The sequence below is a fragment of the Calypte anna genome, chromosome 8, assembly GCF_003957555.1.
Source record: "Calypte anna isolate BGI_N300 chromosome 8, bCalAnn1_v1.p, whole genome shotgun sequence".
Classification (NCBI taxonomy): domain Eukaryota; kingdom Metazoa; phylum Chordata; class Aves; order Apodiformes; family Trochilidae; genus Calypte; species Calypte anna.
In genome coordinates this window covers 1,106,201-1,163,298 of record NC_044254.1, presented here as the reverse complement: position 1 = coordinate 1,163,298, position 57,098 = coordinate 1,106,201, and the positions used below count along the sequence as shown (strand labels likewise).

At 53.7% G+C, this 57,098-nt stretch overlaps 1 protein-coding gene across 1 annotated transcript; it reads left to right on the top strand.

Annotated features, from left to right (window-relative positions):
• Positions 1–3,904: 3,904 nt before the first annotated feature.
• Positions 3,905–47,630, top strand: LMX1A (LIM homeobox transcription factor 1 alpha). The gene is made up of 10 exons (XM_030455509.1): positions 3,905–3,951; positions 4,913–5,086; positions 5,385–5,500; positions 6,117–6,303; positions 41,415–41,647; positions 45,976–46,145; positions 46,252–46,329; positions 46,454–46,523; positions 46,644–46,814; positions 47,470–47,630. Exons 3-10 carry the CDS (start codon positions 5,425–5,427, stop codon positions 47,628–47,630), a joined length of 1,146 nt encoding a protein of 381 aa, XP_030311369.1. The 5' UTR covers positions 3,905–3,951; positions 4,913–5,086; positions 5,385–5,424.
• The last annotated feature ends 9,468 nt before the right edge of the window (positions 47,631–57,098 follow it).

Sequence of the window (57,098 nt, the reverse complement as noted above, 5' to 3'; positions counted from 1 at the left end):
AAAAACGAAAGGAAGAAACTGAAAGAAAGAAGAAAATGAAGAAAACGAAAGAACAAAAATCCAAAATTATTAAACCTGTAGTAGTCTATTTTCATTTGGTTTTTTTTAAGGGGCTATTTTTAATTGGAAGGTGGCTTTCCATTAAAAGGGAAGTGTTTAACAGAAAATACTCAACCTGCTCATTGTAAAACCTCTATCAGAGTTTGAGGCACCATGATGGGGTAGTAGCCACACCATGCTGCTGCTTAGACAAAGCAAGGGGTTATCTGCAGCCTGCCCCCTCCAAGAGCTGGGAGCTAGCTGGATGAGTTTCTTTCCTAATTATGAAGCCCAGAATTTCTCCCTGACCTCTCTGCTCTCAAGTTTGATGGTTTAAATCAAGAGGGTTGGTTGGCATAAGCAGGTTTGCAAGAGAAGGGTTGTAGGAGATGATGCTACCATCTGAAGATAGACCGTGTGTTATTAATGCTTTTAGTTGACTTCTGTAGGTGAAAACCTACATGCCTGCTGCAGACCTCTGGCTAAGTTGGGGTCTGAGTGGTGTTTTGGAGCCCTGCAGCACTCAGTGGAAGCTCAGAGTGTGCTTTGGCTCTGGGCTCAGCTGCAGAGTTGGGTTGAGCCAGCTGGAGGGAGCAGGATGCTTCCCCACCAGTAGTGCTGCTGCTTTCAGGAGTTCATGGGCTGTTCTCAGCACACGAGGTCATAAGCTGGGATCATAAGTGTTTTACAAGGTTGGAGTTTAATTCCTAAAAATGCTTTGGGCCATGCTCAACCCTCTGTACCATGGGTTTCATGTAGTGTGATGCCTCTTGGTGGCTTCATTTCCGTCCATGATGATTCAGAGTCCCTGATGTTGCATGTTGACTTGAAGTCCCTTCCATTGTGGGCATTGTTCTGGTGCCTTCAAAATCCAGGTATCAGCCACTTTTCAGGCACAAGGGGAGCATAACAGGATCCAGCTCCTTACCTTCTGAAACCTGGCTCTTCCCACCTCCTCTGAACTTTGTTCATCGGTTCCCAGTTGCTGGATTTTGCCACCACTTTGTCTGAAGATGGACTCATTGGTTTCCCCACAGGAATCCTGATGGCCTCAGATTAAGCTCGGAATATTTTTTCCTTTGTTCTGGGAATAACATATAAACCATGCTCTGGGCATGACTGGTACGGAGTAAAATGTCATTCTCTTTCCCACCACACATCACATCTCATGCGCTTTCTGAGTTAGCAGCAGGTTTCCCCCCAACCCCACCATGGTCAGGCTTTGTTTTAGTGCCCGTGCCAAATGTTTCAAAGGATTTATTAATTCAGAGCTGCTCACTCCTTGGTGCCCCATGGAGAGGACTTTAAAGATAGTGGGTTTAGCCCCTTAACGTTGAGGACTTGGAAGAGGAAAAAATCTTTAAACTCCCTTGCTTTTGCTAAACTGGGTTTGTTCCTTGCCTAGGAACCAAGCTGGTGTATTTTTGTTGCCCTGGTTTTGTTCTGATTCACTGCTTCAGTTTATACCAAAAATCAGCAGCTCTGGATTGGGAATAGAACAATCCATAATGGTTTGAGCTGGTTTGCACCCAGTTCAGCTCTGGGTTCCCTGTTTTGTTGAGTGGGTCAAGGGCACATCCTGTAGGGCCCAGGTGACACTCAGACACTGACATACAGCTTGACTCAGCTGAGTGCCACCACCACTGCCCTTTACTGAAGGACCTCTTGGCTGGGCCTGCCCTCACCATCACACCTCAGCTCCCTGGAGATGCTCTCTTTGCTGCCTGGTTTCTCTGCTCATCCTCTCTCCTCCTCCCCAGCTCTCTCCTGCCCCATCCAAGGCCCAGGGGAGAAGCTGGGGAGGCTGTGCTGTGCTGGTACCTCCTGGGGCACCAGGGGGAATGGGGAGGAGGAGGAATGACACTGGTTAGGGGCCACATGGATCCCCCCAGAGCAGCTGCTGGTGGTGGGAAGCAGTGTGTGCATCCTCTTACAGGGACTGATGGCTTTTATTTCAGGGTGAGGAACTTTGCAGTGGAAAGCAGGGTACAAAGACACTGAAGCCCTGATAAATCCCCAGCTGACTGTCAGCATTAGTGGACGAGGGACCAACCAGTACCTACATAAGGCCTGTGGCTGCCACCCCATACCTCTCCCATCTCTCTCCCCATGTCCTCTGTGCAATTAGCTCAGTCTGAAGCAGGCTTGGTTTGGGGGTTTTTATTTTTGTTTATAGAAGCACAGAATGGTTTGGGTTGGAAGGGACCTTAAAGCTCATCCATTCCCAACCCCTGCCATGGGTAGGGACACCTCCCACAGCCCAGGAGGGAGAAGGTGGCCTGAAGGGCTGTCCCTGTGTGGGACAAGCATCGTGATGCCCAGGGCCTCCTGTGCCAAGGGAAGTGGCTGGAGTGTGTGTAGGGAGCACAAACCATCCTCCTCCTCATCTCCTTTGGTCTCCTGTGCCTGCTCCTGGGTCTGGCCCTATCCTTCTCTCATGGGGCTCAGCATCTGCTTCACTGGGGAGAGTTGAGGTGATGTCGGATGGAGGAAGGATCTGTCTTGCTACTGTGGACACTGACCCTTGGAACTGGGTGCTCCTGCTCCTCACCTCCTTCCAGCAGGGAGAGGCAGGGACCTGCTGGTCCACCAGGGCTCCTCAGCACAAAATATGAGAGCTTGGCAACCTCAGTGGGGAGACTGTTGGGGAAGATGCTCTTCAAACACCACAGGCTTGTCAGTTTGGTAGGCAGCTTCTGTTTAATGGTGTTTTCCCCAGATCACTCACTTCTTGTAAGATCTCGTTGCTGACAGGTGCTACAACTAAAAGAAGAAAGTCTCATCCTGCTTCTCTTCTAATTTAATTCTCTTCAGCTGCATCTAATTTGACCCTGATGAGCTAATCATGGAAACCTGGGCCCTGTGAGGATCCAATGAGGGGGCTGAATTACTACCCCAGGTGTTTTGTAGTGCTGGTGAAGGTGCATTTTGGGAGAGAAAAGGTGAAATTGCCAGGGGACTCTGCAAATGCCATTGGTGAGGAGGGGTTTGGAGAGTGTTTGCTACACGGGGTGACAATATCTAAGGGGCAATGGCTTCCTTCCCAGCTGTTCCTGCATCTCTAATCAGACAAAATCAAGCGGGCAGTCAGTGTGTGTGTGTGAGCAAAGTGCCCTGAACAAGGATCCAGTTTGTAGGAATGCTGAAGGATGGCATTCCCACCCCATGGAGCTGACCCCTGCCTGTGTGAGGAGAATCTGCACAGCCCTGCAGCTGGGATGGGATGGCTGTGCTGGTTTGCAGAGGGAGGAAAAGCAGTGTAGGGTGCCCAGAGCCTCTGGTCACACTGCAGTCCTTGCTGGGCTTGGCACTGTGGCTCTGATGGATCTGGCTACTCAGAAACTTGGCCAGAGCCAAGGCTTGGAGACCTTCAGGAGAGACAAAGACAGAAGCACCTGAGTTCAGGGCCTGCTGCAGCTATGGCTCAGCCTTCCTGGACCTGAGGGATGAGAGCTGCATCACACTGACCTGCCTGATGCTACCAAATCTTTTGTGCCTGGGCTCCCAGTTTAGGTCCACTGGGATACAGCAGGGCTGTTCCAGGACCCTGTTTCCTTCTCCTGGGGAATTTTGGCAGGGTGATGATCTAACCTGTGGTGATGATCTAACCTCTTTCCGATGAGCCCCCAAAGGACACGACCTTGGTCCCTGTATCTCCCACGTCATCTGGGCGTGGGGAACACTTGGTGACGAGGATGCCCCATGGAGAGGCTGGGAGCACTCCTGCCCCTGATGCCAAGGTCACCGGTAAACACGAGAGGTGAGGCCCCAGAAAACCTCCCCATCCTCCAGCAGCCCCTCGCATCTCCACAGCCCTTTCTGCCCCGCAAACCGGAGAGGGGGGGACCCAGCCCTCCATCCCTGCCGGGGGAAACCACGGTCCCGCTGCCCAGGCTGCTCAGGCAGCCTCAGGTACGCGGCCGCGGCCCCGCTGCGGATGGTTCCGGACCTGCGGGCTCCGTGAAACTGCCCGGAAAATACCGAACTCGCACCTCGCCTTCGTGCGGGAGGGAAGGAGAGACCCGGGCGGGACGGGAAATCGCCGGGGCTGCGGGAGGGCTCTAAGTTTCGGCTTTCCCGGCCGGGCGGGATCTTTCTTCGCGGGTTTCCCGTACCCGAAACCGATGCGGTTTGGCGGAGCCGGAGCTGCGGTTCCCCGGGGCCGGGGCCGTCTCCCCCTGCGGCTCCGCGGGACCGGTGCCCGTAGCGGACCGGGTCCTGCCCGGCGCCAGCGATCACCGGCGACGAGTCCTCCGGGAGAGGTCCCCGGCTTTGTGGTTTTGGTGCTTTTTTTTGGGTTTTGGTTTTGTTTTCCCCCTCTTCCCTGCACTCATTTTTCTTAAGCAGTGCGGAGCGGCGGGTGCGGGGCGCGATGGGCAGCGCAGGGAACCGCATCGCACCCCGAGGGCCGCACCCATGGGCTGGGGACTCGTTTTCCCAAAAACGTCCCGGCCTGGGCTTCTCCTGGGAGGGGAAGTTGATTTCCAGCCGGTTTCACTGTCGGGAGAGCCGCGGTGGCGGGGCACCACCCTCCCCCTTATTTTTTTTTTTTTTTTCCTAATTTTTTTCCTTTTCCTTCTTTTTGGTTTGCTTTCTACGAAAAGAAAAAAGCCCAGGCAGGGAGCGGAGCAGAGCAGAGCGGAGGCAGGGCTGCCCCGGCGCCCCGCGGGGTGGCCTGGCCGTGCCCCCCGGAGCCGGGCAGAGCCGCCGGCCCCTCGAGGCGTGGCAGGGCCGGTGCCTGCAGCAGGAGAGCGGGGAGGAAACTTATTTCGAGTGGGGTGGAGAGGGGAGGGCAGGGGGTGGGGGTCGGGCAGGGAGGTATCAGCTCCAGGAAATGTGCCTTGGCAGCAGTCGGACGGGTGCTTCCCCGCAGGTTGGTGCGCTCCTCTCCTCTCCGGAGCCGTCCAGGGCGCCGCGGCTCTCTCTCCAACCCGGGCAGCCCCGGCGGCGAGGAGGCAGGAGCCCCCCCAGAATCCCCCCGGAACCGTGGCTGCGGACTCCTCTCCCGCCGACTCCCCGCAGGAAAGCACCGCCGGGGCCACCCCAGGTAAGCGGCTGAGCCCCGCCGACGGCAGCCCCGCATCCTCCCTTCCCGTTGGCTTGCGGGGGGGCAAGGGGAGGCCCCCCCCACCCCCCCTACGTCGGAGCCGGTGGGACGCTGCGAGCCCTCCTGGAGCAGCGGCTGCGAAGCCGGAATGGGGTGTCCGGGGGTTTTTCTTTCCCCTCGGTGGCAGGGAGACGGGGAGCGGGGCACCGGGGAGCGGGTGGGCAGCCGGGGCGGGGAAGTCCCAACCGGGGGCGGTGAGGCCGGGGCTGAGCGCGGCGTGTCCGGGCTGTGTTGGCAGGCGGGTGGCGCGGCCCCCTCGCCCGGCCCGGCTCCCCAACATGCTGGACGGGCTGAAGATGGAGGAGAGTTTGCAGAGCGCCCTGGACCCCGCGGCCCCTTTCTCCTCCCTGCTTGGTAAGTCGGCGGAACCCTGCTCGCCCTCCCGAGCACCCTCCAGGGTGGGGCACAGCCGGGTGGGCCCCTGGAGATGGGCACAGGGGAGGTCGTGGGTGGCACGGGGGAGGTGATGCGGGGCTCGGGGGCAGCTTTCCCCCTCGGCTCGTTCCTGCCCGGCGCCGCGCCTCTCCCTTCGCCCGGGGAAAGCTCCCGGCGCCCGCCTTCCCCGCTCCGGTTTCGTTCCGCGGTTGCATTAAATCGCGTGTGCCCCCCGCTCTAGTGCAACGAAGGCCCTTCCTTTGTATCGAACGATAAATATTTAATTTAATTTTATTTTTTTTCGTTTTCGTATCGGTTTTAAACGATCTCTCTTCGAGCTGCGGCTTTGCCGCCGCCTTTCCGAGAGGAACGAAATTGGGGGCGGTGTCCCCCCCACGGAGCTCCCCTAAGACACAGGTCCCTCCCGGACCCCGGGGCAGCACCCCGCACACTCCCCGACCTCCCCCCCAGCCCCAGTCCCCCATCCTGCCCGGGGGAAGGAGAGCAGCGGGATCCTCTGTCCGTCCCTCGCCCCGTCATCTGCCCGTCCCTCTCTCCCGCCACCCAGCCTTGTCCCCGGGTCCTTCCCCCGCAGGCAGAGCCGCGACCCCCAAGTCCGTGTGCGAAGGGTGCCAGCGGGTCATTTCGGACCGGTTCCTGCTGCGCCTCAACGACAGCCTGTGGCATGAGCAGTGCGTCCAGTGCGCGTCCTGCAAGGAGCCCCTGCAGACCACCTGCTTCTATCGCGACAAGAAGCTCTACTGCAAGCTGGACTATGAGAAGTGAGTGTCCCCCCGGAGAGCACCCCCCTCCTCGCCCTGCTCTGCTCCCACCGCCCGCAGGGTGCCGGCACCCCGCTGAAAGCACGGGGGGCTCAGTGTGTCCCCGCAGCTCCCTGCTTCCCCAGCCCGGCTGTCCCAAGCTTCCCCCGGCTGCCTGCCCGGGTCGGCTTCTCCCCTGCAGCCTCCTGGCACCGCCGGGTCTCCCCTTTATGGGGTTTTTGGTCGCTCTCCGATGCCACCTCGGGAATTTAGGAGCCTTTTGTCAGGAGCCTGTGAGACCTCGGAAGCCCCGGGGCTGCAGAGGGATGGGTACAAGTGTGTCCCTGTCTTTGCTGGATTTATTTTCCCCCTGAGCGTACGCAGGAGGAATGTTATGTCCTCCCTGGCCTAGTCCTGGATGGGGCTGTTTTCCTGATATCCCCCCGTGCAGGGCAATGCTGTGGCTCCCTCTGGTCAGGTGGGGAAACTGAGGCACTCAGCAGGTAGCAGGAAAGGCCCCACTGAATTTGGAATATTTGCTATCACATGCCAGCAGCTTTGCCCTTGTCTGGGGCTGTGCTGGAGCAGGGAATTGGATGTAGGTGGTTTAAGCTTCCAGCCCCAATGCTTCTCCTTTTTACAAATGTGGGGCTGGGTCGGGAGGGGGGGAAAGATGAGGAAATTATCTTTCCTTCTTTTTTTTTAGCTAAAAAACATTCCCATTGAGGAATGGGGAGAAGGTTGTTGAGTCTTTCCTCTCCTGCAGCTGCTTTCATTTTCCCCTCCTCATCCTACTCTCATCATCCCCGCCGGACCCTGCTCCCTGGTCAGTTCAGAGCTGTTAAAATTGTGTTGCCTCCGGGCTGGTTGTTTCTGGAGCAGGGTGTAGATAAGGGGGGGATGGATCCCTTGCTATGGCCATAGCAGGGCTGCTGGAGCCCCGCGATTTAATTCCCAGATCCTTGTTTTGTGAGAAAACAGTCGTCGGCGAAGCTCTTGTCCCTGGCCTGCCGTGGGTCGGTGAGTGTGCCGGGGGCTATAGCCCCGCTCCAGGCCTTTAAAAGTTTTTTTTTTTCTTTCTTTAAGTCCTGTATTGTGGGTCTGAGTTTAATCACTATGGATACAAGGCAAATTGAAAGCAGAATTTGTGCGTGTGACCTTGTTTTCAAATGTTTACGAAAGAACGGAAGAATTAGCTGCCGCGAGAGGGGAACGGGGAGAGCTGCCTGAAGAGGGTTTTATTATTATATTATTATTATTATTATTATTATTATTATTATTATTATTATTATTATTATTTATTTTTTATTTTTTATTTTGGCCAGAAATTTGTTGAGATTTTATGTGCTTCTTCTGCGTCCCTAGAAATCTGGCTACCGGTGGGTAGAAATCTGGCTACCGGTTTGTAGAAATTCGGCTACTGGTTCACCTAGGCTTCCGACACAATTTAATTCTCACTTTCTGCTTTATCAGTGCCTCTGCCTGGAGTGTAAAGGGGGAGCTGGGGTGGTTGTTGCTGCAGAAATGCCTTTCCCAGCTCGGAGTGGGTTTTAATCTCCGTGTGTCCGACTGCGGCTCCGCAGCGCTGGAAGTCGGCTCCGGCCCGAAACCCTCCTCCTGTAGCTCTTGGCCCTGCAAGAAATCGGTGCTGCAGTTGGCTTCTTGCTGTGCACATCTCGATGTCGGGATAGACAAGGATGATTGTGGGAAAAAAAAAGGAGAGTCACAAACGTTTCCTAGGCTCCAGGGGTGGCATGGTTTGTCCTGGTTATTTCCCGGCTGTGTTTGGGTCGGTGATTGTGCTTGAGCTGAGGAGCTCTGTGGCAGGCGGTTTCCCCAAAGTGTGATGGTTTTAGCCCAGAGCTGCTGCTGGCCTCTTCCCATCCCGTGCTCTCACATTATCCCTTTGAGTTTTATTTTAATTTTTTAAATTATTTTGGTGTGGGGCTGCAGGTTGTGTCGCTGATCCCTTCGTCCCCATCGGGGTAAGCACTGTGCCGGGGCTGCGACTCCTTACCTGGAGACAGCAAGGAGCCCAAAAGAGCTCTTTCCATTGGGCTCTGCAGAGCTTTACTTAAGAGTCTATATTTTACAAAAACACCTCTTTCTTTCCCCAAATTGTTTGTCCTGTCTTCGAGCTGAGTGTTTTCCCCAGTCCCAGGTGCAGGAGCACCGTGCTGCCCTCCACCCCTGTGCCAGCGCCGGTCGTGGGGTTTTCAGTGCGAAACGCAGAGGAGAAGGAAAGGCTGCTGCTCTCACCCTGAGCTAATTATCTCGAGTTGAGAGCTGGTTAATTACCTGGGGTGACTGACACTCCTTGCACAGCTCTGTGGTGTAAAGCAGCCCATCCTTCCCATGGCACCCACGGAGCTGGGCTCTGGGGTCCTCCCCACCAGCGTGGTGGTGGTGGTTGGTTTTTGGTTTTTTTTATTTTTTTAACTGAAAGATGGGATTTCTCTTCCAGAGGGGACTGTCGGGACGTTTTACCAAAGATGAGTGGGTGCAGTGTTTTCTGACACGTATCCTCCTGCTTTCTTTGAGCTGTGTTTGCAGCAAGGCTGCAGAGGGTTAATGACAGCAGAGTTGTGCCTTCAGTTATAAATACACCCGTGTAAAGTGTTAGGGGCAGTTTTAAGCAAGCTTCTGACTTTGCTGGACTAAAGAAATCGAGGGATCATTTATTAAAACAGATGTTTTACATTTCTTTGTCTTTCATAAAGAGGAAGGCCTTGGGAGAGGACCTGGAGAGGGGCAGATTAAAGCCCAGGGATGCCGGGATGGGTCTCGGCATCAGTTTGGAGTGCCCAGGGCCACGGCTCAGGACCTGCAGATGGTTTGGGCAGTGCTGTCAGCCTGGGGCTCGGGAGGCCTGGGGTCATTTTTGGACCACTTTCCCTGGCCTTGTTGGAGAGGGCTCCTGGGGAGAGACCACTGAAGCCCACACCCCTGGGACGGGATCTATTTGGGGCAGAGGACGTTTGTTACAGAACATCCCGGATCCCGCGGCAGCCCCCGGCGCTTGTCCAAACCTGACAAGTCTCAAGTATGACAAGGTTCAGGCTTCGCCCTGGCCGGCTCCCCGGCTGCAGAATGGCCCCGGGGACGTGGCCCAGCTGTGGGGCCAGGGGGATGAGCTTTTGGCGGGGGGGACGATGTCAAAATGGGGAGGGGTGCTGGAAGGAACGGGAAGCGCTGTGGAAGGAGCTGCCCTGGGGGGCTCAGGATCCACGTCAGGGTGGGAATGGCTGAGCCCTGCTCGCCCACAGGAGTTTTGAGGTGGGTTTGCATGGGCCGAGCAGAGCCACGGGGAGCCGTGGGTGATGTTCCCATCACAGTGTTGGGTGATGCAGGCGCCCCGTGGGGGCCGGGAGAGCCGGCAGCGGTGCGGGGGTGCCGGGGGGTGCAGCTGGGGAGCGTGGTGACGGCGGGGACAGCTTGGCACATCCCCAGCCTCAGCACAGAGCCCCGGCCCCGGCCCCAGCCCCGGCTGGCAGGAGCAGATGGCCAGCACATCTCGGAGCAGGGCTGGCATGTGGGCGCCGGCAGCGGAGGGGCGGCCGCAGCCCCTGAGCCGCCGCCGTGCGGGGCTCCCCGGCCGAGGGAGGGAGGGAGGGAGGCAGTTGTGTGATGCTGACACTGTCTCTGCACGGCTTGATGGCTCTGTGCCCTTGCCAGCTCCTGTGCTGTCACTGCAAGGCTCCCCCCTGCTCGGCTGCCCCGAATCCCCTGCTTCTGGAGTCGCTGGGTTTGGGTGGGTGCCTCCACCTCCTCCTCCATGAATCAGGAGGAGGAGGTGCACCTGGCTGCCAAGGCAAAATGAAACCCTTGCAACTTCTGAACGCTCACAAAAGAAAATGTGTGTGAAGAAAGCCAGCGGTGTAGGGCAGGTTTTAAAGCAGGAGAGGTTTGAAAATCCCACTCGGCATCGTTGGGAAGGGGATGAGCCTGAATCCCCTGCAGCCTGGTCCTGGCTGGCTCTGCCCAGGGGGAAGGTGGGATCCCCACTGACCTGGGGCACTGCAGCCTCTGCTCACCTGCCAGAGGCTCAGCTGCCACCGTAGAGAGGAGAAAGGTTTGAAGTGTGGTGGCTGTTTGTCTTGCTTAATGTGGGTGATGAATGTAACTGCACAATGAGCTGCAAGCCGTGGCACTGCTTCCCCAGCCTGGAAAGGTTGTGGAAGGAATAATTCCAAATGGATTGAATGAATAGGGTGATCCCCATGCTGAACGTGTTAGGGCAGCCCAGGGCCCACTGGCTGGAGGCTTCCTCTGGTCTGGGGTGTTGGTGCTGGTGATATGCAGTCCTTTGCCTCCTTCATCTGAGAGAAATGGGACTTTGCTCCTCATGTGGCTGATGAGAGAGAACAGTGTCTCCAGAGACCCCTGGGTCAGCCCAGCTGTGGTGTCATGTGCACTCCAGAGGTTCCTGTACCTTTTTCTAGGAGATCCTATGGAGGTGATGGTGCTAACTTGGGTTTCTCTAGCTGGCCCGGGACTGAGGGATGCTCAGGCTGGCTTTGGGGTAGCAGAGCACGTGGCAGCCCTGCAGCATGATGTTCTGCTTCCTGCTCTCTACTTCCCATCCCTCAATCTTTTTTTCTAACCCTTCCTATCCTTCTTGCCTGCTCTCTATCCCCACCTTGTCTCCTGTAGTAAACCCCCCTCTGTCCTCACCTCCTTTCCCACAGCTTCTAGAGGAAATGTGCTGACTCTGTGCAGCCTGGGGTGTGTGTGGCTCTGGAGCAGCTGAACCTGACCTCATCCCCACCAGGGATGTGGTGGAGGGACCAGGCACCCATCCTTTGGTTTTGGTTTTTAAGGAGCCTTCTTGTGCCAGGGCTGGGGGGAGCAGTGGGATGCAGCAATGAGAGGGATGTTACAGAGGCTGCTCTGGGGTCTGTGCTGGGAACACCAGGAGAGCAAAATACCCCTTGTCTGCCACCCCTGTCCTCCAGCTTGGAGGGCTCCAAGAAGTAGAGTAGAGAAGAGGTTTGGCTTGCCCCTTCCCCCTGCCCTTTATTACATTTGTGTCTTACAATTGATGTTTCCTAGACAGGCCTGGAAAGGGAGCAGGGTGGCCAAATACACTCGTCATGGAGCCACCCTCTGTGAGGCCAGGGGTGGCTTTAGGGTCACCCTTTCTCCTCCTCTCCCTGCATGCTGGGGCCTGAGCACCCTCGGAACCCTCTGTGGTTTCTGCCATCTTGTTTTGGATCTGCAATGGGATTTTCCCTCCCCTTTTTTCTTTCTTCCTCCCCCCCATAGCATGGTGCTCCCTGATCAGCCCCAGATGGGTCACTTGGAGCTGGGGGAACTGCTTCAGATCTTTGCAGTCCCAATGAAGGCACCAACAGGAAGTTGGCTTGGGGGAAGAAAGGAGGGTTTGTTTCAGTTTGATGAGAATTTTGTCTTCACCAGCTGGAGAGACAGCTGGGGTCCTCTCCTGCCCTGCCTTGCCAGCCCTCGCCTCACCAGTTCCTCACCTGCTTGCAGCCACCAGGCACAGGAAGGGATTTGCTGAGTTGTGGATTTCATAGAGCCCAGAATTTGATTTCTTGCTCAGTCTTTCCTCAGGGAGCTTTCAGGCAGGATCTGGACCTGGTTTTGGAGAAGGTCATGGCCTCAGGTGTTAGCTCTGGGGAAGGCTGGCCAGAGGATTTGGGCAGGATTTGCCTGCATCCAGAAAGGCTGAGTTCCACTGGCTGCCCTCATCCCTCCTGGCCTCAACATACCCCAAACTGCAGTGGTTTCTGACTCTGATCCTGCACTCTCACCCCAGGATGCAGCTGAGGGGACCCCAAAGCACCCTCTGCCTTGGAGAGAGAGAAGGGGATTGGGAGGTGTGGGTTGGTCTCCCCTTCTGCTCACAAGAGTGCAAGTCCTGCTTCTGGCTGAGGAGTGGGACAGCCCAGGGGTTTGGATCAGGTTTGGATTCCAGATTCATGGTTCCCAGTTCTGGTGAACTCCCCAGTGTGCAGCCAAGGGGGGTGCTCATCACACCCCAGCTCTGGAGGATGGCTGAGGAAGAAGAGGCTGTGGGCACAGGGAAGAGAGGGGAAAGCAAGAGAGGTGCCCTAGGATTTTTTCTTCTCAAGATGCTGTGTTTTGTGCTCTTTTCCTTCCCATTGTGCTCTGTTTCATCTCCATCTTGTGTCCTGTGTGGATGCAAATGAGGAGTGGGGACCCTGGTACTGGCACAGGGCAGTTTAATAACACATCTCCTCTGTGATACAAGTGAAGAATGGCTTTGAAGCAGGGGAAAAAAATATTTGGATTTTATTAGGGTAAAACATTGGGGCTGACCCAAATTTATTTTTTTTCCCCATAAATGTGTTTCCATGAGGAATTCTGAATCTCTGTGTATTTGTCAGAGGTTTCAGAAGGGAGGGGTTGGGGGCACCGACGTTCCCTGACACAGCAAGTGCCGCAGGGATGGGTGTGAAAGCTTCTGTCTGCAGTGACCCTGAGGCTGTGACTTCAGGGCTGTTCCTCTGAAGTTCTGACCTGGCAGGAAGGCAGCCTGGGCAGGGGGAAGCCAGAGGGGCCCTGAGCATCTTCTCCTGGGGCTGTTGGTCCCCAGGGGCAATGGGTGCACCTGGGCTGTGCTGTGCCTCTCTGAGAAACCAGCAGGCATCTCACTGAAGCTCTGTTTGAGGTTTGGTTTGAGGGTTGCTTTTTTAAGACCATCAAACCTTGGTTGCCCAGGAGAGGAGTTCTGTAATCCCTGGCTTCCCACCCCAAATATTGACAGACAGAGAGATCCCAAAGCTTTTGCAAAAGGCGTGGGGGAAAGCTGAGTGCAGCAGCAGCAGCAGAGCCCAGTGCTGGGCTGGTGGCATCCCCTCTCTGTTTATTTGAGGCTTTTTTTCCATCAGAGCTCTCTGAGCTCTGCCTTCCCTTTTTTGTTGGGATGTTATTAATGAGAAAACAATTTCTTCCAGCTTGTCAGGGACCCTTCAGGTGCTCCACATGTTCTAAGCTCTCTGTCTGAAAACTGTTTTTCTCCCTGGAAGGTTGGATTTTTCAGGAGAGTAGGGTGTGTGTTTCTCAAGGCAGGGCTGAAATTGTGTTGTTTTCTATGCAAACAATTTCTACTCTCGTTTTGCACCGTGTGCTTGCATGCACCTGCCTGTTTTCAGTAGTGGCTTGGCAATTCCCACACCCATGGATAAGGTGCTGGGGCTGGGTCCCAGGTCTCCTGCACCTGGTCCTGATTTTGGCTCCGGTGGGTCACAGTTGTGTGCAGGAAAAAGAGTTGAGATTCAGCTCCTTTACCTAGGAAATGCAGTTGAAAATACAAATAAAGCTAAAAATGTCTTAATTCATCACTGGAAATGCTTTGAGCATCTTGCTGGGGGAGTTTAAAAGGCTGGGACTGAATTTTCACTCTTTCTCCAGATTTCCCTGCTTGTGATGCCACACCTGCCCTTGTGCTTCCCACCTCGGGCCATCTTTGACCAGAGGTGATCACGAGTTTGTGCTGCAGAGATCCCAGCTTCTCCCAGGGGTTGTTGAGCCCTGGCAGGCAGTGATGCTTCCCCTCAGCTAAGGGTCCCTGATCCCACAAGGTTTTCCCTGTGCCAAGGTGAATCCCTGGAAGGGCAGAGCCTGCCAGGGGAGACTTCTTCAGCTGGTGTTCCTATTTGGTGACCCCATCAGGGCTGGGCATTGATCCTTCCCAGCTGTCCCCTTGTCTCCATCATCTGCACCTTGTCTCTGGCCACTCCTTACCCCTCTCCTGAGCTTGGTTTCCTCACACAGCTCTTAGGGAGAGCTTTCTGTCCCTGCCAGCGGAACAAATCCCTTTTCACGGCACCGTCACTCCCCAGCCCATTGTCCTCCACCCCTGCTGCCACCGTGCAAAATCCTGGAATCACAGAATCATGGAGTAATCTGGGTTGGGAGAGAGCTCTAAAGGTCACGTTGTCCAACCCCCTTGCAGTAAGCAGGGGCATCCTCAAGGGGATCAGGATGCTCAGAACCTCCTGGAGGCTGTGCAAGGGTTGTAGGGCAGAAAGAGGCTCCCCTGGAGCACAGGGTTCAGCCAAGCCAAGGTGGGAATTTCCTGATGGGAGAATCTTGGCTGCAGGGAGAGGTGAGCACACCTTGCTCATCTGAGCCATGTTGCTGAACCCAACCATCCCCTTGGCTCAGGCACCTGCAGTCCCTAGTGCCGTGGGGTGGCTCAGGCTCCTGTGTCCTGAGCCTCCCCTGTGCCCAACGAGAGGCCAAGGGGGTTGGCAATGGAAAAACTGAAATACTGAATTATGTAGGTCTCAGCATCTCTGCTGCCAGGCAGAGCACTGGAGTGGTATCAGCCAGGTCTTTTTAAGCAGTGATGTGGGTGTGGGAGCTTGTTGAGCAGAGCCATTAAGTGTCTGAATCTGCTCAATGCTCAGGTGAATGTTGCTCCTTCCTTCTGCATCCATAACTCTGACAGGCTGGCAGAGCATCCTCACCAGACTGCCTTAAAAGTTTAATGAAGCTTAAAGACTTGTAGGGTGAGCTCTTGAATCTGAGTGTGCTTCAGCTCTGGCCCTAGGAGGGAGGGTTAATCAGAAAGGAGGAGAGGCTTCCTGCATGCATTACCTTGAGGGCATTTAAACCCCACGTTGATGGGAGGTTCTGCTATGGAGATGGATCAGGAGAAAGTAATGAGAGAAGACATCAGAGAGGGGTGAAGGGCCAGGCATGGGGAAAGTATGTCCAAGTGGGGTGTTTATCCTTGACAGGGGGAAAGCTGGCTCTGGCAGGGATGAGCTTTTCTGGCTCCTGCTGTGCAAGATGTGATGGGTGCTGGGTGTTCTCTGCTCTAACCATGAGCAGTGGGTGGCTCTGGCTGGTGGGGCACACTTCTCAGTGCCCACTGGAGATGCTCTGGGCTGGGGAAGTTGCTGGTGAGCCTGCCCTGGCAGTCTCCAGCTTGGTCCTAGCCAGAGCCAGGGCTCTGGGCTCTTGGCAAGGTCTCTGAAGGAGTGACCTCCCCAGCACCAAAGACACCTCTGCACCTTTCCTTGGGGGCTGAGACGAGGAGCTGAGGTCAGCTGGGGAGGTGGCTCTGGAGCCTCTGTCCCCTGGATCCCATTTGGAGTTGAGTGGTGAGGGTCTGCAAAGGGAATAGCCAACCCCTGGCCCAGCTCCTGCCCTCTCCCAGCCCTTCCCCTTTTCCTGCCCTCACCTCTTGGTGGCTGCTGTGGGTGTGGGAGGAACACAGCCAATGCTTTGGTGCTGGGATGGGGATGGAGTGGGGTTTATGGGGTCTGTTTCTCCATGGCCAAGCACTGAGGCACTGCCCATCCCTACCCAGAAAGGGTGATGGGAAGTGGTGAGCCTGGCTGCTGAACTGGAGAGCCCAAAGCCCCCCTGCTCTGCAGGGAAAGCCAATCCCCCTCTTCCAGAGGAAGTGCAGTTCCCCTGCCAATAACATCTCCAATCCTATTTCCAACTGCATAACAAAAATCCCAGGAATTCCCCCAATCCTTGGCTTCTAAAGCAAATATACCCCCACCCCAAACTGATTTATTTTTGCCTGATTCAGGCACTTCTGCCTCCAAACATCAGCCCAGGGCCTTCCTTCCCCTCCTGTTCCCATGCAGAGGAGCTGCTGGCTTCATCTTGGGATGCTTTGCAGGTCCCCTCGATCAGCCAGGGAAGTGCAGCAGGCATGTTGTGGGTGAAAGGTGCTACTGGAATGAAAACCAAACCTACATCTTCCCCTTCAGTGTTTTTGTGTTGGCAAAATGCAGCGAAAATCAACCGAGGATGCATCTTGCTGAAGCTGTATTTATTATTATTTTTTTTCCTAAGGATTAGTGGTTCAAGAGTGGGGATTTTCAAACTGACAAGCCCTTGGCAGAGAAATAATTACAGGCTTCTTATGCTTTGTGTTTTCTAAGTACTTTTAAAAATCTTTTTCCCTTGAGGCATTTTTTTTTTTTTTTTAAAGTCCAAAAAATGGGGGGGGGAAAACGTGCATTTCCTCAGTGTCCTTGGAAATATGCAAGATCCTTGTGGAGGCCATTTAAGTTTCAGCTGTATGGTTTTTATGTGTGTGTGTTTTTGCTTTAACCATGTCCAATCAAGCCAAGTTTCTTGGCCAGTGATGCTTCAGGAATGGATCTTAGAGATGGGAGATGGAGGAAGATGGATGTGATCACTTCTTGGCCATCTCAGGAATGTGGGTTTTGCCTCTGCAGTGTTTTCCCTGGGGTTTTTACCCCACTCCTTCCTGTAAAAGAGGATTTCTGGGTTTAGCAGAGCTGGTTTTTCCCCATCAATATCCATTATTTTCTTGTCCTGAGCTGCTGTGCATCCTGCTGGGAAGCCCTGGCTGTGCTCCCTTGGCCAGAATCCTGCTGTAGATATCAGGGATGGTGGTCCCAGGGGGGGTTGGCCCAGCCCTGCATCCTCTTCTTGCCTTCACCTCCATCCTCACCACTTTGGCCAGGCTTTTGAATATTTAAAAAGGCAGTGAAAAAAGCCACTTGGGGGCAACTCCAAGGCACACACCAGCTCAGGCCTTTGATCTCAGGGAAAATTCCCCTCCTGTGAGTTTCTGTGCAAGCCCTTAAGAAGATGCCTTCATTCTCTGGCCCCACTGGGCATCTCCTTAGAATCCCAGATGGGTTTGGGTTGGAAGGGACCTTAAAGCCCCTCCAGTCCCACTCCCTGTGTGGTCAGGGACTCCTCTCACAGCCCAGGGTGCTCCAAGCCCCATCCAACCTTCAACATTGCCAGGGATGGGGCAGCCACAGATTCCTGGGGAAACCTGTGCCAGGGTTTCACCACCCTCAAATTAAAGAATTTCTTCCTAATGTCCAACCTAAATATCTCCATCTTGCAGCATGTTTTACCATGGTTCTGTCCCACCCTGGATCTCTCTTGTCCCTGCTTTTTTCCCCCCGTTTTTTCTCCCCATCCATCCATCCATCCATCCATCCATCCATCCATCCATGTCACTCAATGCCACCTCTGCTGTAAGGGGGGATTTTGGAGAGGGCCCTTTTGGTGTTCAGACTCCCTGCAGTAGAAAAGGGCAGTGCTGGGGCCTGGGGGGGGGCACGTTATTGCATCTGCTGTTGGGGCAGTGCTGGGATGCTCCCCTGGGATCATCAGTGCAATATTCCCACCGTCGGGAAGGAGGGGGGAGTGGGCTGCTGTTAATAATGGCATTGCTCCCCCCTGCCTTTATTAAGTGAGGGAAGGCTCTGTTCCTCCTGCCCCAGGCATGTCTGGGTCTGGGCTTCGCTGAGAGAGGGAGAGAGGAGGGGGGTGGTGGGAAGATGGTGTTGGAAGTAATTAGAGCAGCTTGGTGGAGAGGGGGGGATTGCCAAGAGGGGTGTCCTGCACTGCACAACCCTCCTGGGGGCTCTGCCCACCCCACCTCACCTCCCCAGGGGTTAGGGTGGTGAACACCTTGCTTTAACCCTTCTGAAGACCCCCTTAGGCTGACCAAATTCTGGCTGAGTTTGTGGAGAGGCCAAGGTGTAGCCCCAGGGCTTTTGCAGTGCCCTGTGCCCTGCAGATGCTGTGAGTGACCCTGCAGAGGGACAGGGGGGCAGGAGGGGACCTGCCTGTCCCCTTTCTGCTGTGCCCCAGCCACTGTTTCTCAAGCAGAAGAGGTTTTTGTTTTTTTATCCCCTCGTCTTCCCCTGCCCAGACACTGTGAATCCCACTTGACTGGAGCAGGGATTACGTGCTCAGGTTTCAGCCCTTGTCTGTGAGTGGTGTAAACTTTCTGCTGGAGCTCAAGTGACATTTTGTGGGAGATAGGAGAGTATTAAGTGTTGGTCCTTGCAGATAAAAATAGCTGCTGGCCCGACGACGTTTTCTGTCGTCTTCTCTCTGCTCTGACCCAGCTCCATCACCTCCACACTGCTGCTCCCAGCCTGCTCCTTCCTTAGCATCAGGTCCACCTGGCCCAGTCTGGTTCTGAGCATCCCTACCTGCTTGTCCCATCCTTTCCTTCCCTAAGCACCGTGGCCAGGACAATGCTAGGTTCTCCACATAGGCTGGAGGGCAAGCCACACGTATTTATATTTATATTTATATTTATATTTATATTTATATTTATATTTATATTTATATTTATATTTATATTTATATTTATATTTTAACATATATTTATATTTTAACATATATTTATATTTATAAATTATATTTTATATTTATATTTTTCATGTTAATATTTATATTTATATTTCACCTATCACCATATTGATAAACATTCTTTGGAACCACTCTGACAGCAGAGGGAAGATCAGAGCAGCCCTCCCTCTTGCATCCTCTGTTTCTGCAAACCTCACTGCTAACCTGGGAGTTCTCCTGATGGCAGAAGTCCTCCTGCCTGCACACATCTCCTCCTGTCTCTTCTCCCCATTGCTGCATTTCAGAGCTGATGTTTTCATCCTGGGGTGATAAGGGCCTGGAGCAGAAATCCTCTGAGGAGCAGCTGGGGTTGTTGAGTCTGGAGAAGAGGAGGCTGGGATGAGACCTTCTCCCTCTCTTCAACCACCTCAAAGGAGGATGGAGCAGGGAGGGAGAAAGCCTCTTCTCCTGGGTGCTGTGTGACAGGACCAGAGGAGATGGATGCAAGCCACACCAGGGGAGGTTTAGGTGGGATATTAGGAGACATTTTATCTCTGAAAGGGTTGTCAGACATGGGAATAGTCTGCCCAGGGCAGTGGTGGAGTCCCCAACCCTGGAGGTATTTGAAGGGCCTGTGGTCCTTAGGGCCATGGGTTAGTGGTGAGCTTCCAGCTGGTCAGAGGTTGGGGTGGGTGATGCTGAAGGGCTCTGCCAACCAAAGACATTCTGTGTGGCTCTGTGTTATCACCAGAGCTGTCCTGGGGATCCCAGCAGCAGTGGCTGAGCTGGCTCTTGCCCCAAACATGGAGCTGAGGCCAGTGGAGAGGAAAGGGAAGAAGAGGAGGGGGAGGTAGGGTCTGGCTTGCTGCTGGGCTGGGAGAGGCTCTCCCACTCTGCCTGCCCTGCATCTTTCCTGGGCTCTGCTTCAGAGCAGCATCCACCTGCTCACCTCTGGCAAGAGCCAAAGGCTTGTGTGCAGCTGTAGGATGGCAGCAGGGACAGGTCCTCCTGGTGCTGTGTGTTCCTTCCTCATGGCTGGGCTGGGAACTCCCTGGGTTTTGGCCTCTGTGGACTGAGCATCCTTTGAGGATGCCTCCCTTCCATCTGCTTGTTCTTCAGTTGCCCACCAGCACATCATTCTCCCCAAGGATCTCTTCAGGGACCTCCTCCCTCCACACAGTCAGGCTCCCTCCAATGCCATTTTTTAACTTAAAGACAGGCAAGGGGAGGCTTTTGGGAACAGCACCTTTTCCCTTTGCTCTCTGTCCCCAGGCCCACCTGCTGTGGGGGGATTGACCATCTGTGTGGTGCCAGCCATCAGCTGAAGCCTCTCTCCCAGCAGAAGTAAGGAACAGGGTCCTCGTGTGCCTGGAGCCAGCCCCATGGGATGGCACTTGGCCATCACCTACAGTAGTGGGCGATTACTGAGCCCCTGCCAGGAATTCTTCCAGTGGGATTGGGAATGCTCTCGGGTGTTAAATTTGTCCTGCAGAGTGTAACCTCTAAGCAGAGCCCATCATGTTTTGTAACAGATCATATGATGCCAGTGGTGGCAGCCACACACCCCCTGGTTCAAGGTCAGGGCTGAGCTGGGGGCCAGGGAGGCAGCTCCTGGGCTGGGGACTGAGCTACCTCACAGGGCTCTGCTCCATCCTGGTGGGAAAGCCTCAGCATTTGGAGGTTTGGAAGTTGTTCTGCTCCACAGCTGGAATCTGCTCTCCCTTAACCAGGGCCTGGGCATCAGGTGCAGCTCCATCCCCTGGGAGTTTTACAGCATCACTCTGAGGAGAGGACCTTCCAGTGTACCCAGGGATGATATTCCCTCACTCTCTGCCTTAGAAATACCTCCCCAAGAGGGCTGCATCTTCTATTCCTGCAGCTGAGGCACCTGCTGTGCAGGGAGGGGTTTTCTGGCAGAGGTGTGGAGCACAGGGTTCTTGTCTCAGTGAACACTCAGCACAGGGCTGCTGCTGCTGCTGCCAGCCCCATCCCTTGGCTTCCAGCCCCTCACAGGAGCACAGGGCCATCTCCAGAGTAAGGTTCTCCTGTGGCCTTTGTCAATAAATGAATATATTTCAGGCCTGTCGCTGTACTGAGTAATTACAAGGGACTTTTTGGATTGCTCATGAAAGGGGAATTAGTGGGGGTTTAAAATATTAATGGTCTCCTGGCCCTGGCTGGGTCTTCTGTAACGTGAACATTTGGTTTCTCATTTGGACCCAAGCTGGGAAGTGCTGAGAGATGCTGGGGCTGGAGCCTGCACACGGGGGTTAACGTGGGGCTCTCTCCTGCCAGAAAATAATAAAATCCAGGGACTGTCTAGGGATGGTGCGTGAAGGATTAGGAAAAGGATGTGCATGGGCCTGTCGGCAGCTGGTTGAAGTCTTGCAGAGAGGGGTAAGCCTGGAAATCATTGTTTTCTGATGGCTGTGAGGGGCCAGCAGGGAGAGGCAGCTTGTCTCCTGAAACCCAGGGAGCTCTGCACCCGGATGATGCTTTTTAGTGGGAGGCAGTGAGGGGACCCTCTGGGCTTGGGAGTGGATTTTGCTGGCCAGGAAGGAAGGAGAGAGCACTGTGGGGTGGGTGCTTCTGCCTCTGCTTTTCTGGTGCTGGGATGGGAGGATGCTGGGCTCAAGGGGTTGGGGTTTCTGGGGTGAGCAGAGGATGCTGGGCTCCAGGGACCAGGGATTTTGGTGTCAGTGGAGGATGCTGGGCTCCAGGACTGGGGTTTTTGGTGAGGGTGGAGGATGTTGAGCTCTGGAGACTGGAATTTTTTATATGAACGAATCACAGAGAGTCAGGGGTTGGAAGGGACCTCGAGATCACGGAGTGCTCCAACCCCCCTGGCAGAGCAGGGTCACCTCCAGCAGTCACACAGAACCCATCCAGGGGGGATTTGGATGGCTCCAGAGAAGGAGACTCCACAAACCCCCTGGGCAGCCTGGGCCAGGGCTGCCTCACCCTGAAAAAGTTTTTCCTTGTGTTTATGAGGAACCTCCTGTGCCTCAGCTTGTACCCATTGCACCCAGCCCAGTGAATGATGCTGGGCTCCAGGGGCTGATGCTTTCTAGAGGGTTCCTTGTCAGGTGGACAGATCTGCTTCATCTGTACAATTATCTGTAGCTTTTTTTTTTTGATGTTTGTTTTAAAGCTCCAGGTCCCAGTCAGGGGGTTCAGTGTAGTCCTCCCCTACATTTCAATAGGGAACACCTCCAGCTCTCTGGGTCTGGGGAAGCTGGGAGATGCTCAGGTCTCATGTGTGACTTTGGGGTGTTGGCAGAGCTGGAAAAGTCACCTCGAGCTGTCTTGTCACAACTCTCCAGCTTCATGTGTGCCTGTAGCTCACCCAGCACTGGTTATTCAGCATTAGGATTTACCTTGCCACCACCGAGCTCTCAGGAGTTGTCTGCTGAGATGGAAGCATCCCAATTCCCTAAGGCACATCCCTAAGGCTTTATGGCCTTCACCCAAAAGAAGCAGTTTGCTTTTGTGGCAACTATTAATTGCTTCCTGAATTTAAAAAGCATAAACAAGCTCCCTTGCCAGGGAGTGAGTTACCCAGCACATAAATGCTCTGCCATTAATGTGTGGCTGCCTCTGATGATGATGTGAGGACCAGAAGAGCTTTCAAAGAATTTACCAGAAACAGTTTCAGGGGAGGTTGTGTGTTGTAAATCCTTAAGTAATGGGATGGAGGGAATTAGATTAGATAATAGTTTGCAGAAACCAGGCCTGATTCCCCATTGAGGATCTTGAGATCATTAGAAACATAACGTGGTGAGGCCAGGCCCCACGTGTCCTTATCCCAGCAACCCAGGAGTGAGTTTACAGCCTGGAAAATGAGATTACGGGAGAGTGGGTTTTACACACTGCAATAAAAAGGGAGCAAACCAAGGTCCTGTTGCATCCAAAGCTGTCTTGTAAAGCAGTTCCTGGAGAAGCAGCCCAGGACAGCAGTGCCTCAAGGATGCCCATGGCACCCAGCACCCATCTCAGTAGCACCCTGGCACCTTGCAGCTCCAACATGGGTGTCTCAAGCTCTCCCATGCCTCTGATGAGCTCCCCCCATCCTAGGGAGATGCTTCAGGAGGACTTTTAGCCATGATACCAAGGGGGGTGTTGCCCTATCTTGCTTTTACCATCTGCCCTGATGTTTAGGTCTCTCTCTCTGAGCTGTCCTAAATGTTTTTTACAGGCTTCTAGGGGACCCCATCCCCTCCTTGCCAATTCCCCATCCTGGGGATGGGGCTGCTGAGCTGTTTCACAGGGAGATGCTGGCAGGTGGGGCTGGTTGCTGGCTCCCAGTTTCCTCAGGCTCCCCCTGCACTGGAGGGATGGGGCTGGGGGAGCTTTAGGGGTGCTGGTGGCTTTTGGTGACAGATCTGCTTTTATCTGGGACACAAGTTGGGTTTTCCCCAGATGTTTGGAGATGGTGCCTGCTGGAAGGAACTGGGGAGCTTGGCAAACAGTGTTAGGCTGCTCTTGTTTAAAAGGGCAGGCAAGGGGGTGGGAAATACCCACAACTCTTTTCCCTGTGGCAAAAATGTATTTCCCAAATCCCGTGGTGGGAACTGGGCATCTTTTCATGGGGCAATGCTTGCAGGGAAAGCAGTCAGTGGTCAGGCTGCCTGGAGCCCTAATAACAGCCCCAATAACTGGCTGCCTGGGGTGAGGAGCTGGTGCTTAAAAGATCAAATCCAGTGGCTGATGTTAATGCTGGTGTAACAGAGCACGTTGTGCTTGTCTGCCTGTCCTGGGGCTGCCTGGCCCCTGCACGGGTCGGTGATGTTTTCAGGACACTTGACAACACTGGGGAAGGTATAAATCTGCATTAGTGCTGGGGTGTGTGCTTTTCCATCACTGGATCTCACTCTCTCCAGCAGTAGGACAGAGTTCAAAGGGGTTCTGGCCTTCCTGGAATAGGAAATGGTGAGATCCACCCTGGAGCATTTTCTCCTCTTATTACCCAGAAGGGTCCCACCCCAGCCAGAAAGCCCCAAGTCCAGCTGGGTGTGGAAATGGGGCTGGGAAGGTCCATGCAGGGCCCAAGCTTCAATCCCATCACTGGTCACTCCCCAGCATGAGTGAGGTCGTGTTTGATCCAGGTCTGGGCTTGGGGTTTGTCTGTCTTCTCCTCCAGAAAGCGGGGCCAGGGAAGGTTGGGATTCAGGGGGCCCCGGAGAGATGGGCTGGGTTGGAGCAGGGCAGCTCTGAGTCCAGGAGGCAGGGGCTGGTGTCCAATTTTCTGTCTCACGTTGTTTAATGGAGCTGTGAACCCGTGGGAAAGCTGGGATTGCAGAGAACACCCCACAGACAGACAGATTGCAGGGTCTTGCTTAACCCAGGGCTGCTGGGCTCCTCCTGGCAGTCCTCATGGGAGGTCTCAGCTTCACCTTTCCACCAGTCAGAAACTCCCCAGAGTTTCACGGATGGCCCTGATGGATGAGGTTGGGTTTGTTTCTTTTTTTGGGTGAGTTTTAGCCTCACAGGTGCTTCCTGGCAGTCTGCAGGGAAAGGTGGGAAGGACCTTGTGATGGCTGCAAGGATGAGGAGGCTGCTTTGCACTGAGACCTGGAAATGAGTCCCCTGCTTTCTCCCTCTCAGGAGGTGGCTCGGGAGGCACTTTCCATCAGGTCACTTTGTCCTGACCACCCTGGGAGGAATCAGCTCAGGTGTTCAGTGAGCTGGCAGGTGGCATCATGAGGTTCCAGTGGCAATGTGGTTGATTCCCCCAACCAGAAGCTCCACGTTGTTTTGATATGGACTCTGTTCATCCTCTGATGGCTTTCCACCTGATGGGAGCCTTCTTCACAGGCTTTTCCAGCAGACTTGAGCAGGCACAGACTCTCAGGCATGGTCTGGCTTTCTGCCTGGGGTGACATGGCCACTGTGTTTTGGCTTTGTGTAAGTCCTTTCCCACCTCTGCATCCCACAGAGGATTTCCAGGGACAGAGCAGGCACCTGAGGGAAGGGAGATGCTGTAGAAATCAAGGCACAGTCAGTGACCCATCTGTCCACCACCCCAGCCCAGTGGGTCACATCCCTGCCTGGTTTTGGGGTTGACTGATTGCAGGGGCAGGGAGAACCCAGCGTGGGTTTATTTTCTGGGATTAAGAGGCAGAGAAATACAACATCCACATTTCCAAGCCTCCAAGGACCTCCCTGGAAGAGGAGGCATGAGGAGGTGCTGAGGATGCAGCTTGGGGAGGGGCTGGGGTGAGTTTTGGAGGCTTGGGGTCCACTTCACACTGCTGCTGGGAAAGCCTGGTTTCATCTGGCATTTTCCACCCCTCTGGAGGGTGCCCCTGGGTGCTGTGCAGGCAGGAGAAGAGGAGAGGAGGGGAGGGAAGGAGGAGAGGCAAACACCCCAGCCATCAGGCTTGGCCATTTCTGGATGAGTAGGTCATCTGGGTGTGGGAGGGGAACTGGTGTCCAAGCCAACCCTGAGAGGCTGAGGTTGGGTGTATGTGTGATGTGGGGGAAAGTGAGAAGGGATTTTTTTTTTTTAGGCTAGAGGAATGCAAGTTTCCTCCTTCACACACGTCTCCTGTTCGTCCAGTTTGCGAGGAAAGTCATCAAATTGCCCAAGACCTGGCAGCAGGGACAGCCTGAGAGCAGCCCACAAATCACAGGGAAGCATCTCCCCTCCTCCCTGCCTGCCTCCAGATACTGCTGCATCAGGAACCACTTTAAATCCCCCTCTGGATGATAAAACTCTTGCCCCTTTCCAATGCCAAGCAGCTGGAAAGCCCAGGACCATGGGAGCTCACGGGGAGCTCTGGTGCTGGGGGGGCTGAAACGTGGGTTTGCTTTCCAAACCCTCCAAATGGTCCTGGAAGGGGCTGGGGTGCTCAGAGATGAGGGGTGGAGGAGACCCTGTTGATGTGGCTGCTGTGACTTTCCATGCAGTGTCTCAGGTCTGGCTTGGTCTCCCTGAGTTATTGGGCACTGGGAATTAGGCAGCAATTCCCAGGGATGCCTGGGCAGGGTTTGGGTGTCTGAGGTTCCAGCTGAGAGGCAAAGGAGCAGCTGTGGGTCAGGATGAAGGGGGCTTTTAATCACCCTAGGTAATTTAATTTTTAATTTTAATTTTTTTAATTCTTTTTTTTTTTAATTTCTAATCACCCTAGGCAATTCTGCCTGCTGCTGGGGGTGGGGGTTTTTTTGGCAGGAGGAGCTGCTGGTGGAGCAGATTTGTGGGGATGAGTTGAGCCTTTCTGAGCTCTTCTGTTCCCCCCAAACATCACAGGGATGGGCAGGGTGCCTCCCACCTCCTTCTCTGTGAGGTTGGGACTGATGCTGAGGGGAGGTTTGTGCCGGGGCTCCCAGGACACTGTGAGAGCAGCTCCAAGTCCATCACCTCCTCATGTCAGCCCTCATGTCCTGCCTGGTTTTGCAGCCACCTGCTCTGCACCAGGAGGTGCTGGTCCAAAAGGCTCCCTGTAAGAAAGGGATTCTGGTTACCCCATTTTGGTCACTTGAGGAAACCTTGTGGAGCTGCCTCTGGGCAAGACTTGCAGCCAGGTTGCAGGGATCCAGAGGGCTGGGCTGGTTTCCTTCACCTGAGCTGCTTTCTGCTTCCCTGCTTCCACCTTCCTCCTCCCACCACAGCATCTGCTCCAAATGTTTTTCCCTGGGGCTGCAGAAGCTGCATTTTTCCAAGCTACATTTCCTTTGGGTTGTTTTTTTTTTTTTTGTTGTTGTTTGGCTGGTTTTTGGGGTTTTTTCTTGTTTGTTTATTTGGTTGTGAGTTTTTTTTCTTGTTGTTTTGGTGTTATCTCTCCAGGGTCCCCTTTCAGATTGTTCTTTTCATTTCTATCCTCTTCAGTTTATTATCTCCTGCTAACGTTATTAACATGCTAATTAGTCCCTGATTGCAGTTGCCAATGAAGATGTCAGACAGGGCCTAAACTACCCCTGGTCCTTCACATCATTCTTTTTTCTCTGCCTTCTGCACATTCTTCTGTTCTCCCTCAGCCTGATGATGGTGCCTGGTTTGGCATCATGGGGGATACCTGGGTGGGATTGCTCCCTGGGGAAAGACTCACAGCATGGGGTGATTTGTGAGCCCCTCAGGGCTAGGTTGGCTCCAAGAGAGGTTTTCTGGCTGGTTCCAAGGTCTCACCTCAAAGGCAGGGTGTGTGCTGGGCTCTCCCTTGGGAGGCAAAGAAGGGAAAGGACTTCGGGATGTCCTTTGGGAAGAGCAGCATCTCCCATCCCGCCTCTATACCCGACCCTTGGGCTGCTTGGGCATTGTGCAAAGGTCTCCCCTGGCTATAAATAGTCAGAGGTGGGCAAAAAGGGAGGTGGAGATGGGCTGAGGACAGGCAGGCAGCGAGCCAGGCTTGGCCAGCCTCTGGAGCTTCCATCTCCTTCGTGCGCGGACGAGGAGCGGTTTGTTCCGGCCACGCTGCTCTCACCGGGCAGAGTTTGCCCCTGCAGAGCCTGGTTTTGAGCACAGAATTCCCCAGGTTACCTCTCAGAGGTGCTGCAGAGGGTTGGGATGGGCTGAGGGTGAGGTGTCCCGGTGGGATGCGGGGCCACGTGCTTGGAATTGCTCCGTGGAGCCCCGGGCCGGGGGCAGAACCGCGGCTCTTGGGCGATGGGGAATAAATCAGGGTCAGGAGCTTGAGTGCTGGCCAAGAAACCCAAAGGGATAAAATACAGCCTCTCCACAGACTGTGAGCAAACAGCACGTGGGCTGAGGTCTGCTGGATAAATTTATGCGCTGTGAATTGTTCACCCAGCTGCAGTGGAGGGATGGGGGGACCCACGGAGAACTCATAACCATATGTGGTGGCCATGCCTTTGGTGCTGACCTTTAGAGGGTTCAGGGGGGCTGGGAGGCCACCAGTGGCATGGTGTCCCTTCTTCAGGACATTACAGGGAGGGAATGGGCATGTGTGTGGCTCGGTGTGAGGGAGGGGGATCCAGGCTGCACGGCCAGCAGACAGGATGGCAAAATAAATCAGTGCTCCTGACCCTGGCATTCCCATCATGTCATTTCACATGGATTGAGGGTAAATAACCAGGCTCTTTGCCTTTTCCCTGCTCCTTTCAGGCCTCGTGAGACTTGCTGGCCCCTAGAGCCTCCTGTTCCCAATGCAGCCCGGGGAGATGAGTTTAAAAAGGGAGGAGAAAACAGCAGTGAAAAGATGGGATTCTGGCTCAACCCCATGCCATGGGGTTCTGCACCCATTGTCACCCATTTTGGGTGGGACCTGGTGGCACTGCCCTGGCAACCTCCTCTCAGATGTAGCCACAAGGAGGAACATGGACCTCAGGTTGGGATGAAATATCCTGGCAGTGGAGCTGACTTAATGAGTTATTTGGGCTCTGTTCAGTGCCTTTAAACCAGAGGGATGGAGCCGAGCCCAAAACACAGAGCCAAACAGCCTCCTACTTGTCCAAGCTGCTGAGGAGTGTGAGCAGTTTGTGGCTGGTCCCTCCTTTCTCTAACCAGACATCTGCTTCCCACCCTCCACCCCGGGACACTGGATGTGTGCATGTTGTCATCGGGTGGGACAGGATCCCATATTGACACCTTGTATGTCAGCATCTCCATCAGCAAGCTCTGGCCCAGCTTCAGCTCAGCTTTGAGAGGGGACCCTGCACCCCCCGGGGTACCTCGTGCCCCATCTCTGGCTGTGGCAGGGCAACTGCTCTGTTTTCTGATTTCTTAAAAAAATAATCTTTATTTTTACCTCACATCTGCCAGGGGAACCTGGATTCCCTTGGCTGTGATTCAGGGAAACAGGGAGGAAAAAAATATCCCATTTTATTTGGGGAAAAAAAAGCATTTTCTCCCAGATGCTGGGACACTCCTGGGCTGGGCCGGGCAATCTGCCCTCTCTGGGCTGCAGGGGAGATGGAGGGGGCTGCAGACCATCTGCTCACTGGGATTTGCAGCATCATTTTGAGGTTGAGAGCTGCATAAAGAGGCTATTCCCAAGCTTGGAATCCCCAGCAGCCTGGGAGTCCTCCCTGGGATGGACCAGCCACTGGCACAGCCCTGCATCCCTCTGGCACCATAGGAGCAGGGAATCACAGGATGGGTTGGGTTGGAAGGGACCTTAAAGCTCATCCATTCCCAACCCCTGCATGGTCAGGGACACCTCCCCCAGCCCAGGGTGCTCCAAGCCCCATCCAACCTGGGCTGAGACACTGCCAGGGATGGGGCAGCCACAGCTTCCATGGGAAACCTGGGACAGGGGCTCAGCACCCTCAAATTAAATAATTTCTTCCTAATGTCCAACCTAAATCGCCCCTCTTCAAGTTGGAAACCATTTCCCTTTGTCCTCTTGCTACACACCAGTGCCCAAAGCCCTCCCCCAGCTTTCTTGGAGCCCCTTCAGATATTGGAAGGTTGCTCTGAGCTCACCTGGGAGCCTCCTCTTCTCCAGGCTGAACATCCCCAATCCCTCAGCCTGGCTTCCCAGGGAGGTGCTCAGCCCTCTGAGCATTTCAGTGGCTCCTCTGGACATCTTCCAGGAGCTCTGTGTCCTTCTGGTGCTGGGGACTCCAGAACTGGACACACAACTCCAGGGGGGGTCTCACAAACCCCCTCCCTCTCCCAGCTCTCTGCTTGGGATGCATCCCAGGACCTGTTTGGCTTTCTGGGCTGCAGGCACACACTGATGGCTGCAGATGGGGACTCCAGCCTGGGTGGCTGATCCAGCAGACCCCCTGCCACCCCCCTGTGTCTTTGCCTTAGGCTGTGACTTTTGACACGTGCAGGACACATTTAACAGTGTGCTCTGAATTTTTCCTGATCAGCAACCTGGCCAGGAGTGATCCATGTGGCTGTGTCCCAGCTCGGGGTGACACCAGAGCTGGCATTATCCCACTGTCCCCAGGACCGATGAGAGCCACCAAAGCCACCCTGGCCATGTGGAGGGTGAAGGATCCCAACCAGGGCTTACACCACTGTGTGGTCTTGTCTGTTCTTTAAGAGTTCTTTGGGTTTGTGGTGCTGACTGATTGTCCCCCTGAGATGTCTCTCTCCCTGTGGCCGTCAGGATTCTGACAGCACCTCCCAAGGAAACCCCAAATAAAACTCAGAGCAATGAAATCAGGGTGGCAGAGGGTGACGTGGTGCTTGGGTTTGGGGTGCCTGTTGCTTTTGGGGAGACAGCTCAGCCCAGCACTGCACAAGCAAAGCCTAAAGGTGTTCTGGGAGGAAACTTGGCTTGTATGTCTTTATTATTTTATTTATTTCCGTGTTTTATTGGGTGTGTTTTTGCAAGGAGGTGTCATTGTGGTCCTTTGCTCTGTGGCCAAGCACCTCAGAGTGTCCTCTTTGGTCATCAAGGTCTAGTCTATCCCTTAAAAAAGAAAAAAAGAAAAAAAAAGGCACCTGCCAGTGTTTTAGGAGAGCAAACATTGCCAGGGCTGGCAGGAGCAGCATCCCTGTTCCCTGCTGCCCAGAGCTGCTCCACTCATCACACACAGGCAAAAAAAGGAGAGCTAGAAGGGATGCTCCAACACCAAAATAGCAGGAAGGGGTTTTCTTACCCCAGCCCTGCCCCAGGGACTTGGTGCATTCAGTGTTTTGGTGAAAGAAGTGATGGTTCTGATAGGGATGGGTGGTTCTGGGGGTTACAGAGCTACCTACTGCCTGGCCACATCTGTTGTTGATGTTGGTGGCACTTGTAGCCTCCCCTGGTCACAGTCCTGAGGTTCCAGATGTGTGCAGGGCTGGTTTGCACTGGTGTTGGGTGCAAGGGGACACCCCAACTCTAAATTAATACCCTTCGAAGGGGTATTAATACCTTAATACCTATTAATAACAGTATTAATACCTTCTAGAATACCTTCCAGCTGGAAGGCTCAGCAACAGCATTTTTGCTGTTGTTTCCCAGCTGGTCCTGCTGGGGGTTTGCAGAGCCCTGCCCTGGCATTGCTGCCCTCTGGGCTCTGTCTCCTGGAAGGTGTTCTGGGGCTGGGAGAGCCTTCTCCTGGCTGAAGGCTCAGAGCCACCTTCTGCAAGGGGTTTGCAGCTAATTGGTACAATCAATATTTGTTTTGCAAATGCAATTGGAGGGAAAGAGGGATTGAGAGAGCCAGAGATTCAATTGACCTGTAAAAACAGATACTGCGTGAAGGGAATCCTTCCCCTGCCAAGCAAATATTTAGAAAGGAGAAGCAATAAAATGAATAAGCAACAAAGTAATATCCTGCTTTGCCAGCAGCCCGAGGCTGAGGGAAGGGCTGCAGCCCCCAGAGCAGTGATAACCCCCAGCAGACAAGAGGCAGGAACCTGTTTCCTAGGGAAGGAGTGTTTGCTTTTACTGTCTAAGGGGTCAAAAGCTCATTCTGGTGCTTGGGTAGAGCTGGGACCTGTTTCTGGTAGCCTGGCAAGCTGGGCACCAGCCCTGCATCCCTGCAGTACAAGCAGGGCACAGGGGACAGTGCTGTTCCTGCCCTCTTGTCCCAGCTCCCAGGGGTCTTTTTGCTTCCCAGTCCCTCTGGCACCCTGGTGATGGGAGCACACTGGGGAGGTCTGCAAGGGATAGTGGGTGTTGAGGGATGTGTGGAGTAGAGTGTTGGTGGTTTCTGTCTGGAAGGAGGAAATCAAAATGGTAAAGGAAACCAACAACAAAAAAACCCCCCACACCCCAAGTGTATTTTTTTCAAACCAAAAAAAAAGCTCCAAAAAGATGTTTTTGGGTAGGGAGTGGTGAGATAGGATCCAGCCAGGACTTTTGCCAAGTGGGTCCCTCTTTTCCAGGTTGTTCAGCATCCCTGTGCACAGCCCTTCAGCACCCCAGTGACCTGAACCAGAGAGTTCCTGGGCTCACACATGAAGTGTGCATCTGTAGATATGAACACATTTATGGATAAAACCGAGCAAGGAGAAGGAAATTAAGTGCTTTTCTGGGAAATGTCTCGACTGGTTTCAGTGCTGTTTGGGACACTTTGGGGTTTTCTGAGCATCTTTCCCTGAATGCTGGATTGGTGTCACTGACTGATGGTTGTCTCAGGGATTGGTGTCAGGTCTGAGACTGCATTTTGTTCACTGGCCTCAGAGCTTTTTGGGGGGGCATTCATGGCTACTGAAGCCACCTTGAAATGCAGTTGCTGCACAGCAATCAGAAAAAAGGGCTTGGGTTCACACTGCTGTAATATTGAATTTTCAAGAGAGTGTTTGCTAGAAGTGTAGATTTCTCCTCCAACCTTCCCCAGCCTGAAGAGGAAAAAGCTCTAGAGAAGAAAGCGAATTTTAAACACTCAATAATCACATTTTCCTGAGGTTTTACCCCTGCTTACTATGAGACTGAGCTCCTCTAGGCTGCTCAGTACTCCAGAGAGGTGATGCTCAGACCCATAAAGGGCAGAGGCTCATCTGGGAGCAGGTCCCTTGCTGGGATCAGGGGCTGCCTGACCTGGCTGCCCATTGCCTGGCTGACTCTGCCAATGTGTCCCCGGGCCACCAGTGGCACAAACACCCCCTGCGTGCACCCTCTGTTACTCCTGTCCTGCCTCAGGTGCTGCTGAGCCTGCAAAACGTGCCCAAAGCAGGGATTTCTCCCCAAAAGCTCAGCCCAAGAGCACAAACAAGAAGAGAGCTGCAACATGAGCTCAGCGGAGACTGGTTGGGGAAATGGGGGGGGGGTGAGAGAGAGAGGAAAAAAGATGGCTTAAATTTAATGTCTTTTTAGATGAATATTTCCATTCATTCCAGAGCATATTCCTCTGGCATTTCCAGCATGCTTGTTTAGCTGAGTAGTTAAGGAACTTCATGGAAACACATGTTATAGTGCTCTCTAGTGCACGGAGCTATGAATGAAGGATGCCTCTTCTGAGATAGCTCCATGTGCAGCTCAGCTTTAGCTCCAGAGCAGCCTGTTAACCACAGCAGCTGCTTCCTATTGTGGAAATGCTATTGAAAAAAAAAAAAAAAAAAAAAAAAAAGAAAAGAAAAAAAGCAAACCAAAAATAAAACCCCTACCAAAACACCCATCCCAACAACTTGACAGCATAGGGGGTGGTATTGGTGCACAACTCCTTGGTGAGAGTGAGCTGGGGCACACAGAAACGAGAGATAAGGCAAGAAATAACCCAGCCCAGCCTGCTATCTCCCTGCCAGCAGTGCCCAGTGTGTTCTCATGGATCTGTTTGCTGAGCTGGGTGGAAGCAGCTGGTTTCCATGTCCCACGTAGCTTTCCTCTGTTTAGCTTTTATCCAGCCGAGCGATTTTTACAGCCACAGGAGGTTGGTTGCCTCCTGATGAGCCTTTGCACCAACACCCCATGGATTCTGAACTCCTGGGAAACAGCAGTTCCTGTGGCCCCGTCCTTGGATGCTTGAGGGGAACCTGTTTAATAAGAGAAAAGGCAAGGTTTGATTGTAACCTGGGAGACTCAAGAGCATCCAGAGCCCCAGCATTGGGGCTGGACCCAGTGCAGGTACCCCCACATTGCCCTTGATGGTGATGCCCCACAAAAGCCAGGGGAGCCTGTGCTGCCCTGTTAAGTTGGGGGTTTGGGTTCTCCTGAGCTTGAGGTTGAAACTGTGGAATCTGTTTAATAAAGGAAAAGGCAAGGTTTGATTGTAACCTGGGAGACTCAAGAGCAACCAGAGCCCCAGCGTTGGGGCTGGGCCCAGTGCAGGTACCCCCACATTGCCCTTGATGGTGATGCTCCTGAAAAGTCCCCTACAAAAGCCAGGGGAGCCTGTGCTGCCCTGTTAAGTTGGGGGTTTGGGTTCTCCTGAGCTTGAGGCTGAAGCTGTGGGACCAGGCTGGAGGGGAATCAGTCCCCTGGATGAACCTGTTTGTTCCAGGTGGATGTAAATTTATGGCATTTCTTGGAGGTCCCCAGGCTTTCCTCTGTGTGGAAAATGGATCAGGTTGTTTGGGGCTGGGACAGGTCAAGAGCATTGGTTGTCCCCGGGGAAGGAGGTCCCACCACTTATCTACTTGATCTGAACTCTCTTTTCTTTCTTTTTGTGGTTTTGATTTTTTTTTGTTTGTTTGTTTTTTTGTTGTTTTGTTGTTGTTGTTTGATTGGGTTTTTTGTAACCTTCCTTGGCAAATGTAATGACTTGCAAGAGGGGGTACCCTAAGCTGGAACAGGACAGAGATTGTTCCTTCCCTCATGGTAGTACAGCCCATCAAGAAACCAGCACATGTGTACTGTCCCCAAGGGAGTGGTAAAGCCAGCCCGTGAGATGTTTTTTTTTTTTATCCAGGATTACAGTTTCTTGGAAAGCAATTAAAAATAGATTTGGAGATAATCACATTTTATCAGCAAAATGAATGACAGGAAGAGCATTTCCTTCTCTCCTGGTTATCCCTCTCGCAGAGCTGGCCGGGCTGGGGTGGTGGCAGCAATGGCACATCCTCTTGCTCCTGGTGACTTTGCTTTTCCATCATTTGCCTCCCCATTAATCTCAGTACAAACAAAGGCTCTGAAGAGACAAGCTGAAAAGCTCCTGGGGGTACGTTTAAATCAGTCCTTTCTAATAATGTCTGTCGACCTCTCCGTGGAAGCTCCGCTCCCCAAGGAAAGGCCGCGGAGCCGCGGCAGCGTGCTGAAATATGGTGGGGTGTAATTAATTCTGACCTCTGGCTCCCGCTCACTCACTCTCAATATTAAATCTGACTAGTGATATTGTGGTTTTTCAATTACCCTCGTTTTCTTGGGGGCACAGAGGGGGGGAGGAGGGGGTGGTGGCTGGAAGTGCAGCTCGGCGGGAGAGGCATCGGCTGAGGTGCAGAACTCCCGCGCCGGGGGCTGGATGAGATCGGGCCTTGGGTCGTCTCCATCGGGGTGGTGTTTGGGCTTGGATGCAGCCCTGTGTGTGCCTCTTCCCCTCCTATCTGTGTTCCTCCCTCCTCCAAAACCAGATGCTCAGGCGGTGCTGGGATGGGGCCCAGCTCCCTGCCCAACGCTGCTCGCTGTTAGGGAGGCAGGGGTGGCACAAGGAGAAGAAGCCTTTGGGGGAACAGGGTGGAAAAATCAGCATTTTGGGCTTCTTCTTCTAGAGATCTCTTTCTGAAGTCAATAAAGGATTTTTATCCAACTTCTCAAGGGCCTGAGGGGGACCTGGTTGGTCAAAGTCATCTTAGTATGTCCTGGGTCAGAAATGGAGCAACTCGAAGCAGCTGCAGAAGGCATGCACTCGGGTGACCTTTTATTTTGGTGCAGAGAAGGCTTGAGGCTTGCTTGCTAGTGTATTTTGGCAGTGGCTCTTTGCTTGGAAGCCTTTGTTTGTCTGTTTGTTTAACCCTCTCATGCTAGCAGTGCCCCTGTGTGTCCTGGCGTGGTCTCTGGAGGGCTTGGTGGTGTCAAGTCACCACTTTTCTCCTCATCCAGGGGGCAGGGACAAAGGTGCCTTTTCCTGTCGAGGCTTGGATGGTTCCTGGGTAACAGAAGGAGAGTTCAACCCTCTCCTTCTCTGCTGCCCCCCTTTCTCTGTGCCCCCACCTCCCTAGCACTCCCTTGTGCTGGGCACGATGCCATGGCACCAGGCAGTGTCCTTTTCCATGGCACCAGGTGCCTGGAGAGGACGTGGGAGGTGCCAGTGTGAATCAGGGCAGGAGCTCATTTAGGGAGACTCTTGCAGGACACCTATAAATGAACCCTCTCCCCAATTTAATCCTTCCAAAGACTCCACACTGGACAGTGCTGTCCCCCTCCTCCATGCTCTGGCCAGCCCCAGTGGTGGCTCTGCAGTTGAAAACAAACTCTGCTTTTTGGTAACCACCACTGTGATGGGTTCTCCCAGCCCAGGAGCTGTGTGGGGCTGGGATGTGCATCAGAGGAGGATGCTGGATGGGGGGAGACCTCCAAGTTTGGACTACAGAGAAGCTGGGTTAGGTGGAGAAAGGTGAAAGCCAGGACTCCCAGGCTTTGCCTCCCTTCCTTGCTTTCCCTGGCCAGGCAGAGAACTGGCCAAGGGTTGTGAGAGGCCAAGGGTTTGCTTTTTGGACTCTAACCCTGGTTGCCAGCAGTGGCTCAGCAGGACCCTGGGGAGAGCTGGCACCCTGGGCCATGGCAGCAAGCTCACATCAGCTTCTGGGGTGAAATAAGCCCTTTTCAGCCTGGCTGCCCCGTGTCCCCTTGAAGAGTCAGAGGACACGTTCAGGCAACAGGAATGAGCAGAGCTCGAGCCAGGGGGGAGGGAGGAGAAGGGAAATTAAAAAAAAAAAAAAAAAAGGGAAAACACCGCTTGCTGCAAAGCGAGCGAATTCTCCAATAAACCCAAATCTGCTGAGAATACATTTTACAAACATGCAGCTAAGTTGGCTGCTTTTGTTTGGGCGTTTGTTAAGCATTAACTAAAGAATGCCATGGTCCAGCCTGCTCGGTGTGAAACCTAATTCTCCCCCTTTCTGGAGCCATGGCATGGAGTGCTCAATTTTTTTCTCTCTGTAGGACTGCAGCCTTCTGGTACTCCAGCCAAAAAACACTCATATTTTAGCAAGCTTAGCCCCAGCCCCGTTGCCAGGCAGTAAAGGGAACACTTGTCCGCCTCGGGGGGAGGGAGCCAGGAGACAGGGAAGGGTCAGGAGAACAGCCCCAGGGAAAACATCCCTCCTCCATCCCTCTGGAGAGCTCGCTGAGGGCTTGGGGTGTGCAGGGAGGGAAGGGGAGAGCAGCTACGGGTGTTTTCCTCTGTCAGCTGGGGAGCCTGGAGACCCGGGGTGGGTTTGGGGCTCCCCAGAGCTCCCTGGTGCTGAGTTGTCCTCCAAAATGTTCTTCCACAGCCCCAGCACTTGCCAGCATGCTCTCCATCCCAGGTGCTCCCATGGCCTCAGCACTCCTCCCTCTGGGGCCAAGGGTCCACTTGGTCCCTCCATGGGCTGCATCCGTGACCTTCCCTTCCCCAGGAAGGGTTGGGGAGGGGGACAGGAGCCTGGTGGCAGAAGGACAGGGACTCATTCCCAAGCTGTGGGTGCAGGGCTGACAGCACCTGGCATTTTTCCACTGCCAGCCCATCAAGGACCTGGTGCTGCTGTCCCCCCTTCTTGAGAGTGACAGTGAGTGAGAAGATGACCCGGTGCCAAGACAACTCCAACTGCTGTCCTTGCTCCCCACAGAACCCTGCAGCCTCTCACCAGCCCCAGCCTCCTCCTCTGCCCCTCATGGCCCTTGGCTCATCCCCACACCAAGGTCATGGTGCTGGGGGACATCACAGCTTTCCTCTCTAGGCAGCCATCGGTTTGGGATGGAGCTCCCTTCCCCTCTGATGGGTTGGTTGGAGCCCACTCAGCTTCCAGGCTTCTCCTGGGACATGGTGAGAGCAAGAGATGAGTTGGTCAGGTCTCTTCATCAAGGCACTGGAAAATCCACCATTCCTTCCCAGGGCCCAGTGCCAGCAGCACCCACCCCAGCCCTCAGCCAGGAGCCCCTGGGGCTTCTCAGGGGTTGCTCCTGCCCTTTCCCATCACATCCCTGTGCCTGGCTGGTGTGGGCAGGAAGGAGAACATCCCCCCAGCCCAGCAGAGCTGGACCATTGAGGTTTGTCCATCAATATTTAATATCAGTGTTGCCCACCCAGCTCCCCAGCCCGGGGAGGCTCTGGAGGAGCTGCCTTTGTATGCAGCACACGCAGACAGACAGCAGCCGGGAAGCGCCCGTCAATCACGGCCTCTTTCAGGCTGTCACCTCAAAAGAAAAGGAGAAAGATCCCAGGGGATCCAGTGGGAAAGCAGAACCTCTCCCCCTCCATCAGTGCCCCAGGGGATGCACTGTCCCGGAGGTGGCTTTGGCCACCTGCTGAGATTTGGGGTTTTAGGGATGCTGCGCAGGTGGAAACCCCAAAGCTCAGGTCTGGGGTGGCTTTCTGGGGGAGAAATTGCAGGGACACGTGGGGTTGTGTCCCAGGAAAAGGGGGGATGTTCCAGGAGAAGGGGGAATATCCCAGGAGAAGGGAGGATGTCTGAGGAAAAGGGGAGATGTCCCAGGAGAAGGGGGGATGTCCCAGGAAAAGGGGGGTGTCCCAGGAGAAGGAGGGGTGTCCCAGGAAAAGGAGGGGTGTCCCAGGAAAAGGGGGGATGTCCCAGGAAAAGGAGGGGTGTCCCAGGAAAAGGGGGGTGTCCCAGGAAAAGGAGGGGTGTCCCAGGAGAAGGAGGGGTTTCTCAGGAGGAAGAGGGGTGTCCATACTGCCGGCTCTTGCTCAGGGATCTTGGAGCTTAGATGTTGCACTTTTGGAAATGGCAAAATAATCTGTGTCGAGGCTTTCTTGAAAATAGGACTTTAAAAGGGAGCTGAGTCAAAAAAATAGACACAATAATTTTAATGCAGATGAAGCAATACAAGGAAAGGAAAGTTTGTAAGATCAGAAACAAAGGGCCATACGTTGTGTGTTGCTTACATCACCAGCTTTCTGCTCCCCGTTGTTCCCAACTTGGGTGTTGGGGGGTTTTATTTACAAATATTCCCTGGCAGTGTTGTGGCAGTGAGCTGCCCGGGTTTCCATCAATAACCACAGTGCTGTGCAGGTCTGCCCCTGCCCTTGCCATCTTCAGGCGTGGTTAAACAAACCCAAAGGCTGCCAGCCAGGCCTGGGTGAGCCTTTGAACCCCACGCTACAGAGGGGAAAAAAAAAATAAATATCTACTGGGAGCTAAATCCTGAAGCATCCCTCGGAGGGCAGAAATCAAGGTGGTCCTGTGCAGTTTAAGGTGGGTGATTTGTTCCTGGTTTCAAACCTGCAGAGCCAGCCCTTGGTCTCTCCTGCAGAGAAATGTAATCTCAGGGTCTCCTTTGCAGCTGCAGGGAGGCCCAAAAAGGTAGAGGTGAGGAGAGATGCTCCTTGCTCTGCTTGCAGCAGAAGGGAGCTGGACACAGAGCTGGGTGGAGAACACCTCTGGATCCAGGGATAAGCATAAATTAATGGCTAGATCTGGAGGAAAGTTCTCCTCCAGCCCATCTCAGGCTGAGCAGGGGTGTTTCAGTGGGGGTCTCATCTGTGCATGGGGTGGCCTCTCCAAGCTCTTCCTCCCCATCTCCTGCAGAAGAGGTGCTACTGGGCAGGGCAATAATTCCTCCTCCACAACTACCTGGGGTAAATTGCAGTTTTTATGCCTGTGACCTTTGAGTGCCTGAGGTCTGGGTTTATTGTGGGGTTGCAAGGAGCTCTTCAGAGCTCCATGCTGGGGAAGAGGTTTTATGGGGATTTGCCCAGGGATGGGGGAGTCCTGTGCTGGGCAGTGAAAGGCACCCCCATCCCCAGCATCCCTCAGCAGGAGCTGTTGAGGACTCAGCAGTTTGGAGATCAAGTTGTTTAGTCCATGCCCTAAGTGCAGCTTTCAGTGTCAAGTATTAGGCAACCATTTACCTAAATCTCACTCCTTGTTTTGCAACTTGCTTTGGGCTTAGAAAAATCCATTGTCTGGTTGGTGCTGCTGGGCCTGATTGGCAATGATGCTGGTTTCTTACTCAGCACCCTGGAAAGAGAGATTTGGGGCACATCCATTCGTGGAGATGAGACAGCAGGAATGTGATAGTTCATCTGTGTTTTCTTACTGTTAATAATCCCACCAGGTAGGGCTTCAATTTCATTTAAATAGGATGAGAGTGTGTTAGAGGATGAATACAAATTGCCTCCACTTTGACATAAAGAAGGCATAATTAAAGATGAAATGGCCACAGATGTATTAACTCTGTGTTTCTCAGAGCTGGAAGAAGGAAAAAATGACCCTTCAGAAGGGATGCATTCGAGGGAATATATAATATATAATATATATTCCCCCTGAGGGCAGACAGAGGGATTTTAGAAAAATATACTTCTTGGAGAAAGATCTGGTTGAATGTGCAAAAAGAAAAGCTACTAATGGCATTATCTGGAATTATCAGCTCCTTAATCTCCACCTTTTGTTGGATGATTTTCCACTTTCTGCAGTGACAATAGTGTTTCATAAATGTTTCATAAGGCCCCTTTCCTACTTCCTGGGGGCTGCTGTAGTTTTGCTGAGTGCACCCAGGATGTGGTTGGCACAGGGAGAGCAGCAGACCTCATCCCCATGCTGGGAAGGAGAGGTCACAGCCCATGCCCTGGCATGAAGCACCCATGGCCATGCCTTGCTCTGCCCCCTGTCTCTTGTTTTCTGGGCTGTCGAGCTCATCACAAACACTTTTTAAAAAATTATCCTCATTTTGTGATGGTTTTGCTGCAAGGGTTTTGCATTCATCTTTGCCTGCTTCTCCTGGTTGGAACGAGGCTTCACTTTTCCTTTCCTATGTGGTTTGGGGGATTTTTTCTGTTATAGCCAAAAAAACAAACCCTGAAAGGATTTGAAATCCTGCTGGTGGCTGCAGGGCTGCCCTCCCACCCTCCTTCCCATGCCAGCCCCCAGGGCTGCCCTTGGGGTGACACAAAGGGCAGGGTGCAGGGAGGTGGGAGTCCTGCTGGGTGCAGTGCTCCCCATGGGGATCCCTGGATCTGGGATCTGGATCCCTGTGCTGGGACACTGGTGGTGCCCGGAGATAACCTCTGCAGGATGCCTGCTGCCTTCTGCCTCCTCTTTCTGGGCCAAGGTCATCGAGACAGGGGAATCATCATGTGCAGTTCCCACAGATGTTTAGGATGAGGCTGAGTAAGCAGTGATTTTAAAAATTATTTATTTATGATCATGTTTTTTGTTTGTGGGTCCCAAGCCAAAAACCAAAGATATCTGTGAGGGGCAAAGAGGTTCTGGCTTGGTACCTTCATATGTCTTTACTGGGGGAAACATCCCATTTACTTAAAAAATCCATCCCAAGGTTTAGCTCCAAGTGCCTCCAGGTCCCCTCAGGCCAACACTGATACTGCCACCTCTGCTCTGCTTGACTCAGTTTCCCCAGCTGTAAATCATTAATCGTGCTGCTGGGCTTCTTGGTAGGGACATTTAAAAATGTCAGAGGAAGAAAAGCTCCATTCCAAGCTACCGTGTTATTGCTGTCATTATTATTATTGGCTTTTAAGTGTAAAGCCAGCGTGTTGAAACCTGGGAGCTGCACAATTAGGAATGCCTCAAACACTGTCACATCAGTGTCAAGGAACAAGCTGAGGTTTTCCTTTTTCTTTTGACACATCAAATCTTCAGCTTGTCATCAACCTTCACCCAAAACTTGCTGCCATGGAGATTTTGGTGATATATTAGACATTCCAGGCATGTTTGCAAGCAGGAGCAGGGCTGTCCCAGTTACCCAGGCCAGAGGAACAGGGTGGTTTGTAAAGTGACAGCATGGATGCTTTCTTCAGGTGCTTGTGGAGAGGCAGGGGTGACCTCTCCGGCCCTGTTGCCATCCTTATTTCATCCTCATTTCATCCCATAGCATCTCCTTGTATCTGGGTGTGATCTGGAGGGAGGCGGCCATGTAGTGTTGGCTTGATGAGACTCATGTAGATGTGGTGTGTCCCATGTCCTGTGGGGGTGGTAGTTGGGTTTGATGCCTGTTTGCCTTTCAGCTGCAGCATCTGTACATGGGGGTCTTTATCCTGTGACCACATTCATGCTGACATGTCAACCAAGTTGAGCCCCAGAACATCCCTTGTTGGCACAGGGCAAGCTTGCAGCACGTGTCCTTTCACTGCAGGGTGCCAGCACCAGAGTGGTGACAGTGACCCTGTGCTGATACCCCCTCCCCATTCCATTCCATAGAATCATGGAATTTTCAGCGTTGAGGGAGACTTTTAAGATCATTTAGTTCCCTGCCATGGGCAGGGACCCCTTCCACCAGCTCAGGTTGCTCAGAGCCCCATCCAGCCTGGCCCTAAAAACTTCCAGGGATGGATGGGGCTTCCACCACCTCTCTGGACAACCTGTGCCAGGCTCTCACCACCCTCATGGGGAAGAACTTCTTCCTAACAGCCAACCTAAACCTCCCCTCCTCTAGTTTGAATCCATTCCCCCATGTCCTGACATCCTCAAGTCCCTCCCCAGCTTTCCTGTAGCCCCTTCAGACACTACAAGGCCACAATGAGGTCTCCTCAGAGCCTTCTCCAGCCTGAACCACCCCAACTCCCCCATAGCAGAGCTGCTCCATCCCTCGTACCCAGGGCAGTGCCACTGCTGGGTGTCCCAGCCGGCTCTCCTCTTCTTGTCCCCCCAGGCTGTTTGCTGTGAAGTGTGCGGGGTGCCTGGCAGCCATCGCCCCCAGCGAGCTGGTGATGCGGGCCCAGCAGAGCGTTTACCACCTGCGGTGCTTCTGCTGCTGCGTCTGCGAGCGGCGGCTGCAGAAAGGGGACGAGTTCGTGCTGAAGGAAGGGCAGCTCCTCTGTAAGGGCGACTACGAGAAGGAGCGGGAGCTGCTGAGCTTGGTGAGCCCGGCTCTGTCGGATTCTGGTAAGGGGCCGCCCGTGCCCAGCGTCTCCCCGGCTGGTCCCGCTCCGAGGCCCCTGCGAACGCGGTGGGGGCTGGAGGAGAGGTTGGGATTTGCTGCCCCCTTGGTCCGCAGGGAAAAAAACTCGCCGAGCATTTCCCGGGTCGGTGATGGGGCTGTTTGTGCAGCCCCGGGGGGCGGGATGGGCTGAGGATGGGTTGGGGAGCATCCCGGCTGCTTGCTCTGAGGATTTGTGCTCTGCGGGGCAGCAGCATCCCGAGGGATGAGCATCCTCCCTCCCCAGGAGCTGCAGGGAGAGCTGTGCTGGCCGAGGGGGGCATCTCCCACTCCCTCACCCCGGGAAATGGGAGGAGCTGCTCTGGGTGTACAGTACACTGTCGGTGAGAATTTTCTTCCTAAAAGAAGAAAAAAAAAATCACAGTCCCAAGCATCCCACTGACTGCCTTGAGCTGAACCTTCTGTGCCACTCCCTGCTGCCTCACTGGCCCTGCTTGCAGCTCTGCTGAGGTTGGGTGACAGCAGGGAGCTGCTTCTGCTGCAGCCACCCTTCCTGATACCAAGGGGAAACTGAGGCACAGAGCTAAAACGTGAGCTGGCAGCGGGGACCCAGCACATTCTGTGTCCCCAGAGGCTTCCCAGGTGGTTGGTGGCCAGAGCCAGCATGGTGACACTGCAGGGACACTGTGGTGGCAAGAGGGGCTGCAGGAGATGTGGCACCATGACTGGGGATGAGTGGGCAGAGGGCTGGTGTCCTGCTCCAGCCAGGATGTCAGTGCTGGGTGAGCTTGCCCAGAGCATCAGATCAGCATCAGAATATGCAAATCAAATCTGAATGGTTCCCAGGAAGACAAATTTAGTAAGGAAGCCCAGGCACAGGGGCTGAGGGGGTGGAAATGAACTGTGAGCAGAAACCTCCACGTTAACACTGTCCCTGCTGAGTCCCCACTCCTTGCACCCTGCCCATGGGTCACTTGGCTCTGAAAAACCCTCAGCAGGGAAAGATCTGCTCTAGGGAGGGAAGGATTTACCTTCAAAATGCTATGCTCCAAAAAAGGCTGCTGGCAAGCTGGAGGGGCCTGTCTTTTCCCTGCTAGAGCAAAGCACTGGATTTAAAAAGAAAAGGAAAAAAAAAGAAAAAATAAGCACAGAAATCAGCATGATGAGCCCCTTTAGGAGGAGGCTGTTAAGAGGTGAGGTCATGGATATGGCAAAGCCAAGCTCTGTCATGTGTAGATGATGCTGCAGCTGGGAGAAGGTGCATGGGGGTGGTTTTGGTGGGGATGTAGCAAAAATTACCCCAAACTTTGTGGTTTTCATATCATGCTCCTCTGTAGTGAGAGCCTGGCTGCTTTGCAACCCTGCCTGCAGCTGTCTCTGTCCAAGCTGTGCAACCCTGCTTGCTCGAAAGAAAAAAATCCTCCCCCCAAATCACGGTGATGATATTTAAAAAATAAAGAGTGAGGCCATGGGAGGAGGTGACTGAAGGCAGCTGGTGAGTGATGGTCCAGGGCTGGAGGAGCTGGAGAGGCAGGAGAGCAGCCCTGCTGGCGCTGGCTCTGGCTTTAGCCCTGGGAAAGTCCTTAATTCATTGAGGAATTACTATTTTTTTCTTTCTGGGATGTGCAAGCTCGTTCATTTAAAATAGGAACCAATGAGGAGCCAATCATACAGGAAAATAAGTGAATCAGCCACAAGGGTTTGGGCTTAGTCCTAGTGGGGGAAAAGGGCAGTTTGGGAAAGGTTGGGGAGCTTTTCCTCCCCAGCGACTCATCAGCCCGTGGTCCAGCCCTGCTGCCAGGGGCCCGGGCCAAACCAAGAACTTGAACGAGCAAAAACCTCCAGGGGAAATACTTATTTCAGTGGAAACTCCAGCTGAGACCTAGGGGATATAGTGTGGAAGTCAAAAGGGCACAGCAGCCCCTTTGCTGGCTGGAAACTCGACCTGAAACCCTTGGCATCCCCTGGCAGCCCCTGGCCCGGGAGGTCCTGGTCCTTCCCATTTCCCCACAGACCCCATAGATGGCTCCCTGGCCACCCCTGCCTGCTTTTGGTGGCCACCAGCAGCTTATTGCCTGGCCCACAGGAGGGGGCAGCCCAGGTGGATGCTCGGTGTAGCCCCGAGTCTTTGTCCCCTCTTGCTGCCTCTCTTGGGGGACACCCCCTCCCCTCCCCGCCATCCCGGGGGTGCAAGGAGGGTCCCTGTTCTGCCACCGATCCCCAGTGCCCTTCACCAGCAGCCTGGATGTGCTTGCCCAGCCTGCTTTGAAGCCCCCTCCCTTCCTCCCTGCCTCCCCCCCAACCAAGGGCCACTTTATGAGAAAGCCCAGATAAAAAGCCAGCCATATGTTGCCCGTAATCTCCCAAACCCTCGCTTCAATTACTGCCTCCCCCGAGCCCCCGCCGCCCCAGCCTAAGTAAACAAGCCCCTCTGAAAGAGGACCCCGTTTTCCAATTAAAAGCGTCCTAACGTTTCTCCTCTCCCTAAATCCTCCCGAGCGAGGAGGAATGTCCCGGCCCCGGCGGCGGGATGCGGGCTCGGCGGGTCGGACCGAGGGCACGGCACACACAATATCCAGAGCCCCGGCCCCTTCCCAGGTGACGTCAGGGGCAGCCCCAGACACTCATTAATTTCTTCCCCCCCCCCACCCCCCTTCCTCGGTGGGGAAAGGCTTGAAAGGGAGAGTTAATTAAAAGTAATACCCCGCCAAATCCGGCTTCTCTTTCCCTTCTTTCCCTTTGACACTGGGAGGGATTTGGGGAGCAGGTGTTGGGGGGGTGGAGGAGGGGGCGAAGGGGGGAAGGGCTCGGGGGGGGCTGCTCTGAGTGGGTTGTCCCCCTTGGTGTGGGTTTTGAGCATCTTTCGCTCAATGAGTCCATCCCCCCCTGCTGGGCTCTGCAGGGGCTTGAGGTGCTGACCTCGTGTTGGGGTGCAGAGGGTTTCAGGGACCAAGATGTCCCCGTTCGTTGGTTGTCAGTCCTCCTCCTAATATCTGTAAGACCTTCTGCCCTTCCACCAAAATTTAACTCCTTCAGGTTTCAGGAAAGCTGGCAGCTGGGCAGAGCCTGCTTGTGCTGGCACCAAGGAGGAGGCAGCAATGGCTGCTGCCCAACCCCATTAGCCATCAGAGACTCCACACCCTGGTGATACCTAGCACAAGGGCTCTCAGACCTTACAGTGTGTGTTACACACCCCTCACACTGAGCCATGCCAGAAAACCAGCACTTTTCTCTTGCTGCTGCTGCTGTGGGTGTGCCACAGGCAGGCAGGGAGCTGGCAGCAGCACCAGCAGCAGCAAGGCTCTGGCTCCCAGGGCCAGCACTCAGCTCGGGGCTGTTTGGGGACCACCAGTGTGAAGACCCCTCCTGTCCCAGCCCTCCCCACAGGTCAGGTCTCCATGCAGGCTGGTGAGCCCAGGAGGGAACCCAGCAGTGCAGAGGGAAGAGGTCACTGATGCCCAAGAGCATCCTCGCTTCTCCTCTGGGGTTGTTGCCTCAGCCCAGGGATCCACTCCTGCCTTTCCCAGCTGGGCTGCTCCTGGTTTTATGTTTTTCAGATGTGTGTGACCCATGATTAGCTCTTGTCAGGGGACAGGATTTGACCTGCTTTAGCCACGAGCCTCTGGGCCAGGCTTATGACCCCCCTGGTCCATCTCCACCTCCCGGAGATGCAGCAGCCCCTGCAATGGGACTCAGGCCAAGCAACCTGCATCAAACCAGCACCTCAGCTCCCTCATCGATTCCCCAGAGGATGGTGGGGGAGCTTTCTGGGAAAAGGCTGTGGTGATTTACGGCTTGTGAGAGGGAAGGATCTGTGCTGTCAAACCTTGACATTACAGCCCTCCCACACTGCCTGAGCAAGCGAGGGCATCGACACGAGTGGGATGCGGTAAATTGGGAAGGGCTGGTAAGAGGCAGGGACATGCTGCCTGCTTTCCTGGAGCACCTTGTGTCCCCCATGGCCCCAAGCAGTGGAGAGCAGCCAGGAGATACATCCCAGTGCCTGGGAATGCCATGGAGCAGCGAGTACCTGAGGGGTGAAGCTTGAAGCAGCTTGGGCTCCTGTCCAGGGAGATTTAAATCTCTCCATAAAGGGGGAAATACAGGGGGAAAGTTGCTCCTTTTTTACAAGGGCATGTAGCAATAGGGCCTTCAAGCCATGGCCTTGAGCTGAGGGAGGTTTAGGCTAGACACTAGGCTAGACAAACCCCTTTCACCAGAGATCCCCACCAACACCATCTTAAGTCCCCCAGTTTATTCTGGACATGCTGGAAAACAACGTGCCTGGCCCTTGATCTCTAAAGTACCTGCTTTGCTTCCCCCTACTCTGCAGGCAAAAGCGAGGATGAGGACAGCATCTGCAAACTGGGCCAGGCCTCAGGGAAGGGTGCTGAGGATGGGAAGGATCACAAGAGGCCCAAAAGACCCCGGACAATCCTGACCACGCAGCAGAGGAGGGCATTCAAAGCATCCTTTGAGGTCTCCTCCAAGCCCTGCAGGAAGGTACAGGGAGAAGAGCCCAGGCTCAGCTGCCTCCAGTCCCCAAGGATGTCCTGGACGCTGGGCAAGGCCAGCAGGCTGTGACACCTCTCTTGTTCCTCTCTCCAAGGTGCGGGAGACACTGGCAGCTGAGACGGGGCTGAGCGTCCGTGTGGTGCAGGTCTGGTTCCAGAACCAGCGAGCAAAGGTGGGTGCAGGGGGATAGCCCACCACTGGTGACCAAAACATCCCTTCCCTCCTCCCTCTAGCTGGGGGATGGGGATGGGATGGATGGTTTCAGCCCATTTTTTTCCCCCTTTCTTCTTGCCCAGATGAAGAAGCTTGCCAGGAGGCAGCAGCAGCAGCAGCAGGATCAGCAAAACACACAGCGCCTGAGCTCAGGTACCTCCCCACCCTCAGGATCCCCCCCCTTCACCAGCCCTCTCCAGGCTTCCCGAGGGACCTGCCCCCCCTAAAAAAGCAGCAGCTCCATGGCACTGGTGGCTTCTTCTTATCTTCCAGCCCAGACAAACGGAGGCAGCAGCACAGGGCTGGAGGGGATGCTGAACCCCTACAACGCTCTGCCCCCACCCCAGGGGCTGCTGGGCATGGAGCAAAGTGTCTACGGCTCTGACCCCTTCAGGCAAGGGCTCACCCCCCCACAGATGCCTGGAGACCACATGCACCCCTATGGTAAGGCTCTGAGCTCTGCCTTCTCTCCATCTAAGAGATAAATGGGCCCCGGTGGGGGCTGCATGAGGGATGCAGCAATTTCTGGGAAGAGAGCAGTTCTCTCTTCCCTAAATCCTTACATGGCAAAAAACCACCCCAAAAATCAACATAAAAAGGACATAGAGTTCCAGAGTGGGCCACAAAGATGATCAGAGAGCTGGAGCACCTGTGCTATGGAGACAAACTGAGAGAGCTGGGGTTCTTCAACCTGGAGAAGAAAAGGTTCTGGCGAGATCTTAGAACATCTTGCAGTAGCTGAAGGGGCTCCAGGAAAGGTGGGGAGGGACTTTTTATCAGGGCCTGGAGGGAGAATGGTTTCAGACTGGAGGAGTGGTGATTTAGATGAGACATTTGGAAGAAATTCTTTCCTGTGAGGGTGGTGAGACCCTGTCCCAGGTTGCCCAGGGAAGCTGTGGCTGCCCCATCCCAGTCCAGGTTGGATGGGGTTTGGAGCAACCTGGGCTGGTGGGAGGTGTCCCTGTCCACAGGAGAGGGGTTGGAACTGTATGAGCTCTGAAGTCCCTTCCAACCTAAACCATCCTGTGAAAAGCTGGGGTTACCCCCACACTGTCAAGGTGTCAGAGCAAGTTCTGAAGCTGATTCCCTGCTTCCCAAGGTGCTGAGCCCCTCTTCCACGACTTGGATAGCGACGATACCTCACTGAGCAACCTGGGCGACTGCTTCCTGGCTACAGCAGATGCAGGGCCACTCCAGGCACGAGTGGGGAACCCCATCGACCACCTCTACTCCATGCAGAACTCCTACTTCACCTCCTGAGCAAGGCCTGGTTCCTGGCACGGGGCAGGCGATGCAGCAAACGCTGCCTCAGGAGGGGCTGCAGAGCCCCCGGGGTGGGAGGGAGGGGGGGAAGCAACACTGCTGGGATGCTGTCACACAAGGTGTTGTAGCTTGGGATTCCCAAGGAGAGAGTTAAGTTATGGGTTGCATAGTTTCATGTTTCTCTTAGGAGCCTAGGGTTAGGGACAGGAGTGGTTTTAGCAGCCAGCTGATAGGTTTTCAAATTTCAAACGAGGAACCAAAGTTCTCGTTTCAGCAGGGGGAAAAAGCCCAGGGGAGGGAGAAACCCTTCCTGCAGGAGCATCCTGGGGCCACATCCCCCATCCCAGGGACACATCCCCCATCCCGGGGTCACAGCCCCCATCCTGGGTCCCAGGGGCTGTATCCCTCATCCCGGGGCCGCATCCCCCATCCCAGGGCCATCTCCCCTCTGGACCACCCGTGTTCCCAGTGGCAGGAAGAGCAAACTGCTTGATCTTCAGGGGGTGTGAGCAGGGGGAACCCACAGCATCATCCAGGCTTTGAAATTTGGAAAGCTGAGCAAGGCTTTGGGGCAACACAGGGAAAACTTGGCTGCGGGGTTCTCCCTCTGTTCCCTCCACCAGCCTCGAGCGCTCGCTGTTGAAACACAGGGATTATTTTATTTTTTTTTTTTTTTTGAAGATAGGTGTTCCTGTGTGAATATAGGAAGCTAGGAACCCCCAGCATCATCCCTGGGGGTGTGGGGGTGTATGTGTGTGTGTGTGTGTGTGTGTGGTGAGCTGGGTGGCTGCAGGTGCTCTGCTGCACGGCCCTGCCTGCCAGATTCTATCAACAAAGTTTATTTCGAAGTCTATTCAGAAATTTACTGTACAGCAGAAGTAACTTTATTTTCAGCGTGAACCATATTTAAGGAGATGCTCAGTGCACTTAAGTTATAAGAGGAAATGATTTTACTTTTTATAGACGTTGCATTTAGGTTGCAGGACGGTCCCAGTGGCAGGGAAGGAACATCAGTTCGTTTTGGGGAGATAGGTTTGGGTTTTGGGGTTGGTTGCTTTTGGTGCTCTCAGGTTGCCCCCCTGGTTTTGAGGTGCAGTTGGAACCCAAAGCTGGACTGGCTCCAGGGACCTGCTCCTCCACCAGCAGACCAGCAGAATAGGGACAGGAGGCTGCCCAGGTCCTGTCCCCACTGCTGGAGGTGCCCAGGAGGTTGGTGTGGGGTGGACGATGCTGCTGGAGCTGGTGGACATCCCGACCCAGCAGGACTCAGCTCTGCTTCTCTGCAGCACCTTTCTCCTTCCCAGCCTGTGTGCACCAGCAATATGGGACAGCTAGAGCAGTGGGAGCTGCTGTCCTGGCTCTGGAAAACACCAGAATCCCTCTGGCCACTCCTCAGGAGAAGGGAGGGAGAGCCCCACGTTTCCCACCCCGTGCTCTGCTTCATCCCTGCAGGAGTCTGGGGAATGTTCTCCTTAGGGTGGAGCCTTCAGCTGACCCCCAGCCCTCATCCCCACTCTCGTTTTCATGCGTGGTGTCCTTTTGTGCTGCTGTTCACACATGATGTGAGTGACAACCTGTGAAGAGGTGTGAGTGACTGCCAGGCTCAGAGCGTTGGCCGTGGGATCTGACACTCAGTGTGTGGCAGGGGCTGGAGATGGCTGGCCTGGCAGGAGATGCTGACACACTGTCAGAAATTGCAGACCAAGATGAAATTAAAAAAAAAGAAAAAAAAAGAAAAAGAAAAAAAAAATCTCTGGGAAAAAAAAAAAAAAAAGCAAAAAGCCTGGTCTCTTCTTGCATGGGGTGTCCTGTTGACTCCGAGAGGAAAGGGTTTAAATCAACTCCAAAGCCAACAATGAGTTGGGTGGGGTATGGTGAGACCATGAGTGAAGCTTCTGCTGCTTGGGGTTTTCCTTTTCCTGTCAATCATTCTCTGGACTGGGACTAAACTGGTCCCCACCTCCTCCCCACCACACGGCCGTGGGCATCTCCATGTTCAGACTGCCTGAAAGACAGGTGAGTATTTCCCAACAGGAGCTGCTCTCCTCACACCTCCCTGACGTGCAGAGGTTCCACAAATAAAGTGCTATTGGTGGGGTGGAGATCCCAAACTCAGTGTCTGAGATGTCCAAGGTGTTCTCCCTCCTGCCCTGCATCAGCCACTGCTTTGCTATCCTTGGGCTCTAAAATGCTTTAAAAATCCAACCTGCAGGAAAAAAAAAACTGTTGCAAAATGGCATTTCTGCACGGGGAAATACTGTGGGGTTCATTTTGCAAGTTTCCTAGGAACAGACTGGATTTCTTGGGTTGTTTTTGGGGCTTTGCTCCATTTCAGCCCAGAAGCAGGTGGCACCTGACCCTGTGAGTGGCAACTGCTGCTGAACCCCCAGCCCAGCAATGTCCAGTTTGTTCCAGTTACCCAGTCACAGCTTGGGACAGGGAGCTGGGCCTGACCCAAACAGTGCAGGACTGTGCTCTTGGTCATCCTGCAGCTGAGTGTTTCCCCTTGGTCCCAAAATGGAGATTTATTTTTAATTTCTGCACTTTCAACAATAACCTTTGGATTATGAAACACCCCTGAGCCCTTCTCTGCCCATTTTTGCCCCAGACATGTGCTGGAAAAACCCTGAAAAAAGGCTGGAGAAACGTCCAGTGTAAGAAAAGGGTTTCAATGGAGAATGCAACCAGCTGTGTTGAGTTACCTAATCTTTTCTTCCATCAGATTCATCTCAGCTGTGCCTGTTTGCTGATGAGCAGTGTCGTTAATTAGGGAGTCAGCAGGTGAAGGGGTTTGGGAGGGGAGGGGCAGCCCTATAAAAGCAGGATCCAGAGAGGGGCCTGGGTTTGGGAGGAGGATGGAGCATGAGGCTGTGGAGGCTTTCTGGTCTGTTCTGGGATGGGCTCCTGCAAGGCAGTCAGGTAGGTGTTTATCCACAAGTTTTGCTGTGTTTCTGGAGTCCTTGTTCTTTCTAAGAGGGAATTGCTTCCCAGGGAATGTCTCTGGAGAGACTGTGGGGTTTGTGTGTGCTTCACTCTTGCAGAACTCCAGGGTGATACCTGCTCCTACCACTTGTATCTGGGGATGTTGGCTAAACAGAGCTTTTTGGCTGTTTGTCTCCAAACCCAGCACCCTGGGTGGATGGCAAGGTAAAATCCTGCCTTTTAGTTCAAGGTTTGGGTGCAGGAGGGCTCCAGAGCAGCAGGGAAAAGGGGTTGGACCTCTTTTGGCATGGCTGGGTTGTCCAAACCTGGCTTATTTTGCTCATTCTCTTTTTCTACTGCTCATCTCTTTCATGAAAATCTCATTTAAAAATTATGGCTGGAAGTTTCTCTGTGGGTTTGGGGGTCATAGGGAGGCACTGACTGATGCTGGGGGAGCAGAAGGGACCTGGGCTGGCATGAGGCTGATTTGTCCCTGGGGCTGGAGGTGTGCACTAAAAAGGGACAGGTTTGGGGAAGGGGGGGGGGGGTTAGGTGTGGTGTGGAGGAGCTGCTGAGCCCCATGAAGCTGCTGTGAGCCTGACTTGTAGAATCCAGCTGGAGGTAATTGCTGGGTTAACACCACCCAGGCTTGCAATAGAAAAATGGGTGTTTCCACTAATGGTTATTAAAATTGCCTTAAAACTTCCCCTCACTTGGATGCTGCTTAAAAAAAAAAAATCTTTCAAAGATAAAAGGTTCATCTTCCCCACCCACAGCAATCTTCTATTGGAAAACTACCTCCCTCAGCCTGGCTTTCCATCAGCCTAACTATCAATTTACACTTACCAGATTGCTTTCCCCCCAAAATAAAACCCCCATAACAATCCATCTCATACAGACTGGTTGCCTGCTTTTAAAATACTGCAGAAATGCAATGCCATGCTCTGATAACAGTATCTCCAGATACCTCTGTGTGGATGTATAAAATTATTATGTATATGGTATGTGATTTGGGGAAAGGAGCAGTATTGAGGGAGGGGGGGTTCTTTACCTAGTTAAACCATTCATGATCCTAAACCTGTCCTTCTTCTGCAAGTTGGCCCAGCCCAAACCCAAGCCCAGCTTGCAGGTGTGGGTTTCATTTTCTGTGGTGCCTTGTTCCTGAGTGGGGCTGGGTCCTGCCAAAGCACAGCTGGCTGGGCCTTATCTTCTGCAGGTGATGGAGTCACTCCAGGGCAGATGAGTCCTTGCCAGGCTGGGTGGGGGGTTTGCTGTGTCCAGGGCTGCTCCCCCTGGGATGCCCTTTCCTGGTGCTGCTTTGCCATGTTGAGCTCCACCTCTGAGCTTGTCCCCAGCCTAGGGCAAATGATATCTTCTTGCCAAAAGGAACGAGGTCTGACATGGAAACAGCTCTGCCTTGCTCTCTCAGGCAAGGGCAGTGCCAGGGGAAGGTTGGGGCTTGACCTTCATGTGTCTCAAAACAAAGCCCCCTCTCTGTGGCCAAGGAGAGATCAAACCAGAGATTACTTTGCAGTTGAGGACACTGATGAGATGATGCTGATAGCCAGGAAGGACCTGGCTCTGAGTGATATTATGTTAATGAACTTGCCCTTTGTCAATGGGTGATGCAGGAGCTTGTGGCAGATGCAGACTGGAAACTCAAAGTGGTTTTGGCCAATGCTGGCTGGGTTGGCATCTGGAGGCTCACATCTTGATGGTGTCTTTAGGTATTTGTGGGAGACCTGTAGTGCAAACAACTGCCCTGGAAATGTCACCTTAGTGGCACGTCCTGCCCAGGAAAACCACCTCTGGTTAAAGGGTTGGGTCCTTTCCTTGCTCCAGATGCCATGGCAGCCAGTGGGGATGTGCTGGCAAGGGCAGAGGCACATCACTGAGATGTGAGCCCTGAGAGACCCCAAAGCAGAGAAATCTGTAGCCAAGAAGGGGTTGGTGCAGTGAGGAGTGAGTGGCACACAGGCACCTCTCCAGCCCCTTCCTGCACAGGGAGTTTGGGTTCATTCCTTCTGTGATGTGAGCATGTGGTAAAATATTTAAAAAACCAGCAGGGGAGTTTCTTATGTACCCACCCTGGTGAGTTGTCTTCCCACACATCTTGGGTGAATCCCAGGGAAGCCACAGGCAGGGTCTTTCCCTGGAACTGGACACTGGAGGTAGCAAATTCTGTTTTCTGGTGGAAAGAGACCAAAGCTTTGGTTGCTTCTGTCACTTTTCCAGAGTGAAATCATTTGCCAGATGTCTGATATCTACACTGATGCTGCTCTGGGTACAAAATATCACCCACCCTTAGAAAATGCTTGTCTTGTGGCATGTGCTGGGGCTCAAACCTCTGAGGATAAGTGTCTTGGCCTTATGGTGAGTCTGGGAGCAAGATTCCAGGTAACTCCAGCTGCCCAAATCTGGCTTATTTTGCTCATTCTCCTCTTGCACTGCTCATCTCTTTCATGGAAATCTCATTAAAAAAAAAAAAAAAGTCTTTATAAAATGGAAAAAGCTCAGAAGCCCTTCAGGTGTAAAAAGATGAAAAACTGCTTATCTTGTTGGAGATCAGGCCAAGTTCTTGTCTCTGTTCCTCTGAGTGGCAACGTGTTGGTCATGGCAAGGTGATCTTGTCAGCTGCAGCCCCCCCAGACACTGATGTGAAGGCTGACATGTGCTGGCCTGGCTGAGGTGTAGATAAGTTCACAGGCTGAGGAGGAGTGTACCCAACTGTGAACCATGTCAAAACACTCCAAGGGATCAAATACCACCAGCACTGGGAGTGAGGAGCAGCAGATTCCCACTGCCTCGGGCCCTCCAAGCTGCTGCTGCAGAGGGGAGCTCAGATTTCTCCTCCTCTGACCCCAGGAACAGGGGGCCCATTCAGAGGGATGCTCAGGGGGTTGGGTTGTGGTCTCAGGGCAGGACAAACTGGTGGCAGGAGGCAGGGAGAGGAGGAGGTGGTGGTGGTGAAAAACCCCAGCAAGCAATGCCCTTGGGTTCTTAGCAGTGTGGTGGCTTCAAGTGGGGTGAAGAGCTACTGACCCTGTCCTGAGTGATCTTATTGAGGGCTCCTAAGGAAGCCCAGGTGGGTTTAATGCCCTGGAGAGATGAGCTGTGGTATCTCAGAGCAGTGCTCTGGAGCTGGCTCATCCCCAGACACCTCCTCTTGCCTCCGTGCCTTGTGGTACAGATGCAGCATCATGGGTTTCAGAGAGGAGGAACCTTGAAGGGAGGTGTCCAGGGAGCCTCAGCCTTTTCTGGGCTTTCCCAAGAGTGTTTGTGAGGGGAAAAAACAACAAAAAAAAATCCCTGCTCAACACCAACTCCAGATAACCCATGAGCACGGAGAGTCCTGAGGATGCTCTGCAGGGTGAGGAGATGGGAAAGAGTGAGCAGCCACCTGTTTGCTGAGTGAGGCAGGGGCTGTATGGAAAATATAGGATGAGGTCGTGGAAGCAGAGCTGTAGTGCAGTGCCTGTGCCTTGGGGGGGGGGATGACTGGGTTGTCCTGACAACCTCGAGCTGCTGTCCCAGCCTTGGAGGTTTTGGCTCCTCAGCCGAGTGCGTGTTGGAGGTATTTGGGAAGTAACTGGAGAGCCCCTGAGGAATCAGGGAAGAGGAGGCTGGTGAAACTCCTCCAAATGGATCAGCAGGAACCTGCCAGGAGCTGGAGCTGATTGTTGGCTGCTCCATCTCCTCCTGGAGTAGGTGGAGGAGTGAGGAAGGAGCGGTGACATCCCAGCTCTGCCAGCAGAAGAGCTGGGGGCTGGGGCATGAGAAGCCTCATCCTGTGGGGTTCTTCAGCAAAGACCTGGGCTGGGGGAGCTGGAGATGGGGGGAGAAGCTCAGGTAGGACACAGTTGTTAAAGGATGGCAGCAAATGTTGCAGAGAAACTCATCTGGAAAAAAAAAAAAGGGGGCAGGAGGGGGGGTGGACCAGTGCAGTTTGGGGGAGATGTGGCATTTATTTCCCTGGTGAGACAAAAAGGACAAGGAGTGATCAGGAGAGGCACCATGAGCCATCTGAAAGCCAGGTTTGATCCTCAGATTTCAGGGCAGAGAAAAGGGGCTGATTTGCAGCCCTTCTTGGCTGACCACAGGGAAGGAGCAGTGCCCAGCTGGTGTTTGGCAGGGGCATTCCCAGCCCAAGCTGGGCTAGTTGGGGATGTGGGACAGGGAAGGGACACTGAAGTCAGAGAAAAGCCCTGCTGGGTCCCGGGCAAAGATTTAGTCCTGTCCAGAAGCACAAAGGCAGATGCTGTCCCAAGGGTGTTGCAGTGAGTTGGGCTCCGTAGCCCATGCCCTGCCCCACAGCTCTTGTACAAACTGAGCTGCTTTGCCTCTTCCCTGGCCTTTCCAGTCCCCATCAATTAGAGCCTAATCACTTCCTTGAAAAAGCTTTTAAGTGCAAGCAAGCTGATTCGAGATGATGAAATTGCCTTCTAATTGATTATCCCTGCAGTTTAACAGCTGCTTCCCTTGCTTGCTTATTTTTTTTTTTAATATTTTTTTTTTCCCCTTTCATTTCCTCAAAATCAAAACCTGCCAGCAGTGTGCCCAGCTCACCTCCAGCCAGGACCTGGTGTGGAGCTGACAAATGTTTGTGGCAGTGCTGGAGGGACTGTCCCCCAAGTGCCTGGTGGGGAGCAGGGCTGATGCTGGAGGGGAAGAGCCACATTCCCTGAGGAATCTGAAGAAGCAGAGGAGATGCTGCAGTTTTCAGCCCTCCCTGTGACGGCCTCCAGAAGCTGTGGTGTGGTTGGGGGGAGGAGGAGGAGGAGGAGGAGGAAGGGTCTTGTTTCACCCCAGGGCCACCCCAGCTTAGGTGCTGCAGCCCCTCCCGATAGCATCGGGGTGAGCACAGTGGGTGCTTTGTGGCTGGGGGGGATCTGGTTACCTGGGAGCAGCTCTGCTCCTGGGGAAGATGATGACAAGGTGTGGGGGGCTGGAGAAGGGGGGGAAGTAGGATTTGGAGGGGGGAAAAAAGAATTAAAAAAAAAAAAAGTTTTTGAATTCCTCTGAGATTTTTTTCAAGGTACTTCCTAAGGAAGAGGTCAGTGGGATCCCTGCACACCAAGGCCTTGGTGCATCCATCCATGTTTGCTGATGTCCTTACAGCTGTGGGGGGTTTTCTGTCCACCCCCCAGGACAGATACTCCCTTTTTAGCTGCTGTTACAGGTCCTACCCTGTTCTCAGCAAGGCTGATGGTGAGTCTTCTGCAAATGACTCCACATTACTCTTCTGCTCAGACAAGGTTTATGCAGTTGCCTGACTTGTCACCTCCTTGCCAAAGTAATTTTTGGGGCTGCTTTCTAACTACTGCTGAATTTGATAGATTTATAGACCCACAGATACTTTTTTTTTTAATATGTCCAATACCCCTGCTCCATACTCTGGAGCCCCAGGACCTGTGGCTGCCCACCAAAAGGATCTAGAAAGCCATGAGAGATGAGGGTTCCCAGAAGCTGGGCTGACATTGAGTCCTTCTGGCCATCAGGTTTCTTTACGTGAGGCTTTTGCAGCTGAGCTGGGACCCAGGAGATGCTGGAGCTGATGAGGAGATGCATTCCTGCTACTTCCCCCTCTCTAGGGTGACCTGGCCAAAATGGGTCAGGGAGATGCTGTTATCTCTTGGCAGGGTCATTAGAGAAAGTTCTTTACTCTTCAGGCTTAAATATCTTGCTCTCTGCCCCTCTTTGACAGGCAGCTCTGGGGAACAGGAAGCTTCTGGAGGCTCTTGCTGAGTTTTTAAGTGTGTGAGGTTCTTTCTGTGCAGATGGCACCCTAATGACTGTGTTTCTGTGGGGTTTTCCTGCTGTAGGGGATGCTTTGGTGTGGGAGCAGCACCCTTTAGCTAGAAAACAACAAGGTTGGGATGTCCATGGGAAGTAGAGCAGGGAAATACAGGGGATGGTTATGAAACTTTGCCATCTGCTCCAAAAGCAGCTGACTGCAGGAATGTTCAGAGCCATGCCAGCACACACAGACCTGTTCCTGGGATGTGTTTGCAGCCCTGCTGGTGTGGGAACCCACCAGACGTGGCAGCTCAGTTGCTGGTCCCTAATAAAAGCTCCTGTGCACCTGGAAGCCTCACCTTGCTCTTGGGAAGCAATGGAAAGCTGCCCTTCAGTCCCAGGCAGGTTCCAGTCCTGCTATTCTGAGCTGTGGTACTGGTGGTAACTGGTGTGTCAGTGTCCCAGCAGAGACCTCCTGAGCTGCTTTTCCTGGCAGGGTGCACCTGGTTGTCCTGTCTGTTAACATCTGGGGGTTGGAGGACACAAAACACCCCTCTTGACACACCACCTGCTCCATGCAGCCCTGACTGAGGGCTCTGTGATAACCAGCTGATAAAAAACCCCTCCTGGAAACAGGGGACTCGGGCAAACTTCCCTGGCAGGGTGAGGGAAGGGATCCAGTTTCAGTGCTAATGGGTTTCCCAAGGATTTGCAGATGTGAATTATTTGCATTCTTGACTCTGAGGTGAGCACAGGTGCAGGGGAGGATCCCTATGAGCATCCCCCAGGGCTGCCCCCCACCTCCCA

Excerpts from the sequence above, each read along its gene's own strand:
- LMX1A (XM_030455509.1), top strand. The coding sequence starts at position 5,425 with ATGCTGGACGGGCTGAAGATGGAGGAGAGTTTGCAGAGCGCCCTGGAC. Across the intron at positions 46,330-46,453 it reads TCCAGAACCAGCGAGCAAAG|ATGAAGAAGCTTGCCAGGAG; the intron begins GTGGGTGCAGGG and ends CTTCTTGCCCAG. Across the intron at positions 46,524-46,643 it reads CACACAGCGCCTGAGCTCAG|CCCAGACAAACGGAGGCAGC; the intron begins GTACCTCCCCAC and ends CTTATCTTCCAG.